This window comes from Streptopelia decaocto (genome assembly GCF_964273445.1).
Source record: "Streptopelia decaocto genome assembly, contig: HAP1_SCAFFOLD_106, whole genome shotgun sequence".
NCBI lineage: Eukaryota > Metazoa > Chordata > Aves > Columbiformes > Columbidae > Streptopelia > Streptopelia decaocto.
In genome coordinates, this window is record NW_028117136.1 from 47,378 (window position 1) to 118,054 (window position 70,677).

The 70,677-nt window shown below is 50.7% G+C and overlaps 1 long non-coding RNA gene across 3 annotated transcripts; it reads right to left on the reverse strand.

The window, feature by feature from the left end:
- Nucleotides 1-45,906: 45,906 nt before the first annotated feature.
- Nucleotides 45,907-56,273, reverse strand: LOC309451862. Of its 3 annotated transcripts, none has more exons than XR_014186342.1 (3): nt 56,213-56,273; nt 53,960-54,243; nt 45,907-46,440 (listed from the first exon to the last, which is right to left on the reverse strand). It is a non-coding gene; the product is annotated as an uncharacterized lncRNA (long non-coding RNA). The 3 variants fall into 3 exon arrangements; XR_014186343.1 differs by lacking the exon at nt 45,907-46,440 and adding an exon at nt 49,627-49,949; XR_014186344.1 differs by lacking the exon at nt 45,907-46,440 and adding an exon at nt 52,527-52,576.
- Between the last annotated feature and the right edge of the window lie 14,404 nt (nt 56,274-70,677).

Below are 70,677 nucleotides of genomic sequence, written 5' to 3' on the forward strand. Positions count from 1 at the left end.
GGGACCGGCCTCCCCTGGGACCCCCACCCACCGCCACCGTCTCCTGCCAAGGGCCCAGCTCAACATGGGGCCTTGGGTCCCTGCCTGAGCCATGGTGTAGGTGTGTGTGCCCGTCTGCGCCCTGCAGAGAGCTGCTCTCCTGGATGGAGCCCTCAGGGCTCGGTCAGGGCTTGCCCTGCAGAAGTCCAGGCTCCCAAGAGAGCAGAACTTTTCTGTTCTATTTGCTCACCATGAATCGAGCAACGATGAGACTACTGTTTCCCAGAAATGCCAGGGGGGTTTTGGCTCCAAGAAGACTTTCAAGGACGCAAAACACACAGAAAAAAAGTGGGACCAGGGTTTTGTTTCTTTAATGTAGTTCTATTTTGTTGTTCATTTTTGTTTGATGGTAGGTAGGCTGACGGTTGCAGGTTGGCTGCTTGGTTTAGGCGGGGTTGTTTAGGCTGGTCGGTTGAGGTTTGGTTGAGGGTGGTTTGGGTTGGTTTTAGATTGTATTTGGTTGGTTTGGATGTGAGAGCAATTTGTCTGAGACCCATGTCACCCCATTGATCTGCCAGGGTTGATTGGGCTGATCTGGCCGGCTAGGCAGGTGTCCCCTTCCTCCCTCCCTGCTCCCTGCGTGTCCTTCCCGAAGCTAGGTGGTCAGTCCAAGAGGATGAGCTTCCCAGTTGGAGGGGTACCGTTCATGGGTCAAGAGTATACAGTAGCTGCACTCCCCTTCTAGAAGCTCCAAAGAAGCTCAAGGTGCATTTGTAGGAGAACCTGGCTGGGGTAGCGGAGCTTCCAAGACTGCAGACACATCCAAGTGAGGCACTGCATGAGGTCAGGCGGGGTTTGGGTTGGTTGGGTGTTTTTGGTCATGTAGGCTTTTTGGGGTGTTTTAGCTTGTTTGTTGAAGTGTTGGCTGGTTGAGACTGTTTTTTAGCTTGGTTGTTTTAGGTTGGGTTTGGTGGTTCTATTTCGGCTTAGGCAATTTGCTTAAGATCATTTTGTTCAGGTTGCTTATGTTGTTTGGTTTCCTGTTTTGGGGGTTGGTTTAAGTTGTTTAGTCTAGGTGGTTATTTTAGCTTGGTTGTTTCAGGCGGTTTTAGGCTTTATGAGGTGGCTTTGAAGTTGTTTGAGATTGTTGCTTTAGGTTGATTAAGGTGGGTCTGTTTAGATGTCTTCAGCTTGTTTAGATCAGGGTTGCCGAAGGGTGTTTGAGGAATGCTGGTTTATGTAGTTTGAGGTTATTTTCGGTAGGATTTTTTAGGTCATTTGTTTTAGGTAGGTTTGTTTGAGGGTGTTGAGGTTGCTTTATTTGGTTTGGCTTAGGTTGGTTGAGGTAATTTGTTGTAGATGGTTTCAGGTGCTTTTTAGGTTGTTGTTGGCTGATTGTTTGAAGTTTTTGAAGGCAGATTGAGATTGGTTTAGGTTCTCGAAGGCTGATTGTTTTCAGCTGTTTAAGATTGGCTTAGGTTAGTTGTTCTATGCTGGTTTAGGTAGGCTGTCCTAGCTAAGTTTAGGGCCACCTCGTGGAGCAGCAGGCACCCAGCCCAAATGGCCCAAAGAAGCCGCGGCAAGTGGGCCATGCTCAGTGCTGCAGAGGAAGGCAAAAAACCCCCAGAGACACTTGGTGTCCCACATGGGGGGAAAAAAAAGCCTTCCTCCCCCCAGCTGCAGGGCACGAGAGGCCATCTTCCTGGTGCTTGAGCAGCAGGTAGGAAGCGAGCCAAAAGGGCCCAGAGGAGCTCTGAAAAGTGGTCATGCTCAATGCTGCAGAGGAAGGCAAAAAACCCCCGGGGACCAGTGCCAATCTGCCCTGGGAGAAAAAATTCCTTCCTGACCCCAGTGCTGGCGATCGGCTGTTCCCTGAGCATGTGAGCCAGACCGGGCTCCTTGTCCCACAAGCTGCTCACGCCTCCCAGGAGCTGCACAAGCCCTATCCTCCCTTGAGCTGGAGCCATCTCGGGGACTTCCCAGAGTGCCCAAATGCCTCTGACCTGATGGACCTTGGGGGCGAAAATCCTTCCTGTGCCTGGTGGGACACCAGTGGGTGCTCCAAAGCACTGCAGCCCCTTGCAAGCCCTCTGTATCCTATGTCTGATGGCTCCTGAGCCTGTCTGCGCATGGGATGAAGATGGTGAGCTCTGCAGTGCTCTTCAAGAAGGCATTCCCTTTGTCTTGTCCCACAGCTATGCACCTGAAGAGGCTTGCCAGCCAGCCAGCTAGCCCGCCAGCCATCACATAAGCTTGGAAGGTGGCCCTGGCAGTCCCTGTGCCATTCCTTCCCAATGCAGCAAGTGATACGTGATGCTACGCTGTCGTTGATGGTGAGGTTGTCTGCTTGGGAAGAAGTCTTGAATGGTTTTGTGCTGTTGACCCTATCTTTGCTTGCACTCGATGGCTCTTTTCCTCCTTTGGCTTTCATCCTTGATGTCTTGCTTGAGGGTCATGCCAGCCCTCTAAGGCTTGGTCTTGCTCCTTGCAGCTGTTGTCTTCTTCTGTAGGCCCTCCGTGATCCTAACCAACTACGTAGTCTTGGTTTGCTTTCATCCCAGCTGGACTTGATCTTTCCTGAAGCCGAGGAATGAGAAATGTCCGTAGTCGTCCAGGCGAGTTCTCAGCGGGGCTTTGCACCAGGCTTGTCTGACACACCAGAATGCATTTGCCTGTATCACATTTGTGGCTCGCAGTTGGGCTGTGAACTACTTGTGCCTGCAGGAGCATTTTCCTACTCTGCTGTGTGCAAGCAGTGCCGGAAACTCCTGGTGCTCCACGTGACGCTGTATTCCCTATTTCTAGGCTGTAGATCTTCAGGCGGGCTTTCTTGATGTAGGGGATTTCTCCTGTGTCAGAGCTTCAGCTGGGAGGGAGTGTGGGGGCTGTAGAACTCCACTGTGAGAGAAGAGCTTCTTCTGGTTCATGGATGCTGAGGACCTGGGATGTGTCTAGTTTGGAGAGATGGAGGCTGAGAGGCGACCTTGTTGCTCTCTACAGCTTCCGCGGAGGGAAAATGGAGAGGGAGCTGCTGATCCCTTCTTCCCGGCAGCCAATAGCAGAAGGCTCAAAGCGGCATCCATCCCTCAGGGGAGCTTTGGACTTGACAAGAGAAAAGTTTTCTTTCCCAAGAGGGTGGTCAAACAGGGTGGAACAGGGCTCCCGGAGCCCAGGTGGGCGATGCCCCATGCCTGTCAGTGTTGAAGAGGCATTTGGACGATGCCCTTAATACCATGTTTCAACTTTTGGCCAGCCCCGAAGTGGTCAGGCCTTTGGACTAGATGATGACTGTAGGTCCCTTCCAGCTGAAGTCTTCTCTCCTCTCCTTCTGTTCCTACCTCCTCCTTTCCCTAGCAGTAGCAGACGCTGAGGAAATTTCAGATGTCGTTGCTTCCCATCCCTGCACTAACAGAAGGCATTGAATAACCTGAAGCGTGCCCCATCTTCGGCACTTGCTCCGTCACCTTGTGGCAAGGAGGCACGTAGCTTCCGATGCGGGTGAGAGCCCTAGGCCCCCTTGCAACATCTGGGCATCCCACTTCTTAGAGCTACTGCCCCTGGCTCTGCAGGGCATGATGATGGTGAGCTCTGCAGTGCTCCTCAAGAAGGACTTCCCTTGGTCCTGCCACTGCTACCCAGTGGAAAAGGATTTCCAGGCATCAGATGAGTTTGGGAAGTGGCCCTGCCAGGAGATTGTCTTGCAGTGGAGAACCTCCCGTAGCTTCATCCAAGGTCTTCCTCCCTCAGCCGCTGCCCTGGCATTCCGCCAGCCAGCTCCCCAAGTGCTTCGTCTGGGATGTGTTTGGGCTGCCCCCGGGCCAGCTCTGGCGGTGGACACGGGGGGCTGCTCCTTTTTATCCTGCCCGGGGCATTGTGACCTCAGCATTGCCGGGTGCTGGCATTGTGACATGGGGGTGACAGAGCCCCCGTGTGCAGCCCCGCCCGCCGCCCCTGCGCCCAGCGCCCTTTGGAAGAAGCCTTTGGGGTGCTGGGGGGCCCCGGATCAGTCCCCGTGCCTACGAGATAGGGGACTAATCAACCTAATCGTGTCCCTTTTTGGCAAAAATACAGTGCGGGTTTGTTGCCGGTCCAGCCTTCCTTCCAGTAGCGATACTGCCCGTGACCACCTCCCATTCGATTCCACGAAGGTGCCTTGTGTCTGGCACCTGGGGCAATGTCTCGCTCTGTTTTGACTTTCTCTTCCTTAGACAGCTCCCGCCTCAGTGGGTGTTTTGGCACCGGTGGGTTTGGGGACCCAGCGGGTTTTCTCTCCTTGGCTGTTTAACACTGGCACCTTCCTACCCGTGCCCTCTGACCATGGCTTCCACAGCAAAGTATTGGCTCTGGGCCAGTTTGCAAATCAGCCCTTCTCGTGCAGCTCTGGACAGTATGTGATGGGGAGAAGGTAACAGTGCAATCTTTTGCACGCATGCAGTCCAGTGACGCATTTTGTTTACAACCGTGATAGGGCTTGTAAACCACCATTGTGCTCTCTCTAGATCGTGCTTTGGAGGGCTTGCTTTTGGTGGAACAGCCGCTAATGACCTGATAGTTAAGAAACAGTCTGCCCTGGACAGACACAGAGAGTTTTCTAATGGACACAATGTTGCTATCTTGCTGCTTTTCCTGTGGCGAATTGCAGGTGGCATCTTGAATAAAAAGGTGAAGCTTGATTGCGTTGGGTTTAGTGTGACTTGTGCAGGAGCGAGGCTGATGAGAAGAGGCCCGTGTGTGCGTGCGATCCCACCCGTCTCTGTGCCGGCAGGTTGGGCAGTCCCCCTCATGGCCACCTTTTCACTCTGTGCCTTGTCCACTGTTAGTGCACGAGAGGAGGCAAGAGCCAAGAGGTGCCAAAGCTGGGGAAGTTTTCTGAGGTGAGGTGGCTGCGTGTAGGAGAGAGCCCTGGCAGAGCTCCCAGCTGGGCTGGACCTTGGAGAACCCGGAGTCCCCGGCAGCTCAGCCGCATCTCGCGGCGCTGAGGGACCCGGCTGCTGCGGGCACGTCTGCTGCCTCCTGGAACATCTCCTTTTCCTCAGTGCAAAGAGGAGAAAGCAACCGTTCCTCCAGGGAGCCTGCACTTGGTATGGTGAGCAAGCACAGCAGGGCCGTGGGTGTAGCCACAAGTGCTGTTGACAATCCCTAAGCGAGCACCTATTTCAAAGGCACGGAAGGAAGTGTTTGGAAGTCTACTTCTGCCAGGGTCCTGGGGGTGCTCCTAGGCCTCAGCGGCTGGGACCGGCCTCCCCTGGGACCCCCACCCACAGCCACCGTCTCCTGCCAAGGGCCCAGCTCAACATGGGGCCTTGGGTCCCTGCCTGAGCCATGGTGTAGGTGTGTGTGCCCATCTGCGCCCTGCAGAGAGCTGCTCTCCTGGATGGAGCCCTCAGGGCTCGGTCAGGGCTTGCCCTGCAGAAGTCCAGGCTCCCAAGAGAGCAGAACTTTTCTGTTCTGTTTGCTCACCATGAATCGAGCAACGATGAGACTACTGTTTCCCAGAAATGCCAGGGGGGTTTTGGCTCCAAGAAGACTTTCAAGGACGCAAAACACAAAGAAAAAAAGTGGGACCAGGGTTTTGTTTCTTTAATGTAGTTTTATTTTGTTGTTCATTTTTGTTTGATGGTAGGTAGGCTGACGGTTGCAGGTTGGCTGCTTGGTTTAGGCGGGGTTGTTTAGGCTGGTCGGTTGAGGTTTGGTTGAGGGTGGTTTTGGTTGGTTTGAGATTGTATTTGGTTGGTTTGGATGTGAGAGCAATTTGTCTGCGACCCGTGTCACCCCATTGATCGGCCAGGGTTGATTGGGCTGATCTGGCCGGCTAGGCAGGTGTCCCCTTCCTCCCTCCCTGCTCCCTGCGTGTCCTTCCCGAAGCTAGGTGGTCAGTCCAAGAGGATGAGCTTCCCAGTTGGAGGAGTACCATTCATGGGTCAAGAGTTTAGAGCAGCTGCACTCCCCTTCTAGAAGCTCCAAAGAAGCTCAAGGTGCATTTGTAGGAGAACCTGGCTGGGGTAGCGGAGCTTCCAAGACTGCAGACACATCCAAGTGAGGCACTGCATGAGGTCAGGCGGGGTTTGGGTTGGTTGGGTGTTTTTGGTCATGTAGGCTTTTTGGGGTGTTTTAGCTTGTTTGTTGAAGTGTTGGCTGGTTGAGACTGGTTTTTAGCTTAGTTGTTTTAGGTTGGGTTTTGTGGTTCTATTTCGGCTTAGGTGATTTGCTTTAGGTCATTTTGTTCAGGTTGCTTATGTTGTTTGGTTTCCTATTTTGGGGGTTGGTTTAAGTTGTTTAGTCTAGGTGGTTATTTTAGCTTGGTTGTTTCAGGCGGTTTTAGGCTTTATGAGGTGGTTTTGAAGTTGTTTGAGATTGTTGCTTTAGGTTGATTAAGGTGGGTCTGTTTAGATGTCTTCAGCTTGTTTAGATCAGGGTTGCCGAAGGGTGTTTGAGGAACGCTGATTTATGTAGTTTGAGGTTGTTTTCGGTAGGATTTTTTAGGTCATTTGTTTTAGGTAGGTTTGTTTGAGGGTGTTGAGGTTGCTTTATTTGGTTTGGTTCAGGTTGGTTGAGGTAATTTGTTGTAGATGGTTTCAGGTGCTTTTTAGGTTGTTGTTGGCTGATTGTTTGACGTTTTTGAAGGCAGATTGAGATTGGTTTAGGTTCTCGAAGGTTGGTTGTTTTCAGCTGTTTAAGGTTGGCTTAGGTTAGTTGTTCTATGCTGGTTTAGGTAGGCTGTCCTAGCTAAGGTTAGGGCCACCTCGTGGAGCAGCAGGCACCCAGCCCAAATGGCCCAAAGAAGCCGCGGCAAGTGGGCCATGCTCAGTGCTGCAGAGGAAGGCAAAAAACCCCCAGAGACACTTGGTGTCCCACATGGGGGGAAAAAAAAGCCTTCCTCCCCCCAGCTGCAGGGCACGAGAGGCCATCTTCCTGGTGCTTGAGCAGCAGGTAGGAAGCGAGCCAAAAGGGCCCAGAGGAGCTCTGAAAAGTGGTCATGCTCAGTGCTGCAGAGGAAGGCAAAAAACCCCCGGGGACCAGTGCCAATCTGCCCCGGGAGAAAAAATTCCTTCCTGACCCCAGTGCTGGCGATCGGCTGTTCCCTGAGCATGTGAGCCAGACCGGGCTCCTTGTCCCACAAGCTGCTCACGCCTCCCAGGAGCTGCGCAAGCCCTATCCTCCCTTGAGCTGGAGCCATCTCGGGGACTTCCCAGAGTGCCCAAATGCCTCTGACCTGATGGACCTTGGGGGCGAGAATCCTTCCTGTGCCTGGTGGGACACCAGTGGGTGCTCCAAAGCACTGCAACCCCTTGCAAGCCCTCTGTATCCTATTTCTGATGGCTCCTGAGCCTGTCTGCGCATGGGATGAAGATGGTGAGCTCTGCAGTGCTCTTCAAGAAGGCATTCCCTTTGTCTTGTCCCACTGCTATGCACCTGAAGAGGCTTGCCAGCCAGCCCGCCAGCCATCACATAAGCTTGGAAGGTGGCCCTGGCAGTCCCTGTGCCATTCCTTCCCAATGCAGCAAGTGATACGTGATGCTACGCTGTCGTTGATGGTGAGGTTGTCTGCTTGGGAAGAAGTCTTGAATGGTTTTGTGCTGTTGACCCTATCTTTGCTTGCACTCGATGGCTCTTTTCCTCCTTTGGCTTTCATCCTTGATATCTTGCTTGAGGGTCATGCCAGCCCTCTCAGGCTTGGTCTTGCTCCTTGCAGCTGTTGTCTTCTTCTGTAGGCCCTCCGTGATCCTAACCAACTACGTAGTCTTGGTTTGCTTTCATCCCAGCTGGACTTGATCTTTCCTGAAGCCGAGGAATGAGAAATGTCCGTAGTCGTCCAGGCGAGTTCTCAGCGGGGCTTTGCACCAGGCTTGCCTTTCCTCTGGCAATGCCTTGTCTGACACACCAGAATGCATTTGCCTGTATCACATTTGTGGCTCGCAGTTGGGCTGTGACCTACTTGTGCCTGCAGGAGCATTTTCCTACTCTGCTGTGTGCAAGCAGTGCCGGAAACTCCTGGTGCTCCACGTGACGCTGTATTCCCTATTTCTAGGCTGTAGACCTTCAGGCGGGCTTTCTTGATGTAGGGGGTTTCTCCTGTGTCAGAGCTTCAGCTGGGAGGGAGTGTGGGGGCTGTAGAACTCCACTGTGAGAGAAGAGCTTCTTCTGGTTCATGGATGCTGAGGACCTGGGATGTGTCTAGTTTGGAGAGATGGAGGCTGAGAGGCGACCTCGTTGCTCTCTACAGCTTCCGCGGAGGGAAAATGGAGAGGGAGCTGCTGATCCCTTCTTCCCGGCAGCCAATAGCAGAAGGCTCAAAGCGGCATCCATCCCTCAGGGGAGCTTTGGACTTGACAAGAGGAAAGTTTTCTTTCCCAAGAGGGTGGTCAAACAGGGTGGAACAGGGCTCCCGGAGCCCAGGTGGGCGATGCCCCATGCCTGTCAGTGTTGAAGAGGCATTTGGACGATGCCCTTAATACCATGTTTCAACTTTTGGCCAGCCCCGAAGTGGTCAGGCCTTTGGACTAGATGATGACTGTAGGTCCCTTCCAGCTGAAGTCTTCTCTCCTCTCCTTCTGTTCCTACCTCCTCCTTTCCCTAGCAGTAGCAGACGCTGAGGAAATTTCGGATGTCGTTGCTTCCCATCCCTGCACTAACAGAAGGCACTGAATAACCTGAAGCGTGCCCCATCTTCGGCACTTGCTCCGTCACCTTGTGGCAAGGAGGCACGTAGCTTCTGATGCGGGTGAGAGCCCTAGGCCCCCTTGCAACATCTGGGCATCCCACTTCTTAGAGCTACTGCCCCTGGCTCTGCAGGGCATGATGATGGTGAGCTCTGCAGTGCTCCTCAAGAAGGACTTCCCTTGGTCCTGCCACTGCTACCCAGTGGAAAAGGATTTCCAGGCATCAGATGAGTTTGGGAAGTGGCCCTGCCAGGAGATTGTCTTGCAGTGGAGAACCTCCCGTAGCTTCATCCAAGGTCTTCCTCCCTCAGCCGCTGCCCTGGCATTCCGCCAGCCAGCTCCCCAAGTGCTTCGTCTGGGATGTGTTTGGGCTGCCCCCGGGCCAGCTCTGGCAGTGGACACGGGGGGCTGCTCCTTTTTATCCGGCCCGGGGCATTGTGACCTCAGCGTTGCCGGGTGCTGGCATTGTGACATGGGGGTGACAGAGCCCCTGTGTGCAGCCCCGCCCGCCGCCCCTGCGCCCAGCGCCCTTTGGAAGAAGCCTTTGGGGTGCTGGGGGGCCCCGGATCAGTCCCCGTGCCTACGAGATAGGGGACTAATCAACCTAATCGTGTCCCTTTTTGGCAAAAATACAGTGCGGATTTGTTGCCGGCCCAGCCTTCCTTCCAGTAGCGATACTGCCCGTGACCACCTCCCGTTCGATTCCACGAAGGTGCCTTGTGTCTGGCACCTGGGGCAATGTCTCGCTCTGTTTTGACTTTCTCTTCCTTAGACAGCTCCCGCCTCAGTGGGTGTTTTGGCACCGATGGGTTTGGGGACCCAGCAGGTTTTCTCTCCTTGGCTGTTTAACACTGGGACCTTCCTACCCGTGCCCTCTGACCGTGGCTTCCACAGCGAAGTGTTGGCTCTGGGCCAGTTTGCAAATCAGCCCTTCTCGTGCAGCTCTGGACAGTATGTGATGGGGAGAAGGTAATAGTGCAATCTTTTTCACGCATGCCGTCCAGTGACGCATTTTGTTTACAACCATGATAGGGCTTGTAAACCACCATTGCGCTCTCTCTAGATCATGCTTTGGAAGGCTTGCTTTTGCTGGAAGTAGCCACTAATGACTGGATAGTTAAGAAACCGTCTGCCCTGGACAGACACAGAGAGTTTTCTAATGGACACAATGTTGCTATCTTGCTGCTTTTCCTGTGAATTGCAGGTGGCATCTTGAATAAAAAGGTGAAGCTTGATTGCGTTGGGTTTAGTGTGACTTGTGCAGGAGCGAGGCTGATGAGAACAGGCCCGTGTGTGCGTGCGATCCCACCCGTCTCTGTGCCGGCAGGTTGGGCAGTCCCCCTCATGGCCACCTTTTCACTCTGTGCCTTGTCCACTGTTAGTGCACGAGAGGAGGCAAGAGCCAAGAGGTGCCAAAGCTGGGGAAGTTTTCTGAGGTGAGGTGGCTGCGTGTAGGAGAGAGCCCTGGCAGAGCTCCCATCTGGGCTGGACCTTGGAGAACCCGGACTCCCCGGCAGCTCAGCCGCATCTCGCGGCGCTCAGGGACCCGGCTGCTGCGGGCACGTCTGCTGCCTCCTGGAACATCTCCTTTTCCTCAGTGCAAAGAGGAGAAAGCAACCGTTCCTCCAGGGAGCCTGCACTTGGTATGGTGAGCAAGCACAGCAGGGCCGTGGATGTAGCCACAAGTGCTGTTGACAATCCCTAAGCGAGCACCTATTTCAAAGGCACGGAAGGAAGTGTTTGGAAGTCTACTTCTGCCAGGGTCCTGGGGGTGCTCCTAGGCCTCAGCGGCTGGGACCGGCCTCCCCTGGGACCCCCACCCACCGCCACCGTCTCCTGCCAAGGGCCCAGCTCAACATGGGGCCTTGGGTCCCTGCCTGAGCCATGGTGTAGGTGTGTGTGCCCGTCTGCGCCCTGCAGAGAGCTGCTCTCCTGGATGGAGCCCTCAGGGCTCGGTCAGGGCTTGCCCTGCAGAAGTCCAGGCTCCCAAGAGAGCAGAACTTTTCTGTTCTGTTTGCTCACCATGAATCGAGCAACGATGAGACTACTGTTTCCCAGAAATGCCAGGGGGGTTTTGGCTCCAAGAAGACTTTCAAGGACGCAAAACACAAAGAAAAAAAGTGGGACCAGGGTTTTGTTTCTTTAATGTAGTTTTATTTTGTTGTTCATTTTTGTTTGATGGTAGGTAGGCTGACGGTTGCAGGTTGGCTGCTTGGTTTAGGCGGGGTTGTTTAGGCTGGTCGGTTGAGGTTTGGTTGAGGGTGGTTTTGGTTGGTTTTAGATTGCATTTGGTTGGTTTGGATGTGAGAGCAATCTGTCTGCAACCCGTGTCACGCCATTGATCTGCCAGGGTTGATTGGGCTGATCTGGCCGGCAGGCAGGTGTCCCCTTCCTCCCTCCCTGCTCCCTGCGTGTCCTTCCCGAAGCTAGGTGGTCAGTCCAAGAGGATGAGCTTCCCAGTTGGAGGAGTACCATTCATGGGTCAAGAGTTTAGAGCAGCTGCACTCCCCTTCTAGAAGCTCCAAAGAAGCTCAAGGTGCATTTGTAGGAGAACCTGGCTGGGGTAGCGGAGCTTCCAAGACTGCAGACACATCCAAGTGAGGCACTGCATGAGGTCAGGCGGGGTTTGGGTTGGTTGGGTGTTTTTGGTCATGTAGGCTTTTTGGGGTGTTTTAGCTTGTTTGTTGAAGTGTTGGCTGGTTGAGACTGGTTTTTAGCTTAGTTGTTTTAGGTTGGGTTTTGTGGTTCTATTTCGGCTTAGGTGATTTGCTTTAGGTCATTTTGTTCAGGTTGCTTATGTTGTTTGGTTTCCTATTTTGGGGGTTGGTTTAAGTTGTTTAGTCTAGGTGGTTATTTTAGCTTGGTTGTTTCAGGCGGTTTTAGGCTTTATGAGGTGGTTTTGAAGTTGTTTGAGATTGTTGCTTTAGGTTGATTAAGGTGGGTCTGTTTAGATGTCTTCAGCTTGTTTAGATCAGGGTTGCCGAAGGGTGTTTGAGGAACGCTGATTTATGTAGTTTGAGGTTGTTTTCGGTAGGATTTTTTAGGTCATTTGTTTTAGGTAGGTTTGTTTGAGGGTGTTGAGGTTGCTTTATTTGGTTTGGTTCAGGTTGGTTGAGGTAATTTGTTGTAGATGGTTTCAGGTGCTTTTTAGGTTGTTGTTGGCTGATTGTTTGACGTTTTTGAAGGCAGATTGAGATTGGTTTAGGTTCTCGAAGGTTGGTTGTTTTCAGCTGTTTAAGGTTGGCTTACGTTAGTTGTTCTATGCTGGTTTAGGTAGGCTGTCCTAGCTAAGGTTCGGGCCACCTCGTGGAGCAGCAGGCACCCAGCCCAAATGGCCCAAAGAAGCCGCGGCAAGTGGGCCATGCTCAGTGCTGCAGAGGAAGGCAAAAAACCCCCAGAGACACTTGGTGTCCCACATGGGGGGAAAAAAAAGCCTTCCTCCCCCCAGCTGCAGGGCACGAGAGGCCATCTTCCTGGTGCTTGAGCAGCAGGTAGGAAGCGAGCCAAAAGGGCCCAGAGGAGCTCTGAAAAGTGGTCATGCTCAGTGCTGCAGAGGAAGGCAAAAAACCCCCGGGGACCAGTGCCAATCTGCCCCGGGAGAAAAAATTCCTTCCTGACCCCAGTGCTGGCGATCGGCTGTTCCCTGAGCATGTGAGCCAGACCGGGCTCCTTGTCCCACAAGCTGCTCACGCCTCCCAGGAGCTGCGCAAGCCCTATCCTCCCTTGAGCTGGAGCCATCTCGGGGACTTCCCAGAGTGCCCAAATGCCTCTGACCTGATGGACCTTGGGGGCGAGAATCCTTCCTGTGCCTGGTGGGACACCAGTGGGTGCTCCAAAGCACTGCAACCCCTTGCAAGCCCTCTGTATCCTATGTCTGATGGCTCCTGAGCCTGTCTGCGCATGGGATGAAGATGGTGAGCTCTGCAGTGCTCTTCAAGAAGGCATTCCCTTTGTCTTGTCCCACTGCTATGCACCTGAAGAGGCTTGCCAGCCAGCCCGCCAGCCATCACATAAGCTTGGAAGGTGGCCCTGGCAGTCCCTGTGCCATTCCTTCCCAATGCAGCAAGTGATACGTGATGCTACGCTGTCGTTGATGGTGAGGTTGTCTGCTTGGGAAGAAGTCTTGAATGGTTTTGTGCTGTTGACCCTATCTTTGCTTGCACTCGATGGCTCTTTTCCTCCTTTGGCTTTCATCCTTGATATCTTGCTTGAGGGTCATGCCAGCCCTCTCAGGCTTGGTCTTGCTCCTTGCAGCTGTTGTCTTCTTCTGTAGGCCCTCCGTGATCCTAACCAACTACGTAGTCTTGGTTTGCTTTCATCCCAGCTGGACTTGATCTTTCCTGAAGCCGAGGAATGAGAAATGTCCGTAGTCGTCCAGGCGAGTTCTCAGCGGGGCTTTGCACCAGGCTTGCCTTTCCTCGGGCAATGCCTTGTCTGACACACCAGAATGCATTTGCCTGTATCACATTTGTGGCTCGCAGTTGGGCTGTGACCTACTTGTGCCTGCAGGAGCATTTTCCTACTCTGCTGTGTGCAAGCAGTGCCGGAAACTCCTGGTGCTCCACGTGACGCTGTATTCCCTATTTCTAGGCTGTAGACCTTCAGGCGGGCTTTCTTGATGTAGGGGGTTTCTCCTGTGTCAGAGCTTCAGCTGGGAGGGAGTGTGGGGGCTGTAGAACTCCACTGTGAGACAAGAGCTTCTTCTGGTTCATGGATGCTGAGGACCTGGGATGTGTCTAGTTTGGAGAGATGGAGGCTGAGAGGCGACCTCGTTGCTCTCTACAGCTTCCGCGGAGGGAAAATGGAGAGGGAGCTGCTGATCCCTTCTTCCCGGCAGCCAATAGCAGAAGGCTCAAAGCGGCATCCATCCCTCAGGGGAGCTTTGGACTTGACAAGAGGAAAGTTTTCTTTCCCAAGAGGGTGGTCAAACAGGGTGGAACAGGGCTCCCGGAGCCCAGGTGGGCGATGCCCCATGCCTGTCAGTGTTGAAGAGGCATTTGGACGATGCCCTTAATACCATGTTTCAACTTTTGGCCAGCCCCGAAGTGGTCAGGCCTTTGGACTAGATGATGACTGTAGGTCCCTTCCAGCTGAAGTCTTCTCTCCTCTCCTTCTGTTCCTACCTCCTCCTTTCCCTAGCAGTAGCAGACGCTGAGGAAATTTCGGATGTCGTTGCTTCCCATCCCTGCACTAACAGAAGGCATTGAATAACCTGAAGCGTGCCCCATCTTCGGCACTTGCTCCGTCACCTTGTGGCAAGGAGGCACGTAGCTTCTGATGCGGGTGAGAGCCCTAGGCCCCCTTGCAACATCTGGGCATCCCACTTCTTAGAGCTACTGCCCCTGGCTCTGCAGGGCATGATGATGGTGAGCTCTGCAGTGCTCCTCAAGAAGGACTTCCCTTGGTCCTGCCACTGCTACCCAGTGGAAAAGGATTTCCAGGCATCAGATGAGTTTGGGAAGTGGCCCTGCCAGGAGATTGTCTTGCAGTGGAGAACCTCCCGTAGCTTCATCCAAGGTCTTCCTCCCTCAGCCGCTGCCCTGGCATTCCGCCAGCCAGCTCCCCAAGTGCTTCGTCTGGGATGTGTTTGGGCTGCCCCCGGGCCAGCTCTGGCAGTGGACACGGGGGGCTGCTCCTTTTTATCCTGCCCGGGGCATTGTGACCTCAGCGTTGCCGGGTGCTGGCATTGTGACATGGGGGTGACAGAGCCCCCGTGTGCAGCCCCGCCCACCGCCCCTGCGCCCAGCGCCCTTTGGAAGAAGCCTTTGGGGTGCTGGGGGGCCCCGGATCAGTCCCCGTGCCTACGAGATAGGGGACTAATCAACCTAATCGTGTCCCTTTTTGGCAAAAATACAGTGCGGATTTGTTGCCGGTCCAGCCTTCCTTCCAGTAGCGATACTGCCCGTGACCACCTCCCGTTCGATTCCACGAAGGTGCCTTGTGTCTGGCACCTGGGGCAATGTTTCTTCTCCTCTCCTCTCCTCTCCTCTCCTCTCCTCTCCTCTCCTCTCCTCTCCTCTCCTCTCCTCTCCTCTCCTCTCCTCTCCTCTCCTCTCCTCTCCTCTCCTCTCCTCTCCTCACCTCACCTCTCCTCTCCTCTCCTCTCCTCTCCTCTCCTCTCCTCTCCTCTCCTCTCCTCTCCTCTCCTCTCCTCTCCACTCCTCTCCACTCCTCTCCTCTCCTCTCCTCTCCTCTCCTCTCCTCTCCTCTCCTCTCCTCTCCTCTCCTCTCCTCTCCTCTCCTCTCCTCTCCTCTCCTCTCCTCTCCTCTCCTCTCCTCTCCTCTCTCTCTCTCCTCTCTTTTCCTCATGTCCAACCCAAACCTCTCCTGGCACATATTCTGCCATTCCCTGGGTTCTGTCATTGGTTGCCAGACAGATCAGTGCCTGCCCTTCCTCCTCCCCTTGTGAGGAGGCTGCAAACCGTGATGAGGTCTCCTCTTAGTCTTCTCTTCTCCAGGCTGAACAAACCAAGTGACTTTAACTGCTCCTCATATGGCTTCTTCTCCAAACCCTTCACCAGCCTCTTCTGGACACCCTCCAATAGCTTTGTCTCCTTTTTATCCTGTGGCGCCCAGAACTGCACCCAGAAACCCCAGATCCCTCTGCAGAGCTGCTCTCCAGCATCTCGTGCCCCAGTCTGTATGTACAGCCAGGGCTGCTGGCACTAAGATGGATGCTTGTGGAACCCACCAGTGACTGGTGTCCAACCCAACATGGCCCCATTTACCAGAACGCTTTGAGCCCGGCCCGTCAGCCGATTGCTCACCCACTGCACTGTGTGTTTATCCAGCTGTGTGCTGGATGTCTTGTCCAGGAGAATGCTGTGAGAGACACTATCAAAGCTTTACTGAAATCCAAAAACGATTTATTTATTCCCGGTATACATACATTCAAACTTCTGTTATACATGAAAATCTCTGTGAAATAAATTGGGGGAGCACTCTGATTAGAGATTTTTTCATCTCTGTACATATTAATTTGAAGTACTCGCTTCATCCCATTCTCCGCTCTACGTATGGTTCTTGGGTTTTTTTGCCCTTCCAAGTCTTCTTGGCTCTGTTGTCAAAATAGATATACAGAGAAATTTTTCTACATTACTGACTAGAATAAATCTACATGCTCTTTCAGAAACATGTTCAGACACAGGCTGCCTGCTCTGTGGACATCTCGGAGAGCGGGCCAAATGCTGCGCCGAGAGCCCCCCCTTAGGCAGGATGGCTGCCTGAGGAAATCTCCCGGGACCAGGATTCCCTCATCTCCCCATGTGGGTGAGTGAAATAATTCCTCGCAGGATCACGGGTCTCTGTTTATTTTTCCTCACTTAGGCAAAGTGAGTGTATTCTGTGTTTAAATATAAGCACATGTATTTTCTTTAGTAATTCCTTGCCAGATTCAGGCAAGTGTGTACTTTTCCCGGAGTCAGGGAGGGCTCTGGCGTTGTATTTGGTGAGCCACGAGCACACTGTGGATCCCCATTGTTATTATTTGCTGCACCCCAATAATTTCCTCAACTGATACTCAAACCTGTATTTATGTTCTTGGAGTGCTAAAACCCCGTTCTTTACCGGTTAATCTGCTGCACCTTTTTGACCAGAATAAAAGTTTGTTTTGAACCCTGTTGTCTGCCTAAAACTAACTTTTGGGGTGCCTCTGTGACACACGGGATGGGGGACACAGGGGACATAGAGGGGACGTGGGGGGTGACATGGGGGTGGGGGGACAAAGCGGACCTGGAAGGGACATGAGGGTCACAGGGGGGGACACATCCCCCGCTTTTCCCCCCTGCACCACAATTTACCCCCCAGTTTCCTCCGGTTTTAGAATCCCCAAATAACTTCCGTTGGAAAAGACCTTTAAGATCATGGAGTCCAACTGTTCCCCCGATACCCAATCGGAGTTGAAACGCCCGTCGCCAGTTTCCTGCGAATCCCTTTGGGCCTTGAGTGTTTTATTCCCCCTGAGCGACCCCCAGATGAAACACCCTGACACTCAAGTTCTCGCGTTTGCAGCAAAATCCCCATTTTGCCCCGTTTTAGTTTCTCAAACTGGGATGAACATCCCGGGCTCTTCTCAAATGCAAAATAACGGGGGTTTCGCTGCCCTCTGGGCTGGACTTTGCTGCTGCTTAATGGAGATAAACCTGGCATTTTTATTAGTGTGAATTTCCTTAAGTGGGATCTTCCCTATGATCCTAATGGGGATGAACTTATATTTTTTTTTAACAGTGTTGATTTCCTTAAACTCAGCTTCTTTGTTAGTGTGAATTTCCTTAAACTCAGCCTTTTTATTAGCATTGAGTTCCTTCGTTGGGATCTTCCCTACGATCTTAAAGGGGGTAGACTCGGCTTTTTTAATTAGTGTGACTTTCCTTAATTGGGATCTTCCCTATGATCCTAATGGGGATAAACTTGTTGTTTTTAACAGGTAGGCTCCCCCATGCACGGCCGGGAGACAGCCCAGAGCAGCCAGACCGTGCAGCAGCCAATTTTCTCCTGCCCGACGCCGTCTGCTCTGCAGGGACGAGCCTGAGCCCGAGCAGCCGTGCGTGCCCATCCCGGCATCAGGCGAGCCACTGCTCCGGCAGCGTTTGCGGGTGACCCAGGGCCATGCAACGAGGAAGAGGGACCTCCTCCTCTTCAGTGACACCTTGGGCATCGCCAAGCACCAGTAAGATTTGCAGAGCCCAGTGGCCTTTCCTCCCAACCCTGGACATGGCAGCAGGGCAGCAGGGCAGGGACAGCCCAGGAGCAGCCCCAGGTGGCCGGCACCCTGGTGCTGGATGCAGCCATGGCCGTGACCATGGCAGGGGGACTTGGGAGGGGAGCCAGCAGGCTCAGGCACCTCCAGGTCACTCCCTGCCACTCCTCTATGCAGACGTATTCCATATCATGCACCAGCCCCTGGGAAAACTGAAAGGTACAATAGTTTGTTAAAAACTACACTAAAGGCATTGGGTGGTGGAACCTTTTAAAACTGGGAGTCACATTTAGCAAAAGCCACTTGGTTGGTCAACACTAGAGGATCAGTTGATTGAGCTGGGCCTGGGGTGGAATGTCCCGGTTCTGTTAAAATCAAGTTTCTCTTGTAGTGAATTTGCCTGTCAGCTAAAGCTCCATATTAGCTGATTTCCTGAAAAGCCAGATCCATGTTTTGGTAGACATAGCAATGGAATGTGAGGTGACAGTGACAGGCTGGGCTGACAGGCTCCCCCTCCCCTAGGGGGCGCTCGGCTGCCACACCCAGCTGACACAGAACCTTTGTCACAATGCCCGCTACCGTGGCGAGGATGCGGTGACTCTGCAGGTGACAGGGACACTGCAGGACTTGGTGTCAGCTCAGCAATTTCTCAGTTCCCTGAAGAAGGTGATTTCTGCAAATGGCTGGTTTGGCTTTTGAAATGATGTCATCAGGTGGGTGTTTTGGTGTAATACGCTGAAAAACAGAGCAGAAATGGTGAAATATTTCCATGATATGCATGATCCCTGCAGCAAACCACCATGACAGAGCCTAACTAGATCTGCAGCTTTTTTTTTGTGCTGCCAGCAGATTGTGGAAGTACAGTATAAAAACCATCCTTATGGAGAGATCCTGTATCAAAAATAGCGTGGTCAGCAGGACAAGGGAAGTGATCCTTCCCCTGTACTCTGCATTGGTGAGGCCACACCTGGAGTACTGTGTTCAGTTCTGGGCCCCTCAGTTCAGGAGAGACATTGAAGTGCTGGAGCGGGTCCAGAGAAGAGCAGCACGACTGGTGAGGGGACTTGAGCATAAGACCTATGGGGAGAGGCTGAGGGAGCTGGGGTTGTTTAGTCTGGAGAAGAGGAGGCTTAGAGGTGACCTCATCACTCTCTATAACTACCTGAAGGGAAGTTACAGCCAGGTGGATCAGGCAGTTAGCAATAGGACAAGGGGGCATGGGCTTAAACTCTGCCAGGGGAAGTTTAGGCTGGATATTAGAAAGAAATTCTTTACAGAGAGAGTGGTCAGGCATTGGAATGGCTGCCCAGGGAGGTGGTGGACTCGCTGTCCCTGCAGGTTTTTAAACTGAGATTGGACATGGCACTTAGTGCCATGATCTAGTCAATGGACTAGAGTTGGACCAACGGTTGGACTCGATGATCTCTGGGGTCTTTTCCAACCCAGTCGATCCTGTGATTCTGTGATCTTTGCATTTTAGGCTTAGTCTAAGTGTCTCAAGTAGTTGGGGTTTTTGTTTAAGGCTTAATCTAAAAGGTCTGATGGCTTTCCTGATTGTCTAAAGAAGAGTGTGCTGTAAATATAAATAGAAAAACCATCCTTTTGGAGTGATCTTGGTGTTTTAGGCTCAGTGTAAGTTTCCCAAGTAGTTGGGTTGTTTTTTTTCTCTTCTGTGAAAAATATTTTGCTGCTTGTGCATTCTCAAAATGTCTTGATGGTGTGTGGAGACAATAGAAGTGCGATGTTACGTACAAAATTTTGCATTTGTATCTGTAAAGGGATTCTCATATTCATATGCACTCATGAATTGACTAAATAGTTTTTCTTTTCTGTATTTCTGTTATTTTCAGAACACACAGATGACAACACCCCAGTCCTTAAGAACTCACCAGAAACTGTTGCAAGAATCACGTCTGGAGCAGTTAAAGCTCCCGGCAAAACAAACATTTTCTAAGTATTCCTAGGGCTTTGTATTCTTTGTGAGCAGTTTCAGTGTGGTTTAACCTTTTTGATAGATATTAGTTTACAGTGGCATTCAAATGGTATCTTGCTCTGACTCTGTGACTGAGAATCTGTGTCTGTTATATTGACTCTGTGACTGTGATTCTGACTGTGACAGTGATTCTGTGACACTGTGACTGAGACTGTTACTCAGACTCTGGGACTCTGACTCTGTGACTTTGTGACTTTGTGACACTGTGACTGAGACACTTTGACTGTGACACTGTGTCTCTATGACTGACACCGAGACTGTGACTCTGTGTCTTTGTTAGACTGTGACTGTGACTCTGTGACTGTTATTGTGACGGTGACTATATAACTATGACTGAGACTCTATGACTGTGACTCTTTGACTGTTAATGTGATCCTGTGACTCTGTGACACTGTGACTCTGTAACTCTGTGACTGTGACTGTGACTCTGTTCTCTCACTCTGTGACTCTATGATTCTGTGACTCTGACTCTGTGACTGTGACTATGATTCTGTGACTGTGGTACTGCAATTCTGTGACTCTATGACACTTTGACTGTGACTCTGTGACTGTCGCTGTAACTCTGTGACTCTGTGACACTGTGACTGTGAGTCTGTGAATCTGTGACTGTCACTGTAATTCTGTGGCTCTGTAACTATAAATGAGACTCTATGACTGTAACTCTGTAGCTGTTACTGCGACTCTGTGAGTGTGACTCTGACTCTGTGACACTGTGACTGTTAATGTGACTCTGTGACTCTGACTCTGTTACTCTGTGACTTTGTGATGCTGTGTATCACAGTATCACAGTATGTTTGGGATTGGAAGAGACCTCAAAGGATCATCTAGACTGTCGGGGATCGAGACCCCGGCATAGTTTCTGGCCTGCGGCGACGGAGGAAGAAATGCGGCCAATTCAATGTGAATCATAAGCATACTTCTTCCCTTTATTGATACAGAGCACAGACTTTTATAGTGGTTCTATTAGTTATGCCTACTCGTCAAACACCGATTTGATAGCATACGCAATGAGCCCATCCCAACATACATAATGAGTCCATCCCCTTCTGTGGCCCCCCTGGTATGTGAATTCCCTCGTTATCTCGGAGCTGCCTCCTGAGACTTGTTTATCCAGGCCTTTCTCAGGAGCTGCCTCCTGAGACTTGTTTATCCAGGCCTTTCTCAGGCAGTACCTTCTCACTTACCCTCAGCTCATGCTAACTGAGGCCTACTTATGCTAACTAGAAAAGATCCTCCTCGTAGAGAGGGTCTCATGCCCTTTCTCTCTTAGCCATTCTCCAACACTAGCCCTATCCCCCTGCTGGAGCAGGAATGCCCAGGTGAGGTCACACAGGAACATATCCAGGCGGGTTTTGAATGTCTCCAGTGAAGGAGACTCCACAACCTCCCTGGGCAGCCTGGTCCAGTGCTCTGTCACCCTCACTGAGAAGTAGTTTTTTCTCAAATTTAAGTGGAACCTCTTGTGTTCCAGCTTGATCCCATTACCCCTTGTCCTATCATTGTTTGCCACCGAGAAGATCCTGGCTCCGTCCTCATGGCACTCACCCTTTATATATTTATAAACGTTAATAAGGTCACCCCTCAGTCTCCTCCAAACTAAAGAGACCCAGCTCCCTCAGCCTTTCTTCATAAGGGAGGTGCTCCACTCCCTTAATCATCTTTGTTGCCCTATGCTGGACCCTCTCCAGCAGTTCCTTGTCCTTCTTGAACTGAGGGGCCCAGAACTGGACACAATATTCCAGATGTGGTCTCACCAGGGTGGAGTAGAGGGGAAGGAGGACCTCTCTCGATCTACTAACCACCCCCCTTCTAATACACCCCAGGATGCCATTGGCCTTCCTGGCCACAAGGGCCCAGTGCTGGCTCATGGTCATCCTGTTGTCCACCAGGACCCCCAGGTCCCTTTCCTCTACACTGCTCTCTAATATGTAATTTCCCAACCTATACTGGAACCTGGGGTTGTTCCTGCCAAGATGCAGGACTCTACACTTGCCCTTGTTAAATTTCATTAGGTTATTCCCCGCCCAACTTTCCAGCCTGTCCAGGTCTCGCTGGATGGCAGCACAGCCCTCTGGCGTGTCAGCCACTCCTCCCAGCTTAGTGTCATCAGCAAACTTGTTGATAGTACACTCTATTCCCTCGTCTAAATCGTTAATGAATATATTGAATAATACTGGCCCCAGTACTGAACCCTGAGGCACTCCACTAGATACTGGCCTCCAACTAGACTCCGCACCATTGACTACCACTCTCTGGCTTCTCTCCTTAAGCCAGTTTGCAACCCACCTCACAACTCTATTGTCTAGACCGCACGCCCTCAGTTTAGCTGTGAGGATGCTGTGGGAGACTGTGTCAAAGGCTTTACTGAAGTCAAGGTAGACCACATCCACCGCTTTGCCATCATCCATCCACCTTGTTACATTCTCATAAAAGGCTATGAGGTTGGTCAAGCATGACTTACCCTTGGTAAAGCCATGCTGACTGCCCCTAATAACCTTCTTATCCTTGATATGCCTTGAGATGGCACCAAGGACAAGCTGTTCCATTACTTTCCCAGGGACAGAGGTGAGGCTGACCGGTCTATAATTACCCGGGTCCTCCTTCTTGCCCTTTTTGAAGATTGGAGTGACATTTGCTTTCCTCCAATCCTCAGGCACCTCTCCCGTTTCCCAAGACTTGGCAAAGATGATGGAGAGCAGTCCAGCAATGACTTCAGCCAGCTCCCTCAGCACCCGCAGATGCATCCCATCTGGACCCATGGATTCATGGATGTCTAGACTATTTAATTGCTCCCTAACCCAGTCCTCATCGACTAAAGCAAACTCCTCCATTGACCTGGACTCTGACTGAGACTATTTGACTGTCACACTGAGACTCTATGACATAGTGGCACTGTGACTCTGTGAAACTGTGACTCTGTGACTCTGTGATTATGTGACTGTGACTCTGTGACTCTGTTACTCTGAGATTATGGCTGAGTGACTCTGACTCTGTGACTCTGATTCTGTGACTCTGTGACTATGTGACACTGTGACTGTGACTGAGACTCTTTGACTCTGACACTGTGTCTCTATGACACTGTGACACATTGTGAATCTCTGACACTTTGACACTCTGACTGTGACTCTGTTACTCTGACTCTGTTACTCTGTGACTGTGACGCTGTGACTCCGTGACTCTCTGACACTGTAACTGTGACTCTGTTAGTCTGACTCTGTTACTCTTGACTGTGACTCTGATTTTGTGACACTGTGACCGTGACTGAGACTCTCTGACTGAGAATCTGTGACTCAGTGACTGAGACTCTGTCACTCAGTGACACTGTGACTCTGTTACTCTGACTCTGTGACTCTGCGATTCTGTGACTGTCACTCTGGGACACAGTGACCCTGTGACTCTGTGATTCTGTGACTGTCACTCTGTGACACAGTGACCCTGTGACTCTGTGACTGTGAACAAGACTGTCACTGTGACACTGTGACACTGTGACACAGTGACTGTGACTCTGTGACTCTGTGTCTTTGTGAATCTGTTACTGCGACTCTGTGACTAAGTGACTGTAAATGTGACTCTTTGACTCTTAATCTGTGAGTCTGTGACTTTGTAAAACACTGTGACTGTGACTGAGACTCTTTGACTATGACACTGAGACTCTGTGACACAGTGACCCTGTGACTCTGTGACTGTGATGCTGTGACTGTTATTGTCAGTCTGTGACTCTGTGACTGTCACTGTGATTTTGTGACTCTGTGACACTGTGACTCTGACTCTGTGACTCTCTGATTCTGTGATTCTGACTCTGTGACTCTGCGATTCTGTGACACTGTGACACTATGCCTGTGACTCTGTTACTCTGACTCTGTGACTCTGTGACTCTGATTCTGTGACTGTGTGACACTGTGACATTGTGACTATGACTTTGTTACTTTGATTCTGTGGCTCTATGACCCTGTGACTGTGACACTGTGACTCTGTCACTCTGTGACACTGTGTCTCTGTCATTCAGTGACACTGTGACTCTGTTACTCTGACTCCGTGACTCTCTGATTCTGTGACTGTCACTCTGACACAGTGACCCTGTGACTCTGTGATTGTGAACGAGACTGCCACTGTAACACTGTCTCTCTATGACTCTGTGACACTGTGACACAGTGACTCTGTGACTCTGACTCTACGTCTTTGTGAGTCTGTGACTGTGACTCTGTGACTGTTATTGTGACTCTGTGACTAAGCAACTATGACTAAGACTCTATGACTGTGACACTGTGACCATGAATATGACTTTGCCTCTGTGACTTTGTGACACTGTGACTGTGACTGAGACACTTTGACTGTGACACTGTGTCTCTATGACTCTGTGACACTGTGACACTATGACTGTGACTCTGTGACTGTGAATTTTACTCTATGACTCTGTGACTCTGCGACTCTGACTTTGTGACACTGTGACAGTGATTGAGACTCTTTGACTGTGATGCTGTGCCTCTATGACTCTATGACACTGTGACACAGTGACTATGACTCTGTGACCCTGTGACTCTGTGACTATTACTCTGTGACTCTGTGATTCTGTGACTCTGACACTGTGACACAGTGACTGTGACTCTGTGACCCTGTGACTCTGTGACTGTGACTCTGTGACTGTTACTGCGACTCTGTGACTGTGACTCTGACTCTGTGACTAAGTGACTGTAAATCTGACTCTGACTCTGATTCTGTGAGTCTGTGACTTTGTGACACTGTGACTGTGACTGAAACCCTTTGACTGTCACACTGAGACTCTGTGACACAGTGACCCTGTGACTCTGTGAATCTGTGACTCTGTGACTATTACTCTGTGACTCTGTGACTCTGTGACTCTGACACTGTGGCACAGTGACTGTTACTCTGTGACTGTTTCTTTGTGAGTCTGTGACTCTGTGACTGTGATGTGACTCTGTGTACTAAGCAACCATGACTAAGACTTTATGAATGTGACACTGTGACTGTGAATATGACTCTGTGACTCTGTGACTGTGACTCTAACTCTGTGACTCTGACTTTGTGACATGGACTGTGGCTGAGACACTGACTGTGACACTGTGTGTCTATGACTGTGACACTGTGACACAGTGAGCCTGTGACTCTGTGACTCTGACACTGTGACCCTGTGACTCTGTGACACTGTGACACTGTGACTGTGACTCTGACTCTGTGACTCTGTGACACTGTGACACTCTGTCTGTGACTGAGACACTTTGACTGTGACACTGTGTATCTATGAGCCTGTGACTCTCTGACTCTATGACTGTGACTCCGTGACTCTGTGACTCTGACTCTGTGACCCTGTGACTGTTAATGTGTATCTGTGACTCTGTGCCTCTGATTTTGTGACACTGTGACTGTACTCAGACTCCTTGACTGTGACTCTGTGACTGTGAACCTGTGACATATTGACTGTGACTCTGTGACTGTGACTCTGACTCTTTGACTCTGTGAGTATTAATGTGACTCTCTATCTCTGTGATTCTGCAATTGTGTGACTCTGTGACTCTGACTCTGTGTCTCTATGAATCTATTACTGAGACTCTGTGACTGTGATTCTTACTCTGTGATGCTGTGACTGTGACTGAGACCCTTTGACTGTCACACTGAGACTCTTTGACACAGTGAGCCTGTGACTCTGTGACACTGTGACACTGTGAATATGACTCTGTTACTCTGACTCTGTGACTCTGATTATGTGACCGTGAATCTGTGGCTCTGTTACTCTGTGACTCTGTGACTGTTAATGTGACTCTGTGACTCTGTGACCCTGTGACTTTGTGACACTGTGACTGAGACTTGACTGTTACACTGTCTCTCTGACTGTGTGACTCTGTGACTTTGTGACACTGTCTCTGTGTCTTTCTGAGTCTGTGACTGTGACTCTGTGACTGTTATTGTGACTCTGTGACTACGTAACTATGACTGAGACTCTATGATTGTGACTCTGTGATTCTGTGACTGTGACTCTGTGACTCTGATTCTGTGACTCTGTGACTTTGTCACGCTGTTACTGTGACTGAGACTCTTTGACTGTCACACTGAGACTCTGTGACACTGTGAGTCTGTGAATCTGTGACTGTGACTCTGTGACTTTGTGACACTGTGACTGTGACTGAGACTCTTTGACTGTGACACTGTGTCTTTATGACTCAGTGAGTCATTGACTATGACATTGTGCCTCTGTGACTCTGTGACACAGTGACTGTCTATGTGACTATGTGACTTTGTGACTGTGACTCTCTGACTGTCACTGTGACTATGTGATCTGTACATTTTTAGGCTTACATTTTATAAGCCTACATTTTTAGGCCTACTTTTTCAGGCCTACTTTTTTAGAAGGTGAGGTTCGAACAGCAGTGACTCTTCAGATGATTCAACTGGGTTTGTTCTTGGGGCTGGTTGTTCTGAGACTCAAGTTGTAGATCCCATTTCCTGAACATGGAGAGATTCCTTGGTTTATGTTTTTGCTTTTATAGTAAAGACATTGTAGCATAAACTTGGAATTTGTTCCCATCTGGGTAGAGTCTCATTCTCAGTGTTTGACTGTTTCTATCATTTGGGTGAGGGGGGGATATAGCAGGTATTCGTAGGCCTCAAATCTGAGGTTTTTTGCACACTAAAGATTAAGACCAAATAAATATGAAAGAACGAAGTGGCAGTTCAATGAGTATGTGGAATCTCAACAAGTTTTCAAGTGTCATAAATATTTCCTAAAATATCGCAGTGCTTTCAAGATTACTTTAAAGCACTTAATGCAGTTTCTGGTAATTAAGACCTTTTATTTGGTTTCTTTTTGGTCTGTTGCAGGGCTCCAAAATAACACAAAACCCTTGTAACTGCTTTCAAATGACATTTCTACTGCTATTTTCAGTCAATACGGCATATATTTTATGACATATTATGTATTTTGGTGCTTTCGTGGCTAAACATGGCAAAGACTTGATCACAGTGCTTGGGCTTCCACAAAGAAACACTCTTCTAAAGAGATTTTAGTTGTGTTTTCCTCAGATGACTAATTAGAGTGATTAGTTACCAAATACAAATGTAATTTTGGTGTGGTTTATTTTTCAGTTGCACTGAATGCACCTGGAGAGAAGAGTTTATGCATAAGAATAAATTTCCACATTCCTTAGGCAATCAGAACATAAAGTTTGATGTTCAAGCTTTAGAATCTGGTTTCACTGCTTGTTGTTGGTTCCGGATGCTTTATTTAAGTTCTGATCACCTTTATTTCTCCTTCTAGAAGTCAAAAGGAGCCAGTGAGTGGAACATCAAAAGCAGTATGTAGAAACATAATCTCACCCTTTTTCCTACACACCGTGCTGAATTTTAACCAACGCAGCCTTGTATGAATTTTCCAAGCATTAACATAATGTATTTTCTAGTAAATGTTTAAAATATTGGACTCAACAAGGTAAAAAGTGAGTCATGCCGTTGTTGTGAGGACAGCTCTGTGCAGCTCCGTGCTTCCTTGTTGTGCCCTTAAGTACTTGGGGATTTGTTCCTAAAACTGTGTAATTGCAGTGATTTTGTTGGGGCCCCTCTGAGTAAAAAAATGTCTTTAATAGATTGCTGTGAATTTAAATATCATTGCTACACAACTATGAATTTACATTTGGGAAAGATGTGGTGTTTTTCTTCAGGTTTGCAAACACTGTCATTCTGCTGCTAAAATATTATATAAATGCGAAACACAAGGCAACACTTGACTGGTTTGGATCTGGATCTGGATTTGCCGCTTTTGTCGAATACTATGTGTCACTCACTTGGTTTTTATATTTTGTCTTGATTTTAATGTAAATTGCATTTATTGTATTGCAACTAAAACAGATGAGTTTTTATTTCTTGAAAACAGTTATTTTTCTCTCTCTCTTTTTTTTGTTTTTTTTTTTTTTGTTTTTTTACTAGCATGTGTATCCACACAAAATCAGTCTTCATAAATACAGTTTATTTGGCTTTTTTCCATGTTTCTGTATGTATTTCAAAGCAGAAGTTAGTCTGATAGGAATAAATCACTGGAAAGTTTGTCCATAATTGTGGAACAGTAAGACAACAACATTTGAATTTGTTACAGATTTGTTGTGCTGCTGTCCCGCTGTCCCGCTGTTACTACGCTCTGTCTTGAATGTACAACTGAACATGTGTCTAATTTTTTGTGAACAGATCAATGACTCTCCTGCATCTCTTTCTCTGGCACACCTTATTAAGGTATTACAATAGAATATAAGGTATAAATTCTTGTCAAATACTTTAATAATTTCTGGAAGAGAAAATGAAAAGAAACCAACCAAACCAAATCTGAGAGGAAAAAGCTGGGGAGAGTGACAGCTTTGAAATAATGTAATATTTTTCTGTGTTGTGCTTTCTTAAGGTCCAAGTCTCCTGTAGTGCTTTGTCTTACCCTAGAAGTTCGTATACCCACTGCAAGTCACGATCAGGTTCTTCCTGTGCTCGCTCCAGCTCTCGATCACGGAGTCGTTCCCGTTCCCATTCCTACTCGCCATTGCTGCCGTCTCCAAGAAGAGGCAAAGGGAAGAGTCATAACTATTGTTCTAGGTCAAAGTTGCATGGTGATCACCACTCATGGTCAAGGTGTTCTTAAAAGACATGAAGCGAGATGAGGCCAGCCCCATCGCTGAGGAACTGGCCGAAGAGCTCCGGCCCCTATTTGACTCTGTCAGACCCTGTCAGGCTCTTTCAGGCTTTTTCATGCTCTGTCAGGTCCGTTTGGGCTCTGTTGGTCTCTGTTGGACTCTGTCAGGCTTTGAAAGGACCTGTCAGGCTCTGTTGGGCCCTGTTGGGCTCTGTCAAGCCTTGTCAGGCTCTTTCGGTCTTTGTTGGGCTCTATCAGGCTCTGTCGAGCACTGTCTGGCTCTGTTGGGCTCTGTTGGGCTTAGTCAGGATCTGTCAAGCCTTGTCAGGCTGTGGCGGGCTCTGTTGGGCTCTGTCAGGCTGTGTCAGGCTCTGTCGGCTTTGTTGGGCCCTGTCCAGGTTTGAGGCTTTGTACAGGCCCTGCCAGGCTTTGCCAGGTGTTGTCAGGCTCTCTCATGCTCTATCGGGCTCTGTTGAATCCTCTTGGGCTTTTTTGGGCCCTGTCAGGTGCTATGGGGTTTTGTCAGGCTCTGTCCAGCCCTGTCAGACTTTGTCTGGCTTTGTCAGGCTTTGTCAGGCTCTGTTGGGCTTTGTTGGGTTTTGTTGGGCCCTGTCAGTTGCTGTTGGGCTTTGTTGGGCTCTGTCAGTCACTGTTGGGCTTTGTCGGGCTCTGCTGGGCTTTGTCAATCTCTGTCGGTCTTTATTGGGCTTTATCAGACTTTGTCTAGCTCTGTCAGGCTCTGTTGGGCTCTGTCAGGCCTGGTTAGTCTCTTTCAGGCTTTATTGGGCTTCCTTCAGCTCTGTTGGGCTTTACCAGGCCCTGTTGGGCTCTGTCAGGCTCTGTTGGGCTTTGTCAGATTTTTCTGGGCTCTGTCGGGCTCTACAGGTCTTTGTCGGGCTTTATTGGGCTTTGTCGGTCTTTGTCAGGCCCTGTCAATCTCTTTTGGTCTCTTTTGGCAAAGCTCAACACAGCCCAACAAACCTTGAAAGAGCCTGACAGAGCCCGACACAGCCCGACAGAGCCAGAGCCCGACAAAGACCAACAAAGCCCGACAGATCCTGACAAAACCCAACAGAGCCCAATAAAGCCTGACAAAGACCTATAGAGCCTTACAGAGCCCAAAAAAGTCTGACAGAGCTCAACAGGGCTTGACCAAGCCTGACAAATCCCAATAAAGCCCAACAAAGTCCCTTAAAGCCCGACAGAGACCCCAAAAGCCGAAGAGAGCCCGACAAAGCCTAGCAGAGACCAACAGAGACCAACAAAGCTCAAACAAGACAAACAGAGCCTGACAGAGGCTGACAGAGGCCAACAGAGCCCAACAGGGCTGGACAAAGCCCAGCAGAGCCCAACAGAGCCCAACAAAGCCCAACAAAGCCCCAAAGAGACCATCAGAGCCTGACAGCCAGGCAAAGTCTGACAGGGCCGGACAGAGCCCGACAAAGCCCAATAAAGACCGAGAGAGCCTGACAAAGCACAACAGGGCCTGACAAAGCTTCAGAAAGCCCCACAAAACCCCATGGAGCCTGACAGAGCTTGAAAAAACCCAACAGAGCCTGACAGGGCCCAACAGTGCCTGATAGAGCTCAAGAGAGCTCAACAAGGCCTGACAAAGACTGACAGACCCCAACAGGGCCCAACAGAGCCCGACAGGTCCTGACAGGGCCTGACAGAGCCCAACAAATCCTGAAAGCACCCAACAAAGCCTGAAAGCACCCGGAAGACCCCAATAGAGTCCAAGAGGACATGAAAAAGCCTGACAGAGCTTGACAGAGTCCGACAGGGCCCAACAGAGCCTGACAGAGTTTCACAAAGCCTGACAGGGCCCAAAGAACCTGATTGTGACTTGCAGTGGGTATATGAACTTCTAGGGTAAGACAAAGCACTACAGGGAGACTTGGACCTTCAAAAAACACAACACAGAAAAAAACAATTACATTATTTCAAAGCAAGCACTCTCCCCAGATTTTTTTCCTCTCAGATTTGGTTTGGTTAGGGTTTTTTTTCTCTTCCAGACAGCAAGTCGCAAGGGCTATAGTGCAGTATCAAATAGCAAGAAAACATGATTTAGCCTGCAGACAGTCACTCCTGATTTTAAAATGCTAGTCTAGTCTGTTTAACTTTACTACTTATTTGGCAATTTGTAGAGGATGCAAAGCACTTGTACTGCAATCCTATATACTATTTAATCCTCTGTACTATTTAATCCTCCATACTGTTTAATCAACACTTCCAGCCAGATGTCCCTGCAAAATCTTGCACCTACCCTGATCTCTGACCAGGAACGGTGACCACATGTTGATCAAATCACCTCTAAAAGCTTCTAAACTCAGTTTCTAGAAACATGACAGATCCTGGCACCATGACTAATAGAGAGCTCTTCAGACTCCTGCCCAAGGGATTTGGGGGATAGAAAACATCAGCTGCCCTGATTCTTTTTTTTTTTTTTTTTTTTTTTTTCACAAACTTTCCCTTTATTATTTTTTGAAGAGTCATTTCTCATTATTCCACATATGTTCATTAGCATCATTCCTCCTCTAAATGTCCTTCACCAATTGAAAATTTCTTTACAAACAAGTCTGATGTTTTAATTCCTAAGTTAACCATGTCAGCAAAAGACTAGTGGAAGTCACCAGTCTGCAGTCCAGGTTAAAATCTCTCTGGGTATCCATGTGAGAGAAAAGAAAAATGAAATGAGGACAGTTTCTCTGACCATATTTGAGCTGTAAATCACACAGGAAACTCCTGTCACTGCAAACCCTGAAGTCATCCAATCCACCCAATGACAGAGATGTGGAATGGAACTCCTCTGGCTTCTTCTAGACAATCTTCTTCTCCATTACAGACATATAAAGCAGTTACTTGGTGTCGAGGGTTAAGATTGCGGGGTGACAATAAAACCCTGGCAGATGTATTGTTAACCTCCTCTCCCCCCCACTTCCCCCTTTTGCCCCTCCCTCTCCCCCCTTCCCACTAAGGACAGGCGATCGGGAGGGAAAGAAGAACAGAGAGAAGAGAGTTGGAAAAATTAAAGATGTTTTACTAATGCTACTAATAAGAATAGAGAAAATAATACAAAATATACAAAACCAATCTTGAAAGTCTCAGTAACTGCAGAGCCGGCCACCAAAGTCCTGGATTAGACTCTGCAGCCAAGTGGAGCTGGATTCAGTCTCTCACTAGGCCTCAGTTCTCAGGGACGACCAGCCAGATCCTCTCCTAAGGTCGGCCATAAGGAAAAAAAGGGCGAGATCCTCGTGGTCTCCCACTTTTATATGAAGTATTCACGTGAATGGAATGTTATACACAGTTGGTCAGTTTCTTAGTCACTTGTTTCTCGTTGCCCCTCTCGCGAGATGTCCATCCATGCTTATCAATATGTTTGCATTCCATTGCTAGGTTTTCCAAAACATGTGTCTGGTTCTCCAGGAAAATGCAGTTAATATGAAGGCTTTAGCTGACAGGCAAAATTCACTGAAAGAGAAACTTGTTTTTAACAAAACCAGGACACTTGGAAAATGAATACGTACGCTCCTTTGGACTCCTTTCCTATTCCATCAGTTCCTGGGAACAGGCTAAAAAGGTTTGTGCTGTTACGAACAGAAATCCAGACATCTCTCACCGTAAGACCCACACTTGCAATGACATTTCACTGATTACTTTAACTAGCAAAAGCTTTTAATCCTTTTGTCAAACATACGGGCTGCAAGGCAAGGAAAGGCAAGGCTAGGCTGCAGGACGTTTATTTCCTTTATATTTTCTACCACATCCACCTTCAGAGGAGGAGGAAAGCCATCAGACCTTATGGATTAGGCCCAAACAAAACCCCCAGCTACTTGAGACAGACTAAGCCTAAAATGCAAAGATCTCTCCATAAAGATGGTTTTTCTACTGTACTTCCACAATCTGCTGGCAGTACAAAAAAATCAGCTGCAGATCTCCTTAGGCTGAGTCATGGTGGTTTGGTGCAGGGATCATGCGTATGATGGGAATATTTCACCAGTTCTGCTGTGGTTTTCAGTGTATTACACCAAAACACCCACCTGATGACATCATTTCAACAGCAAAGGCAGCAATTGGCAGAATTCAGCTTCTTTGGGGAACTGAGAAATTGCTGAGCTGATACCAAGTCCTGCAGTGTTCCTGTCACCTGCAGAGTCACCGCATCCTCGCCATGGTAGCGGGCATTGTGACAAAGGTTCTATGTCAGCTGGGTGTGGCAGCCGAGTGCCCCCTAGGGGAGGGGGAGCCTGTGAGCCCCGGGCCTGTCACTGCCTGCTGTCCCTGCTGTCACCAGCGAAGTCTCTGAAAACTGGCCAAACCATCCCCAGACCTGGGGCCAAAGTGGCCCAAAGTCTCCAACAGACAAGTCGGGAAGAAAAATATGGGACAGAGGGAGAAAGCGAAGGGAGCAGGAGAAAGGGAAGAAAGAATAAAAAGTAGTGTTGGGCTGCAGGACTGAAATGGAGAATTTGAAAGAAAAGAGGCAGGAAGCAGGAGAGTGAGAGAAAAGGAAAGAAGAGAGGTGTCCTGGTTTTGTTAAAAACAAGTTTCTCTTTCAGTGAATTTTGCCTGTCAGCTAAAGCCTTCATATTAACTGCATTTTCCTGGAGAACCAGAGACAAGTTTTGCTAAACCTAGCAATGGAATGCAAACTTATTGATAAGCATGGATGGACATCTCGCGAGAGGGGCGACGAGAAACAAGTGACCAAGAAACTGACCAACTGTGTATAACATTCCATTCACGTGAATACTTCATATAAAAGTGGGAGATCACGAGGATCTCGTCCCTTTTCCCTTTTGCCTTTGCTTCTTCCCTTCTGCTTATGGCCGACATTAGGAGAGGACCTTGCTAGTCGTCCCTGCGAACTGAGGCCTAGTGAGAGACTGAATCCAGCTCCGGTTGGCTGCAGAGTCTAATCCAGGACTTTGGGTGCCAGCTCTGCAGTTGCTGAGACTTTCAAGATTGGTTTTTTATATTTTGTATTATTTTCTCTATTCTTATTAGTAGCATTAGTAAAACATCTTTAATTTTTCCAACTCTCTTCTCTCTGTCCTTCTTTCCCTCCCGATCGCCTGTGCTGAGTGGGAAGGGGGGAGAGGGAGGGGCAAAAAGGGGAAGTGGGGGGAGAGGAGGTTAATAATACATCTGCCAGGGTTTTATTGTCACCCCGCAATCTTAACCCTCTACAGATAATTGGCGCTCAACGTGGGGCAAAGAGAAAGGGGTAAATTTGGAGATATTTTGGCTTTTCTACTGCTCTGACATAATTTTCAATTTTCTTGCCACAGTGCCAGCTCATAGAGTTGTGATACTCCACGTCTGTTTGCTTTGGACTTTATTTAGTGGTATTAAGGCAAAGTGAATTACACTGATTTAAAGATGTTATGGCATAAGTTGTATCAGTTATTTTCTACATTGTGCTCACTGATTCCATATCTGTATTGGGCCTTCTTTTTAAGTTGAAGTATTCATTATATAACAACAAGGAACTGGACAATGATCATGATGATACTGTGTGGTTTGTCACTGGTTTATTTCGTTATACTGCAGCTGCTAATGAATTTCTACTCACTTCTGCTTTACCTTGAAAAGCATCCAGGAGAGATTAAAGAGCAGTATGGCTCTGTGTTTGTTAATTGGTCGAGTGAATCTTTAGAAAGGCTGACTAACAATACTTTCGTTTTTTCACTAGGACAGTTCGCAAATTTTTTAGAGAGCTTTGAATATCCTTGGAGTTTTGATAGAACTGTGATGGTGTTATCAGGTTTGATGAATGTGTGTCAGTTTCTGTTAATGTTAAGAGTAATGGGGTTCAACAGGAGGTTTGCGTCTCTTTTTAGTCCTAAGATTTGCGGTGCGTCTTTGGGAGCTTTAACAAAAAGCACTCCTGGCCTCTCGAGAAAGAGCAAAACAGCGAAAGCTGCCGCTGCAGCCACTGCCCCCCAACGGCGGCTTCTCAGGCTGAAGCTACAACTCCTCCGCAGAGTTCCTCTGCCAAGGTCGCTGCAGATAACATTACTTCTCCAGCCTCAAAGGCCAACAAGGCAGCCCCCCCTTCTTCACACACTGGTCACTGTTGCTGCTGTAACCACAGCAATCACTGTGACAGTCATTCAGACTCTGGAAATGAATCAAATGATGGTGAACCCATACCAGCATCAGTTGCCGGTTGTAAGAAAGTCACTAGAAAGACTACCCGTGCAGCAGATGTTGGCACAGGGCCACCATCAACCCAAGGGGCACCATCAGGACAGGGAGGAGATGAAGTGACCACCACTCGGTCCTTTTCTCCAGGTGAGCTGAGAGATCTGCGAAAAGACTTTAGTCGTCGTGAAGGCGAGAATATTTTAACCTGGCTGCTCCGATGCTGGGACAATGGGGCAGGAACAATTGAATTGGAAGGTGGTGAAGCCAGGCAGCTGGGATCTCTGTCAAGAGATTCCACCATTGATAGGGCAATTTCAAGAGAGTCTAATGCCACTACTCTCTGGACCCGACTCCTGGCAGCTATGAAAGTAAGATTTCCCTACAAGGAAGATTGTATATCCAAGTTAGGGAAATGGAATACTATGGAGAAAGGTATTCAGTTCCTGAGAGAATTAGCTGTGCGAGAGATCATTTATTTTGGGCCAAACAGCCAAGAGGGGACAGACCCAGATAGAATCAATTGTACACGACCTCTGTGGCGCAGATTTGTACAAAGTGCACCACCTGCATATGCTAAGTCATTGGCAGGAATGGTCTGGTCAGCTGGAGGTGTACAAGATATTACTGAAGTGATTGAGCAGCTCCGGAACTTTGAGGACAGCCTTGCTGGTTCTCTACGGGCTTGTGTCTCTGCTGTGGAGAAACTGTGTGAAAAATCTGATGACCGGTTTGAAAAGCTGTTGCAAGAAATCAAAGAACTCAGAGAAGACACATACCATTCACGACCTGCACAAACCTATGTTTCAGCTATTAGGAAAAGGCGTTTCCAATCTCGAGAGAGAGGACAGAGGCAGCCCACAAAAAGAGGTTCACTGTGGTTCTTCCTACATGAGCAGGGAGAAAACATGAATAAGTGGCATGGAAGACCTACCTCAGAACTTCAAGCACGAGTATGTGAGATCAAAGGAAAAACTCCTAGGAAGGTGGCTGCTCCAGTTTACAAAAGGAGCAGAAGAGATTCTGATGCTCTTGAAGGAACCTCTAATTCACACCCAGAGACTGTGCAAAACAGAAATTAGAGGTGCCCTGCCTCCAACCAGGTGGAGGAAAGGGATAACAGAGTTTATTGGACTGTACAAATATGATGGCCTGGTACAACACACCCCCAGGAGTACAAAGCTTTAGTGGACACTGGTGCTCAGTGCACGATAATTCCTTCTAATTATAAAGGAACGCAATCCATCAATATTGTTGGAGTGACTGGGGGATCCCAGGAACTGACTGTTGTAGAGGCTGAAATGAGCCTAACTGGAAAAAACTGGCAAAAGCATCCCATTGTGACTGGTCCAGATGCTCTGTGCATCCTTGGCATAGACTACCTCAAGAGAGGGTATTTTAAGGACCCAAAAGGGTATAGGTGAGCATTTGGTATAGCAGCTGTGGACACTGAGAAAATTGAACATCTGTCTGATTTGCCTGGTCTTTCAGATAATCCTTTGTGGAGTTTTTGGGCTGTATGTTGTGAACAAGCCAGGGCTTGAGGTGGCTGGGGTGCACTAGGACCGCACGGAAGTAAACAGAAGCTGGTCTGCCCTCGACCCAGGCTGCAGGAGGGCGCCGTCGTCGTCGCTGTGCATGTGGACAGTGCCCTGCAGCTAATCACCATCGTGGGGGGGGGAAGAATGACTGCAAGTGTAACCAATTGTAGCCCGTGCTTGCCGCATGGCCTTTTGGGTATAGAGTATATAAGGGTTGGAAAAAAGTGGTCTTGGGGACATTGATATTCAGTGTTGTTAAGAGTTCATTAAAGGGTATTGATGTTAAATTCATATTGAATTAGACTCATTACTCTCGCCGGCCCGCCCGTCATGCTCAAAGAGCTCCTGCCGGCAATTTTGCATTCTCCACATCGTCTCACGACAATCTTTCTGTTGTAGGACTGCTGATGGTTGACGATCAGCAGGTGCCAATTGCTACCACGTCGGCAATATCGCACCAATCGAGACTCTTTGATTCCTATCCAGAAGTTGATCCGTCAATTGAAAAGCCAGGGTGTGATCAGTAAGACTCGCTCACCTTTTAACAGCCCAATCTGGCCAGTGCGTAAGTCTAGTGACGAGTGGAGACTAACTGTGGACTATCGTGGCCTGAATGAAGTTACGCCACCACTGAGTGCTGCTGTGCCTGACATGCTAGAACTGCAATTTGAACTGGAGTCAAAGGCAGCTAAGTGGTATGCTACAATTGACATTGCTAATGCATTTTTCTCTATTCCTGTAGCAGCAGAGTGCAGGCCGCAGTTTGCTTTCACCTGGAGGGGCATCCAGTACACGTGGAATCGCTTGCTCCAGGGGTGGAAACACAGTCCTACCATCTGCCATGGACTGATCCAGACCACGCTGGAGCAAGGTAAAGCTCCAGAACACTTGCAATATATTGATGACATCATTGTATGGGGCGACACAGCAAAAGAAGTCTTCGAGAAAAGTGAGAGAATAATTCAGAATCTTTTGGATGCTGGTTTTGCCATAAAACGAAGCAAGGTCAAGGGACCTGCACGAGAGATCCAGTTTTTAGGAATAAAATGGCAAGATGGCCGTCGTCAGATCCCAATGGATGTGATCAACAAAATTGCTGCAATGTCTCCACCTACTAATAAAAAGGAGACACAGACTTTCTTGGGCGTTGTAGGTTTTTGGAGGATGCATATCCCTGACTACAGCCACATTGTGAGCCCTCTCTATCGAGTGACTCGAAAAAAGAACCAGTTTGAGTGGGGCCCTGAACAACGACAAGCCTTTGAACAAATGAAGCGTGAGATAACTCATGCGGTGGCCCTTGGACCAGTTCGGACTGGACTAGATGTTAAAAATGTGCTCTACAGCGCAGCCGGAGATAATGGACTTACCTGGAGCCTCTGGCAGAAAGCACCAGGAGAAACCCGAGGTCGACCCTTAGGTTTTTGGAGTCAAGGATACAAAGGATCTGAGGCCAACTATACTCCAACTGAAAAAGAGATACTAGCAGCATATGAAGGAGTTCGAGCTGCTTCAGAAGTGATCGGTACTGAAGCACAGCTCCTCCTGGCACCTTGACTGCCGGTGCTGAGCTGGATGTTCAAAGGGACAGTTCCCTCTCCACATCATGCGACCGAAGTTACGTGGAGTAAATGGATTGCATTGATCACGCAACGAGCTCGAATTGGAAATCCCAATCGCCCAGGGATCTTAGAAGTGATTACAGACTGGCCAGAAAGCAAAGACTTTGGGATGTCTCCAGATGAGGAAGTAAAACGTGCTGAAGAAGCACCACCGTATAATACTCTTTCAGAGACTGATAAGCAGTATGCACTGTTCACAGATGGATCCTGTCGTCTTGTAGGAAAACATCGAAGGTGCAAAGCTGCTGTGTGGAGTCCCACACGACAAGTTACAGAAGCCACTGAAGGACAAGGTGAATCGAGTCCATTTGCAGAAGTGAAAGCCATCCAGCTGGCTTTGGACATTGCTGAACGAGAGAAGTGGCCAATACTTTATCTCTATACTGACTCATGGATGGTAGCAAATGCCTTGTGGGGGTGGCTACAGCAATGGAAGAAAAGCAACTGGCAGCGCAGAGGTAAACCCATTTGGGCTGCCACACTGTGGCAAGACATTGCTGCTCGGCTAGAGAGCCTGCCTGTGAAAGTTCGTCATGTAGATGCTCATGTGCCTAAAAGTCAAGCCACCGAGGAACATCTAAACAACCAACAAGCGGATCAAGCTGCTAAGATCAAAGTAGCTGAGGTGGACTTGGACTGGCAACATAAAGGTGAACTTTTCCTAGCTCGGTGGGCCCATGATGCTTCAGGGCATCAAGGTAGAGATGCAACGTATAAATGGGCTCGCAATCGAGGGGTGGATTTAACTATGGACACTATTTCACAGGTTATTCATAAATGTGAAACTTGCACCGAAATCAAACAAGCAAAACGGTTAAAGCCTGTATGGTATGGGGGGCGATGGTTAAAGTATAAGTATGGAGAAGCTTGGCAGATTGATTATATTACACTTCCACAAACACGTCAAGGTAAGCGTTATGTACTTACAATGGTGGAAGCAACCACTGGATGGTTGGAAACATATGCCGTACCTCATGCTACAGCCCAAAATACTATTTTGGGCCTTGAAAAGCAAGTCCTTTGGCGACACGGTACGCCAGAAAGAATTGAATCAGACAACGGTACTCATTTCAAAAACAGTATTATAGACAATTGGGCCAAAGAACATGGTATTGAGTGGGTATATCATATTCCATATCATGCACCAGCCTCTGGGAAAATTGAAAGGTACAATGGTTTGCTAAAAACTACACTAAAGGCACTTGGTGGTGGAACCTTTAAAAACTGGGATTCACATTTAGCAAAAGCCACTTGGTTGGTCAACACCAGGGGATCAACCAATCGAGCCGGGCCTGCCCAATCAGAAATTCTGTGGACTGTAGAAGGAGATAAAGTCCCTGTAGTACACATGAAAAACATGCTAGGAAAGGCAGTCTGGGTTGCTCCTGCCTCAGGCAAAGGCAAACCCATTCGCGGGATTGTTTTTGCCCAGGGACCTGGCAGCACCTGGTGGGTGATGCTTAAGGATGGAGAAGTTCGGTGTGTACCTCAAGGGGATTTGAGTTTAGGTGAAAATATGCAATACTGAACTGCATGATGTGAATTGCCATACTAACAGTATTTAATAAGTGTCTTTCAGATCAAGACAGTGATGATGAAACCAGAGCTAGCTTCTTCGAGTGGCGCCTGACAACTTCTTCGAAGTTGATGTCTTTAACCCACAAACAGTGGTCATGAGATGCACTTGTACCAGTTTTCCTGCCCTGGGAGACTATTGTGACAAAATGAACTTAATGAACTTTTTAAAGGATGGTCTACTGATTAATTACTCCTGTGTATATATGTACATATGTATGTATATATATAGTAGTAGTGATTAATTAGATTGTGTTGATAGATTGTATTGATAAGCTTTAAGTATTCAGTGAATGGCATATTATAAGGGGTGGAATGTCCTGGTTTTGTTAAAAACAAGTTTCTCTTTCAGTGAATTTTGCCTGTCAGCTAAAGCCTTCATATTAACTGCATTTTCCTGGAGAAACAGAGACAAGTTTTGCTAAACCTAGCAATGGAATGCAAACTTATTGATAAGCATGGATGGACATCTCGCGAGAGGGGTGACGAGAAACAAGTGACTAAGAAACTGACCAACTGTGTATAACATTCCATTCACGTGAATACTTCATATAAAAGTGGGAGACCACGAGAATCTCGTCCCTTTTTCCTTATGGCCGACATTAGGAGAGGATCTTGCTGCTCATCCCTGAGAACTGAGGCCTAGTGAGAGACTGAATCCAGCTCCACTTGGTTGCAGAGTCTAATCCAGGACTTTGGGTGCCGGCTCTGCAGTTGCTGAGACTTTCAAGATTGGTTTTGTATATTTTGTATTATTTTCTCTATTCTTATTAGTAGCATTAGTAAAACATCTTTAATTTTTCCAACTCTCTTCTCTCTGTCCTTCTTTCCCTCCCGATCGCCTGTCCTGAGTGGGAAGGGGGGAGAGGGAGGGGCAAAAGGGGGAAGTGGGGGGAGAGGAGTTTAACAATACATCTGCCAGGGTTTTATTGTCACCCCGCAATCCTAACCCTCGACAAACTGGCAGACCAGCAGCCGTGCATCCTACGGGATGTGGCCGCTTGTGTGCACTTGGGGTCCGGACATTCAAGCTGATTCCAGATTCATCTGTGGTGCTTCTAAACACTGACGTTTAAACCCAAAACAAAAGCGAAGAAGACCGGCAGTCCAGACACATGCCATTAGGAAGTTAAAACAGAAGAAAGGCCAGTTTGGCACACACTCAGGGACAGGGCTGCCTGTACCCTTTGGCAGGGAAGCCTCTCCCCATCCAACTGCATTTCTCCTTGTCTCCTACAGTTCTCCTCCCTCTCTGTCCCCATCCCTTCAGCTGGAAGGTCTGACTGGGATTCAGTGTCGCCAGGAAAGTGAACTGTCCCAGGAACGTTCCCTGCTCCTTGTGTTCTTCCTTGAAGCCCTACAGAAAGATGGGTGGAGAAAACAGAGCGTCTGGTGCACCATGGGAGACTGAACTTCAGACGGTGAAGTACGGGGTTATTTCAGCTACATAGTCCAAGGACAATGAGCACAAGGAAAAGACGAGAAGCTGCAGGTGGGCAGCACGTCACAGTTGCCTACTCAGTGAGTCTAAGCTGCTGGTCAGAAAAGGAGCGGACTCTTCCAGTGAGGAATAAACTGAGGATTGCAAATGCCTATGGGGGTTGGAAGCCAAGAAGCTTTAGGACCATGCACTGTCCAGTTCCTTTCCCCTGTGGCTCCTGGAGTAGCATCTTACTGCAGAAGCTTCCTTCTGAGTGATATATTGAATAGAAGAGGAATACAATGGGAAGGGAGTGACTCCAAGGAGCCTGTTTCTTCTGAGAGGCAGGAGGAAGCTCCAGGCCACCAGACTCTTTGACCCATCTTCACGCCCTGCTTAGAAATGCTGTGCAGCCCCCTACCCCTCACTCCAGAGAAATCACTTACATAGGCAGCAAAGTTCTTTGGAGCTCCGGAGATACTTTCTCCATGGAATACTGTCCCTGAGACATGGTCCATGGTGACTGCTCTGGGAATGACTGGCACAGACAGCTTGATGAAGATGTGTCCCTGACTTCCTGGGAAGGGCCAGCAGTTGCCAGGATGATTTTCTGGCTGAAAGGAGAAGAAACTACATTCACATGGAGAAGGTTGCCCTGCTCTCATTCCTGCCATGAGCGTCAAAGGATTAGGAACTCATTTGGCCAATCAATTCTGCTCTGAACAGCAGCCAATGCCTTCAGTCAGACCCTGTGGGTACCAAACAGAGAAGCAGTTGTGAGAATTCACATATCACAAGACTCTTCAACAGAGAAGCCCTTTGATGGCTGGGAGCTGAGTGTGTTACTTGTAGAAGCTCAGCGGCCTCTCCCAGTCCAGAGCCCTCACCAAGGGACGGTGTGGCTGAAAGGCCCCCGCCCCGAGCAGGTGGCAGCTCCGGGCCTCCCTGGATGAACCTTTCCTGCCAGGGGAAGCACTTGCTCTCTCTCATCCACTCCCCGCTCCTTCCACTGGCACCAGCCGGCTCTTCAGACTGCGCAGGCAGCTCAGCAGCAGGGCCAGGACGGCTAGAGAGCCCAACGTGGGGCCCTCCAGCAGTGCAGGCTCTCAGCACCCGCTGGTGCTCACTAAGAGCACATCCCAGAGCTCTGCAGGCACCTCTGCCATTCTCCTGTGCCATGCTGACAGTTTGCACAGCGACTGGGCAGACACAGACTGCAGGAGCAGCCTGGCCTGGTAGAAGCTCCCACAGAAAACCTGGGGCATTGTGGGAGAGGAAATACTCAGCAGGGAGACATAGGAGGAGAGCAGGCCCACACACAAAGGAGGCAGGAAAAGAATATTTGGGGAACACAGACAAAGATAAAAGCAACTCTGAGCAATGTGTAGTGGTTTGTTTTGCACAGCCTTTGTTTTTCTGTTTCTTGGTGTTCCTACCTCAAGAATAAGCTCAGGGGACCTCATGTAATTCATCATTCTTCTAGAGCAGAGCTGTTCCAGCCGTGGGTCATTTCTGTGGCTCCTCTGGCCCCTCTCCAGATGGTCCATGTCTGTCCTGTGCTGAGGACCCAGAGCTGGATGCAGCATTGCAGGGGGGTCTCACCAGAGCAGGGCAGAAGAGGCAGAATCAGCTCCCTCCAACTGCTGGCCACACTTCTTTGGATGCAGCCCCAGATACAGTTGGCCTTGTGTATTGTGTTCAGTTCTGGGCCCCTCAGTTCAGGAAAGAGATTGAAGTGCTGGAGCGGGTCCAGAGAAGAGCAACAAGGCTGGGGAAGGGACTTGAACACAAGCCCTATGGGGAGAGGCTGAGGTAGCTGGGCTTCTTTAGTCTGGAGAAGAGGAGGCTTAGAGGTGAGCTCATCACTCTCTAGAACTACCTGAAGGGCAGTTCTAGCCAGGTGGGGATTGGTCTCTTCTCCCAGGCAGTCAGCAATAGGACAAGGGGGCATGGGCTTCAACCCTGCCAGGGGAAATTTAGGCTGGAGATTACAAAGCAATTCTGTGCAGAGAGAGTGGTCAGGCATTGGAATGGCTGCCCAGGGAGGTGCTAGACTCGCCGTCCCTGGAGGTTTTTAAACTGAGATTGGACATGGCACTTAGTGCCATGATCTAGTAAACGGACTGGAGTTGGACCAACGGTTGGACTTGATGATCTCTGAGGTCTTTTCCAACCCAGTCCATTCTGTGATTCTGGGTTGCAAGGGCCCATTGCAGGCTCATGTCATGACACACTGGACCATAACTACTCTCTTCAAGGATGCAATTGCCCCAAACAGCACAGGAAATAGCTCAGCATAGAAATGACATACTCGTTAACAATATGACCAGCAAATGCCCAGCAGCAGCATTGAACACTTTGGGCTCATCACCTGTACTGAGTCCATGTGACATCAGAATTACGACAGTGAGACACGAATCAGTTCATAAGGCTGGCACCTTCATCTGCAAAGTCATCCTCTGTTACATGCCACAGTAATTCAAGCTACTACACTGTGCTTCCCAATCACAATTCACTTCCAAAACCATCCAGCAGCCCATGTCACTTGTCTGAAAATAACATAGTGCTCTGTTTCAGTCCTCTGTCCACGAGGGTGCGAGGAAAACTGATTGTTATGAGGCATGAGCTGGGAATCCAGGGCTGGTGGTAAAAATCTGGCTTAGGTTTTGAAGTCAATGGGAGGTTTGTCTGACTTCCAGTGAAACCAAGGTGTCGCTAGTTTTGTTCCCATGGTGAAACAGATTCCTACATTTCCTTCAAAGAAAGCCTGTCTGGTTTTATCTGCATGAAAAAAAGACAAATAAAAATACACCAGTAACTGGTTCATGGGAACTGTAAATGGCTCAGAGTATTCACTGACGTTACATGTTATTTTTATGGATTATGGCTAAGGTTATATCTTTATGGGACATTGACTACAAATAAGAGATCTGTTGTGGATCAGTTGTGAAAAGGTTTAAGGCAATTGACTTGAATATTTGCTTTGAAATTGCTCAAAGAGCAAGCAGTCACCTGGAAGATGTTAATTTTGACTGCTTCTGCTTTGTGTGTTATCTATTAGAGAGCTAAGTTATGCGGTGTTGAATTATTTATCATATTTAAATATGCTGTGACGTTATTTGTATTCTGAAGTTATTTTGAAAAGAGCTGATGAATTGTATCACTGTCCTAATTGACGAATATTGACTTAGGAGAGGTCAAGGCTGCCTCTGAGATAGACATGGATGAGGTGGATGACATTTGACAACCACTTAACATTACAGGTGTGATTCAGGAAGATCCCATTTGATGGTTTAGTGGTATATAAAAAGCTGTGCTCATGTTTTTGTGACAGTAGTGTATTGGAAAAGTAAAATGTCACAAGTTTGCTGGTTTGACAAATAGATGGAAGAGACTTTACCAGGTTGGCCTAAAGTGCAGTTAATCCTGCCTGTGTGCCATCTCCCTCCACATTCTCTGAGCAGGACTGAAAGCACTTCTGGAAGTTTCCATGTTTTTTTGTGCGGTGTGTTTGGTTTTTTTCTTGCAGTCACTTCTGCGAGGCTGTGGAATTTTGTTTAGCATGGTTCTTCTCCTCGGGCTTTGACCTGCAGTGAGGTATCCCATTGTTTTACAAAGGGAAAGGGGAGAAAAAGAACAGTGCACATACTACTGCTCCTGTGGTGGGAACACTTGGTTCATCTGTTCATCTTGCATAAGTTTATAGGCTTGGAGCCCGAGCAACCACCCCACATCTCTTCTGTGACATGAGGAGATGCATCTTCATTTGCCCCCTTATAGGAAATCCAGAGATGGAGGCAGAGACTGAGAGACTGGCACAGGAGGCACAAAAGGGGAGGAAAAGGGGTTGGAGGGAGAAGGGCGGAGCTGAACTCAATACTGGTGAGGCCGCACCTTGAATCCTGGGGCAGTTTTGGGCCCCTCACTACAGGAAAGCCCTTGAGGTGCTGGAGCGAGTGGAGAGAAGGGAACGGAGCTGGTGAGGGGCTGGAGCACAAGTGTGATGGGAGCGGCTGAGGGACCTGGGGGGTTCAGCTGGAGAACAGGAGCTGAGGGGAGACCTTCTGATCTCTGAACTGCCTGAAAGGAGCTTGGAGCCAGGGGGGTCAGGCTCTGCTCCCCAGGAACAAGCACCAGGAGCAGAGGAAATGGCCTCAAGTTGCCCAGGGGAGGTTGAGGTTGGATGTGGGGAACAATTTCTTCCCCAAAGGGCTGTGGGGCATTGGAACAGGCTGCCCAGGGCAGTGCTGGAGTCACCATCCCTGGAGGGCTGGACAGACACAGAGATGAGTCTCTCGGGGACACGGTTTGGTGCCAGTGTTTGGTTAATGTTTGAACTCCATCTTGAGGGTCCCTTCCAACCAAAGTGATTCTATGATTCTATGGTCATTGTGTGGGGCAATACAGCAGAGGAAGTGTTTGAGAAAGGAAGAAGAATAACCCAGATTCTTCTGGAAGCTGGTTTTGCCATAAAATAAAGGTCAAAGGACCTGCACAAGAGATATAGATTTTAGAAATAAAATAACAAGATGGGCATTGTCATAGCCCACTGGATATGATCAATTTGTTATTTACAAATTTGTTGCCACCAACTAATGAAAAAGAATCACAAGCTTTCTTACATGTTGTGTGTTTTTGGAGAACGCATCTTCCAGGTTCCAGTCTGGTCATAAGCCCTCTCTATCGAGTGACTCAGGAGAAAAATGGTTTTGAGTGGGGCCCTGAGAATCAAGAAGCTCTTGAGCTAATTAAATGGGAGATAGTTCGTACCCTTGGGCCAGTCTAGACAGGACAAGATGAGAAAACGTGCTTTACACCACAGCCAGGGACCAAGGAGCCACCAGGAGCCTCGGGCAGAAAACACCAGGAGAGACTCGAGGTCAGTGTCTGGGGTTTTGGAGTGGGGGTACAGAGGATCAGAGGCCCAACACTCCAACTGAAAAAGAGAGATTCACGGCATCTGAAGGGTTTCAAGCCACTTCAGAAGTGGTTGGTCTGAAGCACAACTCACCTTGGCACGCCAATTGCCACTGCTGGGCTGGATGTTCAAAGGGAGGGTCCCCTCTACGCGTACTACAACTGATGCTACATGGAGCAAACGGGTTGTCCTGCTAATGCAATGGGCTTGAATGGGAAACCCTGATGGCCCCAGGATCTTGGAAGTGATCCTGGGCTGGCGAGAGGCCTGAAGTGTTGGAGTGTCACCAGAGAAAGAGATACATGATGAAGAGGCCCCACTATGTAATAAATTACCAGGAAAAGAGAAACAACTTGCCCTGTTTAGAGATGCGTCCTGTCGTATTGTGAGAAAACATTGGACATGGAAAGCTGCTGTGTGGAGTCCCACACGACAAGTCACAGAAACTGCCAAAGGACAAGGTGAATCGTCAGTTTGCAGTGGTGAAAGCCATCCAGCTGGCTTTGGACATTGCTGCACAAGTGAAATGGCTGTTGCTTTAACTCTGCACTGACTCATGGATGCATGTGAGGGAGGCTACATGACCCATGCAAATGCCCTGGGAGGGAGGCTTCAGCAATGGAAGAGGAGCAACCGGCAGTACCCAGGGAAACCCGTCTGGGACAATGCACACCGGGACGCAGACAGAGACGCATGTACAGTCAGATCTTGTTCAGGAAGGAGCGCAGAGCCGGGCCGAGCAGAGAGCTGAGCCAGGCTGAGACCCTCTCTTTATTAGCCAGTGACAGTTTATAGGATTTACAGGTACGGGCCTGGACTAAGATGTGACATAAGATGCTTTTCCAATAATTGTTATTAAACACACACCACACTCATGTTTGTTTCAGTTACGTTCCCACTCATTCACAGACCAGGCCCAAGGACATTCACACATCCCATGCACTTGGGGGTGGTTATCCAGCCCGAGATACCATTCTCACCAGTCTGGGCTATAACTTTTTACAATTATGAGATACGTACTTCCAAATAATCTGTCCAAGGCCTTTTATATATTATTATGTTAGTATTATGTCTTTGACCATCCAGATGGTCATGTTAGTATTGATCTTCCTTTATCATCCAGGTGGCTGGAACCGCACATCTTGCTTTCCCACATTTTACTTTCCAACAGGCTGCTGTGCTGTGGCAAGAGGTTGCTGTTTGTATGGAGAACATGGCTGTAAAAGTACATCACGGAGATGCTCACACACCCAAGAGTCAGCCCCTGAAGAATATCAGAACAAACAGCAGGTATGTCCCTGAAGGGCTGCCAGCTCTGCAGGGGACAGAAATCGGGTCTTGGGAATCTGAGATCCCTCTTCTGCTCCAGTCAGTGAGCACAGACTGGTGATGGAAACCTCTCAACATCCAGGTCGCCCGGGGAGCAGCCCACTCAGACTGCAGTAATAAACCGATTCCCCCACTCTCACACTGCCCCACAGTGCCCAGAGGATGCTGACCAGGGCCCCCAGGATGGGGATGCTTGGGCCAGGGGTGCAGTGAAGGGAACCCCCCGCCCCCCGAAAAGCCAGGGAGAGCTGCAAGGCAGACGGGGGAGAGGGCAGGGAGGCCGTGCCCCTGGGGACACAGCTCCATCCCCCCCTGCTCTGAGCCCCACTCGGCAGGACTCCCCTGCCCACAGGCTGTCCTGAAGCAGAGCAGCACCCCGGCTGTCCAGCTGCTCCCCTGGGAACCCCCGGCCTCTGGGCTCCAGCTGTGCCCAGGGCAGCCAGGGAGCCCCAGGCGTGCGGGTGCCCCAGGACCTGCGCCTCCCCGCTGCCCCAGCACTGCCCTTCTCTGTGGGCTCTGCCCGCTGCCAGGGCTGGGGGAGCCCAGGCTTCCAGGCTGCTTTAACTGCCCTGGATCCCCCGATCGGTCACTCTGTGAGGCACCGATCTTGGTGAACGGGCTTCTTGTGCCATGAGCCCTGGGCAAACAGAGCTTATCAGAGCCGCTGTGGGAGCAAACATCCCTCCTCATGCCAGGAGAGCGCCGTCCCGCAATTAGCTCCGAGCGGCTGCCTGGGAACAAGCGCCCGCTTCATCACGTCCCTCTGGATGGGCACGTCCTGCTCAGGGACAGCGCTGGCCTGGGCCCAGGATGGGGACATTGAAGGGACACTCGGTGGGGACAAGGGCCTTTGGTGAGCTGGTGCCAAGTCCCAGGAAGGGCTGGGGCTGGAGCCAGAGCCTTATTGGGGACAGGGACACTGGGACCCACCATGCGGGATCAGCTCTGCAGAGTGGGACCCAGGTTGTCTGGGAGGGCACAGTGACCCCAGGCAGGGGCAGGTGAGAGCCAGGGCAGGGGATGTTCCCTCCGCTCTGTTCTCAGCTGTGACTGGAGACTGGACCAGTTGGGGCCTGGCGGTGCAAGGGAAATGGGGTGGACAGGAACTGGGCACTGACACCACCCCAGCACTTCCCCCAAGCCCAGCCATCCTCTCCCAGAGCCCAGGATTCACCAGTGCTCCCCATTGTCAGTGCCACCAGTGACTGAGGATCCCAGTCCCCAGCTGTCCACATTGCCCATTGCCCCAGCTGTCCTCCCACCTCCCAGAGTTCCCTAATCCTGGGGTCCCTGGTGCCCCAAGAAGAGGAGTGACTCCCAGCCCCTCATTTATTTAAGGGGCTGGAAAGGGCTCAGAGATAATTGTGCTTAGAGACCCCAGATTTGAGGCTGGTGTCATCTCTGAGGGGGGTTCCACAGGGAAAGACTGGCCTGGGTGTTGAGGGGCGCTGGGAGATGGTGGTGCTGGGAGGTGAGGGGCACTGGGTGGTGGGGGCATCTGGCTTTTGGTGCTGTTGCAGGATGGTTTCTAGTCAGAGCAGTGGGTCATCACCATAGGGTGTCTGGCTGTCAGGGACACACTCCTGTCCCCTCTTGCCACCGTGGATGCCTGGGCCCTTCCCCGTGCAGCTGCCCCATGCAGGAAGCTGCACTGGTGCCAAGGAAGGCAGCTGGATCAGTGCTCAAGGCGGGGGTGACTCTGTGCCAAGGCTGGGTGGCCAGGGCGGGTGTCTCTGCCAAGCCTGGCTTTGCCCTGGGGGCTGGAGGGGTGGGGAGGGGCAAGGAGTCGTCCTGGGAGGGATAAAGGTGCCCTCACCTTCTCCGGCATCACCCAGGACTCCCTGCACCGCAGAGGAAGATGAAGGTCGCAGTGCTCAGCGTGGCCCTGCTCTTCACCATCCTGCTGTGCACCCCGGCGGATGCGCAGGTGAGGCTCCAGTGAGGGTCCCCACCGGTTTCTTGTCTTGGTGCCCCTACATCCCTCTTCTTTGGGCCTCCCCATTCCATCCTTTTGGGCCCCTCAGGTATCTCCTCCTCAGGATCTCCTCTGTGTCCTATATAGGGTCCCCAAATGCCCTCCCTTTGATGGATGCCAATGCCTTTCTTTCCATCTTTCCCCTCCGTCCTTTGCCTTTCATCCTGTCCACTGCGGTAGTGTCCCTAGATCCCCTTCCTTGAACACCCCCTCCCAAACACTTTCCCGATCCCCGCGTTTTGTTCCTCTGCTGTCCTCTTCCTCCTGCCCCCACCACCAACCTCACTTGAATTCCCCGTGTCCCCTCCCCTTGAACTCCTTTACCCCTCACTTGCATCCCATGCAGTCCTGTCCCTCCAACACCCCCAGCCCGGTCCCTTGGGTTCTGCTAGTTCACAACAGTGCCCTGTCTCTGGGTCCCCCCCAACCCCCGTCCTCCTTGGAGGCCCCAAATTCCCATGTTATCCTTTTCTCCAACCCAAGCCCTGGTCCCTGCATGAACAGGTATCCCAGGTGAAACTTGGAGGAATGAGACTGGGGGGAACAGAAGGGATTTTCAGGCTCAGATGAGGGAGAATCCATGGGCCTGGGTGGGCTGGTGTCACCTGTGTCCCACCCACAGCCCCATTCGTCTCCAACCCAGACCAACCCCTTTCTCTTCTTTCATAGCCATTACCAGGAACATTGCTGGAAGCAAGTGGAGGTTCTCTCCTGCATGTAAGTAGTGGGGTGGACTTGGAGGACATCCAGTCTGGGGAACTGGAGGGCACTTTGGTCCTCCTCTCCCTTGCTGGGACTGGGACATCCCAGTGACCAGTGAGGTCTCATGGTCTCTCTACAGGGGGGACTCAAACTCGGGCGAGTGAAGAGGGCTGCGGTAGGTGTCACACGTTCTGCTGGGCCCACACCCTCCCTCCCATGGCCACGAAACTCCAGGGCAGCCCAGTGAGACCCAGAACATGACAGTGTGCCCCAGTACACTCCCATGCACCCCCTGCAGACCCCCAGAACATCCCTGCTCCCCAGTGTTTTCCCAGGGATGCCTCATTGCCCAGGTTCCCATTGCATTCCCATCCATCCCATCACAACCCACTACACCCCAGTGCACCCCAGGACACAGCCCACAGAACCTCCACTGCTTTCTGTGCCCCACCACACAAGCTCACGTACCCCATTTTTCCCTGGAGTCACGTTCCCCAATGACCACATCGTTTTCTCCTGCCTCGCAGTGCACCCAAGTGTGTCCCTCACCCAACCTTTCTCCCCAGCTCCCTCTGTCTGTCAGGGTGGATGATGTTTTGCAGCAGAAACGCCAGGTTCCAGATCTTCCAGATGTTGACTTGGAATTGCAGGATACGCTGTTGCGACCTCTTGAACTCGAGGTGAGCAGCATCAGGGCATCTCCAGCCCCACGAAGGGTCCTGGAACCCAGGGCATTTCTGGGCTGTCTGTGTGGGCAGAACGTGGATCTAGGAAAAGAAAACAGAGGGGACTGTCCATGACCTGTGTCCCAGACCACACTGGACAGAGCTGCCCCCATGACTTTTGTTGCACCCAGTGGGGTTCTACGGACCCAGACGGTCACCGTGCAGGCCAGGCAGTGGCTCTAGGGCCATACAGACCCCGAGGATCACCCTGAGGGCTGGGAAGGGTTCTGGGAGATGGAGGGGCATCCGGGGCTAATGACACACTGGCCAAAGAGCTCTGCGTGCCACATGGATCTCAGGAGAACCAAGTCTTGTCCTGGGTTGATTGAGGGCTCCAACTCTTGTCTCCTTCCCTGGGTCTCTGCAGAGAGAGACGGTGGGGACAAGCCTCCCCTCATGTCCCAGCTGACACTGGAGGTCTCATTTTGCGCTCTGATTTCAGAACTGAAACTGATGGTGACAGCCGTGTCCTGTCCCCCCTCCAGCGGCATGAGGAGATGATCATCCCTGGATGACCCCATCTGATCCCCTGGGAGCCCTGGGCCATTTCCCTCTCATAATCAGTAAATCCCTTCAGCAAAATTACGCTTGCGTGTGGATGTGTGTGTCCGTGTCCATGTTCCCACTGCTGTGCCAGCACTCGGATGCCTGGGTCCTCTCTGGCTGCACCACGGCCATGAGCAGAGTGACTGAGGGAGCACAGACACCCGGGGTGTCACTGTAAAGGACATCTCCTTCCCACCTGCCACGTGCCTCCCGATACGGGCAGATTAGGGGAAAGTGGAGTGTTCCCCCATGAGGCTGGAGGAGGCTGGTTTGTGAGGACTGGGTTATGGACCAGTTAAACAATCTGGACATCCATAAATCCATGGGTCTGGATGGGATGCACCCGCGGGTGCTGAGGGAGCTGGCTGAGGTCACTGTTAGGTCACTGTCCATTATCTTTGCCAAGTCTTGGGAAACAGGAGAGGTGCCCGAGGATTGGAGGAAAGCAAATGTCACTCCAGTCTTCAAAAAGGGCAAGAAGGAGGACCCAAGTAACTATAGACCGGTCAGCCTCACCTCCATCCCTGGGAAGACGATGGAACAACTTATCTTTGGTGCCGTCTCAAGGCATATCAAGGAGATTAGGGGTCATTAGGGGCAGTCAACATGGCTTCACCAAGGGGAAGTCGTGCTTGACCAACCGCATTGACTTTTATGAGGACATAACGTGGTGGAGAGATTATGATAAAGCAGTGGATGTGGTCTGTCTTGACTTCAGTAAAGCATTTGACACAGTGTCCCATGGCATCCTCACAGCTAAACCGAGGGAGAGTGGTCTGGACGATCGGGCAGTGAGGCGGACTGTGAACTGGCTGAAGGGAAGAAGCCAGAGAGTCGTGGTCAATGGGGCAGAGTCCAGTTGAGGCCTGGATCTAGTGCAGTGCCTCAGGGAGCAGTACTGGGGCCGGTATTATTCAATATATTCATCAATGATTTGTACGATGGAACAGAGTGACTGTCATCAAGTTTGCTGGTGACACCAGGCTGGGAGGAGTGGCTGACACTGGAAGCTGTGCTGCCATCAGAGACCTGGACAGGCTGGAGAGTTGGGTCGGAAGAAATTTAATGAAATATAACAAGTGTAGAGTCTTGAATCTGGGCAGGAACAACCCCAGGTTCCAGTATAAGTTGGGGAATGACCTATTAGAGAGCAGTGTAGGGGAAAGGGACCTGGGGGTCCTGGGGACAGCAGGGTGACCATGAGCCAGCACTGGGCCCTTGTGGCCAGGAAGCCAATGGTACCTGGGGTGGATTAGAAGGCGGTGGTCAGTAGGTCAGAGAGGTTCTCCTGTCCCTCTACTCCAATGTCCAGTTGTGGCCCCTCAGTTCCAGCAGGACAGGGAACTGCTGGAGAGAGTCCAGCGCAGGGCAACAAAGACGATCAAGGGAGTGGAGCATCTCCCGTGTGAGGAAAGGCTGGGGCTCTGGAGCTGGACAAGAGGAGACTGAGGGGGGACTCATTCATGTTTACAGATATCTAAAGGGGGAGTGTCAGGAGGATGGAGCCAGGCTCTTCTCGGTGACAACCAGTGACAGGACAAGGGGCAGTGGGTTCGAACTGGAACACAAGAAGTCCCACTTAAATATGAGAAGAAAACTTCTTCTCAGTGAGGGTGGCAGAGCCTGGACCAGGCTGCCCACGGGGATTGTGGAGTCTCCTCCTCTGCAGACATTCCAACCCGCCTGGACACCTTCCTGTGTAACCTCATCTGGGTGTTCCTGCTCCATGGGGGGACTGCACTGGATGAGGTTTTGAGGTCCCTTCTGATCCCTGACACTCTGTGATTCTGTGAGGTGAAGGGCAGACAGTGCCAGCCCTTGGGGTACCCTGTGTTTTGAAGGCACCACGGGAAACAAATTCTTCGCGGGGCTCTGGTAAGAACCATCCCCCAAGGAACATATTTTGGTGTTGGGGCAGGAGAGGAGTGTGGACAGGCAGCCTGGACCCCTGGGTCCTCTGCCCTGCTCAGGGAAGGGAGGTTGTTCCCTGTACGATGGGCTCAGCACTCCTGGGCTCACAGGAGATGTCACCACCTCCAGAAGCCATCTGCTGTTCCCAGGGCCACCAGTGCAGCGCTGAATTTTTGAAGGTGCTTTTGCAGGACCAAGGCTGGGCAATTACTCTGATGAAAACGCAGGGCCCTTGTGCTACTGTACTACTTTTAGAAATAGTTTGGCATAGGCAGCTTAGAGAAACACCAGATAAAGAACAGCACACAGTGCAGCAGTTTTCTGTACCAGCTCCAATAAAACAATTACATGCCTTTTTAGGATTTTTAGGGCATTGGAGAATTTTCATCCCTACACCTTCTGTGGAGGAAGAGTCCTCTTGTGAAGGGTTAATAGCAGAGCACAATAAAGTTGATTCATTTGAGTCCCAAACCAGTAAGAAAGCAGATAATGTGACCTCTGCTGAGCTGCATGCTCAGGCTCTAAATGTGCATATAGCTTGTGGACGTGGATCAGCTTATGCTGCACACGCATGGGACACTGGTCACAATCAAACCCCTTCGCTGTTATATACTTGTAGAACATGCTCACATCATTGTGCTGCTTGTACACAGCTGCATTTAAGTGCATGGGGAAAGGTAAAACCGGGTCAGTGGGCCTTGAATACCTGTCAGGTTGATTCTATTGGCCCCATACCCCATCTAGGGGGTGGCAATATGTATACACTGCTGTGGATACAGTGTCAGCACCAACTACAGGGGAAATGAAATTATTCACACCAATGGATTGAGAAGTGGGACTGCAGCCTATTGATCTAGATGTAAAAATTCATACGACTCCAGAGAATGCTGTGTGGTTTTGTACCCTGACCTCCTCCTATGTTACATCCTTTGCTAACATCAGATTCTCGAGCTCTGTATGTCAGGTATCTTCAGTGAACACCTGTGTTTTATCTAGAGGAGACAGCTCTGGAACAATGTTATTGGTGTCACAGACTCACCATCCGACTGAAGTCCAATCTGAAAAAGTGCAGGCCACGACTTTCCAGTCTGTGTAGGCAATGAGCCCACAGCAGGTTGTTAAACCCAGAGCGACACCAGCTGACGGAGCTGGAGCAGCAGCGTATGTATTACTGGAAGGTGACAACATCTCATGTCTTTGGAATTAATGCGGCAATTGAAACCATCTACTGATAATGCCTGTCTGAATAATTCATGTAATTCCTTGGCAAGATGAATGGGACACCTGATTATTGCAGAAATATGTTTTTTCCTTTTTCTGTATGTGTTTATTGTGTGCCCCCATAAATTGCTCTGTGCTACACCTCACAAGCACAAATGAACAACGCTGGCTTCGTTGGCCCCAGCAGAAGCAAGAACCTGAGCGAGGGGGTGGAACGTATGGGGATATAGCGGAAGATTTGGCGAGGTGATTAGTTAAATGTAAATACACTCCAGTGACTTGCACCTGCCTGTAGAAAGGGATCGCACAGACACTTTTACAGGCAGCGTGTGACACGGCTGATTTAAAACATCTCCATCTACAGACACACGCACCTGTCCTGCGCAGCACTCAGAACCTCCTCATCCAGCACAGCTCAGGCGGGAACAAAACGAATCCTCCTGCTTTCCCCACACCGAGAGCAGCCAGTTTTCCCTGCAAGCACAACAGCAGCTCGTGCGCTGCATCTCCCAAACACGCTCGGTACCGCAGAAGCTTCGGCAGCGCTGACCAGGACAGTCTGTACTTGTGCAAGTGATGAGCTCGGTCTCAGCACAAGGGCCGGGACGGCTGCAGCACACAGGGAGAGCGTTGTAGCTGTTTCTCCTGGAAGGCAGGGCTGCAGGAAAGGAAATAAATTAGTTTTTCAGGAACAGGAAGAACACATTCAAATCACCAGGGAAAATCTGGAACAAAACACTGTATGGGGATATAGCGGAAGATTCAGCGAAGTGATTACTTAAATGTAAACACGCTCAAGTGACTTGCACATGTCTGTAGAAAAAACACATACATCACACTAACTGTTCTACTGACCCTGTGTGCTTGATGAGTAGAACCCCTGTATTAGATAACACAAGCCTGTGAGAAACTCTGGGCACTTTATCACTGTGTCTGAGATTCCTGCTTTTTGTGAGAAAGAGCGGGAGGCTGCGCCTGCCTGAAGCCGTGAAATACAGGCGAGCTCAGCAGACCCAGTGACCTTCCAGCAGGGCTGGACTGACCAGCGCCTGCGTCCCCGCTGCTGTCACCTCTGCCTGGGAGCTCAGGTGCGGCTTCGGAGATCCCCCAGAAGAGAGGGAACTACAATAAAACTTGCTCTTTGCAATTGCTTTCGTGGCCTCTGGCTCTTCTTGTGACATGCCTGTGTATCTGTACAAAATGTCCTTTTGGGGTCCAACTGATCCAAGTCTTTTCTCCTTCAGAAACCCACAAAAATCCAAGCAATACAAGACGTGCTCCTCTCTGCTCCAACAGCTCTCAACCTCCTGCACTTCAGCTTTCATGGCATTGCAGAAATAACAGAACAAACCCCAACGCAAAAGATTCAAGCAGAGCACGCTCCTTAAAAAGCAAATCCCAACACGAGTGCTCATTGCAATCAAAGGAAGCTGGGACACCGCCCTTCAAACACTCTGGCTGTGCAGCCTGGACGAGACGGTGTCTGCGGTTCAGCAACATCCACGCTCGTCACGACCGGCTGGTGCCGTCACCCCCAAATCTCAGCAGCAGCGTTTGTTAACACCGGTTAACAGCTTTGGGTACACAGAGCTGCCTTCAGCTCATGTGAAAGCGTCTCCTTGTAACACCCAGTGTGAACCCAAGAACGACGCCTCCCTAACGCACACACTGAGGAACCTCAAACAGTGCCCCCTTCTCCATGGGCTGCGTCACAGCCTGTGACAGAAAGGGGATTCCACAGCCTGGAAAAGCTCCCCAAGGAACTGGAGATTCCTGGGTCTCAGAGTAATTCTAGAGCTCAAGTGGTGACAGACATCAGCTCCAGCTCAGATAATACATGCCAACACCCATCACTGGCCCAAGAAGGCAGCTCCTCCCGCCCTGCCCAACGGCTTCAAACCCAACACACTTTGTCCCTCCAACAGCACGCAGCTTATTGATTTCTCACAGCATTCATCTCTGTCTTCCTCGAGATGAACTAGACATGCATTTTACAAGCAACCAAGTCCCCGCCTGGAAGCAGGGGAGCTCTTGCTTTCTCTTTTCCACCCCACTTTGCAGGAGAAGGAAAACAAACGGCAGCAGAGACGCTGAGAAATTCAACCACCAAATGGAGAGGGAACCTTTGAGAGCGGGAAAACTTACCCGTACAATGGAGAGAGCTACGTTGAATGAATAACACTGAAAATGAATCCTTCTTGTCAGAGTAAAAGTGCACAGCAATTAAAGACCTGCTGAACAGACCCGTCATTCTCAGAAATAAACAACCCCCAAGGCTCAGCCAGCCAGGGTTACTGCTCTGAATCCAAGCGCAGCTGCACCGACCTGAGTCGACACGGACACAGTCGCCTCCCTTGTCCCACACGAAGCTGCACAGGCCACGTGCTGCTCCAACAGGAACGTGCTGGGGACACCCGGGTTTCCCATGGCGGCCTCTGCGCTGCCACCTGCACAAGCACCAACAGGCCGGCAGCTGTGGGCTCAGCTCCGGCGGGTCCCGGGACCGGGGGCTCCAATGGCCTGTTCGCACACGGACCTTTGTGCGCGCGCTCCGGCCGCGGGCGCTTCTCCCGCCCCCATCCCGACCCGCCGCTCGGCCCCCGGACCCGCCGCTCGCCCCCCAGGACCCACTCAGGAGCCTCCGCTCGGCCCAGCGCTGCAGCCGCAAATGGCGTCACCGGGACGGGCGAGGCGAGCCCCGCTGCCGGCAGGACCCCGCCAGAGCTGTCCAATTATTCGCCTGACCCACCAAGTTTTTATACGAAATCTGATTGAGATGAACCATTATTAAAATAAAAAAGTCTCTGGGTAGCCGTGCCGTCATGGTGGCTCAGTGCAGTGGAAAATCCACTGAACTGAAGATCAGCCTCGGCTCTCAAATAAACTCCTCCCTCCCCGCTCCGCAGCCGCTGAACCCGCAGCACAAAGTGCGATCGGCACGTCCCGCGGTCACACGGTGTCCGCGCTCGCTCGTCACCTCACTCGCTGGCTGCAGCAGCACTAAGGGCCTGTGGATTCCACACCTGGAGTGTTCTGTCCTGTCACAGAGGAAAAGTCTTGGCTGCTGAGAACAGGTTCCATTTTAAAGTCGCTGAAGAGAAGTTTCCGCTTCCTGGAATCTCAAACCAGCAGCAGCTCTAACGAACGTGACAGACCATGGGCCACGTGCATTTCTCAGTATCTGTCCTGATCGGTTTTATCTGGTCATTATTAATGCCAGAAAGAGGTGGAAAGATAAAGATGATGGGTTGTGCTGGACAGAATCACATCATTTTTGCCAAATAAAGAACTGTAGCGTAGTATATGCTGAAAGAAGAGCTATTGGTAACAACACTGCAGAAATGGTCTGGGGATTGTGGGTGACTGTGGGCTAAACATGAGTAAATATCAACTTGTTTTGTTCTTTGTGAAATTAGGAAAAAAAAAAAAAAAAAGGTGAATCACTCCAGACTGTGCCACAATTGTGTCAGTACAAGATCTGCAAGATATTCAATGCGTGATACTCGGTGCTGGTGATATCGCAGTGGAAGTGTCTGCCCAGCTGGTGGCACCGAAGTGTCAGGCAGGAGGATTAGAGCCCAGCAAGAGTTGCCCAAGACAGCAGCGTCACACAGGAACCATCTGCTTACAGAACACCAAGGCCAGCCTTGGGGTTTGATCTCTGTTTGCTACAGGGCTTCTTCCTGAGAGTTCAAAAGCTCCAAAACTATTAGGGCAAGAATTTGAAGGAGTTACCACATCAGAAAAACAAAACCACACCACTGAATTCATCTCTCTGCTGTAGCTTTAGTTTTTGGTCCAATGCAAAGAGGTTTTTGTGCAAGAATTTGCCTGATTTGAGTACCCTTTCCTTAAATTCAAGGATTATTTCTCTCATCCTCAAAACTTTTTAAAATACGTGTACATCATGGTTTCAAATAAGTAGTGGTTGGATTATTTTACGAACAATGTATGCATTGCTTAATAGATCACACTCCCTCGTTTACTTACCTGGTAGATTTTCACATATCTTGTTAGTTGTTCTACAAGACATTCAGTATTAAATCCATTTCCTCCAGAAATCCGCACTGTGCCTGCAGCGACTTGCTTTGCAGTGTTGCCAGCGAAGGCCATCGCAATGGAAGCTCAGCAGGAGCTCCTGTGTCAGAGCTTCAGCTGGGAGGGAGTGTGGGGGCTGTAGAACTCCACTGTGAGAGAAGAGCTTCTTCTGGTTCATGGATGCTGAGGACCTGGGATGTGTCTAGTTTAGAGAGATGGAGGCTGAGAGGCGACCTCGTTGCTCTCTACAGCTTCTGCGGAGGGAAAATGGAGAGAGAGCTGCTGATCCCTTCTTCCCGGCAGCCAATAGCAGAAAGCTCAAAGCTGCATCCATCCATCAGGGGAGCTTTTGACTTGACAAGAGGAAAGTTTCTTTCCAAAGAGGGTGGTCAAACAGGGTGGAACAGGGCTCCCGGAACCCAGCACTAACAGAAGTTATTGAATAACTTGAAGCGTGCCCCATCTTCGGCACTTGCTCTGTCACCTTGTTTAAGTTGTTTAGTCTAGGTGGTTATTTTAGCTTGGTTGTTTCAGGCAGTTTTAGGCTTTATGACGTGGTTTTGAAGTTGTTTGAGATTGTTGCTTTAGGTTGATTAAGGTGGGTCTGTTTAGATGTCTTCAGCTTGTTTGGATCAGCGTTGCCGAAGGATGTTTGAGGAATGCTGGTTTATGTAGTTTGAGGTTGTTTTCGGTAGGATTTTTTAGGTCATTTGTTTTAGGTAGGTTTGTTTGAGGGTGTTGAGGTTGCTTTATTTGGTTTGGTTTAGGTTGGTTGAGGTAATTTGTTGTAGATGGTTTCAGGTGCTTTTTAGGTTGTTGTTGGCTGATTGTTTGAAGTTTCTGAAGGCAGATTGAGATTGGTTTAGGTTCTCGAAGGTTGATTGTTTTCAGCTGTTTAAGGTTGGCTTAGGTTAGTTGTTCTATGCTGGTTTAGGTAGGCTGTCCTAGCTAAGGTTCGGGCCACCTCGTGGAGCAGCAGGCACCCAGCCCAAATGGCCCAAAGAAGCCGCGGCAAGTGGGCCATGCTCAGTGCTGCAGAGGAAGGCAAAAAACCCCCAGAGACACTTGGTGTCCCACATGGGGGGAAAAAAAAGCCTTCCTCCCCCCAGCTGCAGGGCACGAGAGGCCATCTTCCTGGTGCTTGAGCAGCAGGTAGGAAGCGAGCCAAAAGGGCCCAGAGGAGCTCTGAAAAGTGGTCATGCTCAATGCTGCAGAGGAAGGCAAAAAAACCCCGGGGGCCAGTGCCAATCTGCCCCGGGAGAAAAAATTCCTTCCTGACCCCAGTGCTGGCGATCGGCTGTTCCCTGAGCATGTGAGCCAGACCGGGCTCCTTGTCCCACAAGCTGCTCACGCCTCCCAGGACCTGCGCAAGCCCTATCCTCCCTTGAGCTGGAGCCATCTCGGGGACTTCCCAGAGTGCCCAAATGCCTCTGACCTGATGGACCTTGGGGGCGAGAATCCTTCCTGTGCCTGGTGGGACACCAGTGGGTGCTCCAACGCACTGCAGCCCCCTGCAAGCCCTCTGTATCCTATGTCTGATGGCTCCTGAGCCTGTCTGCGCATGGGATGAAGATGGTGAGCTCTGCAGTGCTCTTCAAGAAGGCATTCCCTTTGTCTTGTCCCACTGCTATGCACCTGAAGAGGCTTGCCAGCCAGCCAGCCAGCCCGCCAGCCATCACATAAGCTTGGAAGGTGGCCCTGGCAGTCCCTGTGCCATTCCTTCCCAATGCAGCAAGTGATACGTGATGCTACGCTGTCGCTGATGGTGAGGTTGTCTGCTTGGGAAGAAGTCTTGAATGGTTTTGTGCTGTTGACCCTATCTTTGCTTGCACTCGATGGCTCTTTTCCTCCTTTGGCTTTCATCCTTAATATCTTGCTTGAGGGTCATGCCAGCCCTCTCAGGCTTGGTCTTGCTCCTTGCAGCTGTTGTCTTCTTCTGTAGGCCCTCCATGATCCTAACCAACTACGTAGTCTTGGTTTGCTTTCATCCCAGCTGGACTTGATCTTTCCTGAAGCCGAAGAATGAGAAATGTCCGTAGTCGTCCAGGCGAGTTCTCAGCGGGGCTTTGCACCAGGCTTGCCTTTCCTCTGGCAATGCCTTGTCTGACACACCAGAATGCATTTGCCTGTATCACATTTGTGGCTCACAGTCGGGCTGTGACCTACTTGTGCCTGCAGGAGCATTTTCCTACTCTGCTGTGTGCAAGCAGTGCCGGAAACTCCTGGTGCTCCACGTGACGCTGTATTCCCTATTTCTAGGCTGTAGATCTTCAGGCGGGCTTTCTTGATGTAGGGGATTTCTCCTGTGTCAGAGCTTCAGCTGGGAGGGAGTGTGGGGGCTGTAGAACTCCACTGTGAGAGAAGAGCTTCTTCTGGTTCATGGATGCTGAGGACATGGGATGTGTCTAGTTTGGAGAGATGGAGGCTGAGAGGCAACCTCGTTGCTCTCTACAGCTTCCGCGGAGGGAAAAAGGAGAGGGAGCTGCTGATCCCTTCTTCCCGGCAGCCAATAGCAGAAGGCTCAAAGCTGCATCCATCCCTCAGGGGAGCTTTGGACTTGAAAAGAGGAAAGTTTTCTTTCCCAAGAGGGTGGTCAAACAGGGTGGAACAGGGCTCCCGGAGCCCAGGTGGGTGATGCCCATGCCTGTCAGTGTTGAAGAGGCATTTGGACGATGCCCTTAATACCATGTTTCAACTTTTGGCCAGCCCCGAAGTGGTCAGGCCTTTGGACTAGATGATGACTGTAGGTCCCTTCCAGCTGAAGTCTTCTCTCCTCTCCTCCTGTTCCTACCTCCTCCTTTCCCTAGCAGTAGCAGACGCTGAGGAAATTTCGGATGTCGTTGCTTCCCATCCCTGCACTAACAGAAGGCATTGAATAACCTGAAGCGTGCCCCATCTTCGGCACTTGCTCCGTCACCTTGTGGCAAGGAGGCACGTAGCTTCTGATGCGGGTGAGAGCCCTAGGCCCCCTTGCAACAGCTGGGCATCCCACTTCTTAGAGCTACTGCCCCTGGCTCTGCAGGGCATGATGATGGTGAGCTCTGCAGTGCTCCTCAAGAAGGACTTCCCTTGGTCCTGCCACTGCTACCCAGTGGAAAAGGATTTCCAGGCATCAGATGAGTTTGGGAAGTGGCCCTGCCAGGAGATTGTCTTGCAGTGGAGAACCTCCCGTAGCTTCATCCAAGGTCTTCCTCCCTCAGCCGCTGCCCTGGGATTCCGCCAGCCAGCTCCCCAAGTGCTTCGTCTGGGATGTGTTTGGGCTGCCCCCGGGCCAGCTCTGGCGGTGGACACGGGGGGCTGCTCCTTTTTATCGTGCCCGGGGCATTGTGACCTCAGCGTTGCCGGGTGCTGGCATTGTGACATGCGGGTGACAGAGCCCCCGTGTGCAGCCCCGCCCGCCGCCCCTGCGCCCAGCGCCCTTTGGAAGAAGCCTTTGGGGTGCTGGGGGGCCCTGGATCAGTCCCCGTGCCTACGAGATAGGGGACTAATCAACCTAATCGTGTCCCTTTTTGGCAAAAATACAGTGCGGATTTGTTGCCGGTCCAGCCTTCCTTCCAGTAGCGATACTGCCCGTGACCAGCTCCCGTTCGATTCCACGAAGGTGCCTTGTGTCTGGCACCTGGGGCAATGTCTCGCTCTGTTTTGACTTTCTCTTCCTTAGACAGCTCCCGCCTCAGTGGGTGTTTTGGCACCGATGGGTTTGGGGACGCAGCGGGTTTTCTCTCCTTGGCTGTTTAACACTGGGACCTTCCTACCCGTGCCCTCTGACCGTGGCTTCCACAGCGAAGTGTTGGCTCTGGGCCAGTTTGCAAATCAGCCCTTCTCGTGCAGCTCTGGACAGTATGTGATGGGGAGAAGGTAACAGTGCAATCTTTTTCACGCATGCCGTCCAGTGACGCATTTTGTTTACAACCGTGATAGGGCTTGTAAACCACCATTGTGCTCTCTCTAGATCGTGCTTTGGAGGGCTTGCTTTTGCTGGAAGCAGCCGCTAATGCCTGGATAGTTAAGAAACAGTCTGCCCTGGACAGACACAGAGAGTTTTCTCATGGACACAGTGTTGCTACCTTCTGCTTTTCCTGCGGCGAATTGCAGGTGGCATCTTGAATAAAAAGGTGAAGCTTGATTGCGTTGGGTTTAGTGTGACTTGTGCAGGAGCGAGGCTGATGAGAACAGGCCCGTGTGTGCGTGCGATCCCACCCGTCTCTGTGCCGGCAGGTTGGGCAGTCCCCCTCACGGCCACCTTTTCACTCTGTGCCTTGTCCACTGTTAGTGCACGAGAGGAGGCAAGAGCCAAGAGGTGCCAAAGCTGGGGAAGTTTTCTGAGGTGAGGTGGCTGCGTGTAGGAGAGAGCCCTGGCAGAGCTCCCAGCTGGGCTGGACCCTTGGAGAACCCGGAGTCCCCGGCAGCTCAGCCGCATCTCGCGGCGCTCAGGGACCCGGCTGCTGCGGGCACGTCTGCTGCCTCCTGGAACATCTCCTTTTCCTCAGTGCAAAGAGGAGAAAGCAACCGTTCCTCCAGGGAGCCTGCACTTGGTATGGTGAGCAAGCACAGCAGGGCCGTGGATGTAGCCACAAGTGCTGTTGACAATCCCTAAGCGAGCACCTATTTCAAAGGCACGGAAGGAAGTGTTTGGAAGTCTACTTCTGCCAGGGTCCTGGGGGTGCTCCTAGGCCTCAGCGGCTGGGACCGGCCTCCCCTGGGACCCCCACCCACAGCCACCGTCTCCTGCCAAGGGCCCAGCTCAACATGGGGCCTTGGGTCCCTGCCTGAGCCATGGTGTAGGTGTGTGTGCCCGTCTGCGCCCTGCAGAGAGCTGCTCTCCTGGATGGAGCCCTCAGGGCTCGGTCAGGGCTTGCCCTGCAGAAGTCCAGGCTCCCAAGAGAGCAGAACTTTTCTGTTCTGTTTGCTCACCATGAATCGAGCAACGATGAGACTACTGTTTCCCAGAAATGCCAGGGGGGTTTTGGCTCCAAGAAGACTTTCAAGGACGCAAAACACAAAGAAAAAAAGTGGGACCAGGGTTTTGTTTCTTTAATGTAGTTTTATTTTGTTGTTCATTTTTGTTTGATGGTAGGTAGGCTGACGGTTGCAGGTTGGCTGCTTGGTTTAGGCGGGGTTGTTTAGGCTGGTCGGTTGAGGTTTGGTTGAGGGTGGTTTTGGTTGGTTTTGGATTGTATTTGGTTGGTTTGGATGTGAGAGCAATCTGTCTGCGACCCGTGTCACCCCATTGATCGGCCAGGGTTGATTGGGCTGATCTGGCCGGCTAGGCAGGTGTCCCCTTCCTCCCTCCCTGCTCCCTGCGTGTCCTTCCCGAAGCTAGGTGGTCAGTCCAAGAGGATGAGCTTCCCAGTTGGAGGAGTACCATTCATGGGTCAAGAGTATAGAGCAGCTGCACTCCCCTTCTAGAAGCTCCAAAGAAGCTCAAGGTGCATTTGTAGGAGAACCTGGCTGGGGTAGCGGAGCTTGCAAGACTGCAGACACATCCAAGTGAGGCACTGCATGAGGTCAGGCGGGGTTTGGGTTGGTTGGGTGTTTTTGGTCATGTAGGCTTTTTGGGGTGTTTTAGCTTGTTTGTTGAAGTGTTGGCTGGTTGAGACTGGTTTTTAGCTTGGTTGTTTTAGGTTGGGTTTTGTGGTTCTATTTCGGCTTAGGTGATTTGCTTTAGGTCATTTTGTTCAGGTTGCTTATGTTGTTTGGTTTCCTATTTTGGGGGTTGGTTTAAGTTGTTTAGTCTAGGTGGTTATTTTAGCTTGGTTGTTTCAGGCGGTTTTAGGCTTTATGAGGTGGTTTTGAAGTTGTTTGAGATTGTTGCTTTAGGTTGATTAAGGTGGGTCTGTTTAGATGTCTTCAGCTTGTTTAGATCAGGGTTGCCGAAGGGTGTTTGAGGAACGCTGATTTATGTAGTTTGAGGTTGTTTTCGGTAGGATTTTTTAGGTCATTTGTTTTAGGTAGGTTTGTTTGAGGGTGTTGAGGTTGCTTTATTTGGTTTGGTTCAGGTTGGTTGAGGTAATTTGTTGTAGATGGTTTCAGGTGCTTTTTAGGTTGTTGTTGGCTGATTGTTTGACGTTTTTGAAGGCAGATTGAGATTGGTTTAGGTTCTCGAAGGTTGGTTGTTTTCAGCTGTTTAAGGTTGGCTTAGGTTAGTTGTTCTATGCTGGTTTAGGTAGGCTGTCCTAGCTAAGGTTTGGGCCACCTCGTGGAGCAGCAGGCACCCAGCCCAAATGGCCCAAAGAAGCCGCGGCAAGTGGGCCATGCTCAGTGCTGCAGAGGAAGGCAAAAAACCCCCAGAGACACTTGGTGTCCCACATGGGGGGAAAAAAAAGCCTTCCTCCCCCCAGCTGCAGGGCACGAGAGGCCATCTTCCTGGTGCTTGAGCAGCAGGTAGGAAGCGAGCCAAAAGGGCCCAGAGGAGCTCTGAAAAGTGGTCATGCTCAGTGCTGCAGAGGAAGGCAAAAAACCCCCGGGGACCAGTGCCAATCTGCCCCGGGAGAAAAAATTCCTTCCTGACCCCAGTGCTGGCGATCGGCTGTTCCCTGAGCATGTGAGCCAGACCGGGCTCCTTGTCCCACAAGCTGCTCACACCTCCCAGGACCTGCGCAAGCCCTATCCTCCCTTGAGCTGGAGCCATCTCGGGGACTTCCCAGAGTGCCCAAATGCCTCCGACCTGATGGACCTTGGGGGCGAGAATCCTTCCTGTGCCTGGTGGGACACCAGTGGGTGCTCCAAAGCACTGCAACCCCTTGCAAGCCCTCTGTATCCTATTTCTGATGGCTCCTGAGCCTGTCTGCGCATGGGATGAAGATGGTGAGCTCTGCAGTGCTCTTCAAGAAGGCATTCCCTTTGTCTTGTCCCACTGCTATGCACCTGAAGAGGCTTGCCAGCCAGCCAGCCAGCCCGTCAGCCATCACATAAGCTTGGAAGGTGGCCCTGGCAGTCCCTGTGCCATTCCTTCCCAATGCAGCAAGTGATACGTGATGCTACGCTGTCGTTGATGGTGAGGTTGTCTGCTTGGGAAGAAGTCTTGAATGGTTTTGTGCTGTTGACCCTATCTTTGCTTGCACTCGATGGCTCTTTTCCTCCTTTGGCTTTCATCCTTGATATCTTGCTTGAGGGTCATGCCAGCCCTCTCAGGCTTGGTCTTGCTCCTTGCAGCTGTTGTCTTCTTCTGTAGGCCCTCCGTGATCCTAACCAACTACGTAGTCTTGGTTTGCTTTCATCCCAGCTGGACTTGATCTTTCCTGAAGCCGAGGAATGAGAAATGTCCGTAGTCGTCCAGGCGAGTTCTCAGCGGGGCTTTGCACCAGGCTTGCCTTTCCTCTGGCAATGCCTTGTCTGACACACCAGAATGCATTTGCCTGTATCACATGTGTGGCTCGCAGTCGGGCTGTGACCTACTTGTGCCTGCAGGAGCATTTTCCTACTCTGCTGTGTGCAAGCAGTGCCGGAAACTCCTGGTGCTCCACGTGACGCTGTATTCCCTATTTCTAGGCTGTAGACCTTCAGGCGGGCTTTCTTGATGTAGGGGGTTTCTCCTGTGTCAGAGCTTCAGCTGGGAGGGAGTGTGGGGGCTGTAGAACTCCACTGTGAGAGAAGAGCTTCTTCTGGTTCATGGACGCTGAGGACCTGGGATGTGTCTAGTTTGGAGAGATGGAGGCTGAGAGGCGACCTCGTTGCTCTCTACAGCTTCCGCGGAGGGAAAATGGAGAGGGAGCTGCTGATCCCTTCTTCCCGGCAGCCAATAGCAGAAGGCTCAAAGCTGCATCCATCCCTCAGGGGAGCTTTGGACTTGACAAGAGGAAAGTTTTCTTTCCCAAGAGGGTGGTCAAACAGGGTGGAACAGGGCTCCCGGAGCCCAGGTGGGCGATGCCCCATGCCTGTCAGTGTTGAAGAGGCATTTGGACGATGCCCTTAATACCATGTTTCAACTTTTGGCCAGCCCCGAAGTGGTCAGGCCTTTGGACTAGGTGATGACTGTAGGTCCCTTCCAGCTGAAGTCTTCTCTCCTCTCCTTCTGTTCCTACCTCCTCCTTTCCCTAGCAGTAGCAGACGCTGAGGAAATTTCGGATGTCGTTGCTTCCCATCCCTGCACTAACAGAAGGCATTGAATAACCTGAAGCGTGCCCCATCTTCGGCACTTGCTCCGTCACCTTGTGGCAAGGAGGCACGTAGCTTCTGATGCGGGTGAGAGCCCTAGGCCCCCTTGCAACATCTGGGCATCCCACTTCTTAGAGCTACTGCCCCTGGCTCTGCAGGGCATGATGATGGTGAGCTCTGCAGTGCTCCTCAAGAAGGACTTCCCTTGGTCCTGCCACTGCTACCCAGTGGAAAAGGATTTCCAGGCATCAGATGAGTTTGGGAAGTGGCCCTGCCAGGAGATTGTCTTGCAGTGGAGAACCTCCCGTAGCTTCATCCAAGGTCTTCCTCCCTCAGCCGCTGCCCTGGGATTCCGCCAGCCAGCTCCCCAAGTGCTTCGTCTGGGATGTGTTTGGGCTGCCCCCGGGCCAGCTCTGGCGGTGGACACGGGGGGCTGCTCCTTTTTATCCGGCCCGGGGCATTGTGACCTCAGCGTTGCCGGGTGCTGGCATTGTGACATGGGGGTGACAGAGCCCCCGTGTGCAGCCCCGCCCACCGCCCCTGCGCCCAAGGCCCCTTGGGAAGAAGCCTTTGGGGTGCTGGGGGGCCCCGGATCAGTCCCCGTGCCTACGAGATAGGGGACTAATCAACCTAATCGTGTCCCTTTTTGGCAAAAATACAGTGCGGGTTTGTTGCCGGTCCAGCCTTCCTTCCAGTAGCGATACTGCCCGTGACCACCTCCCGTTCGATTCCACGAAGGTGCCTTGTGTCTGGCACCTGGGGCAATGTCTCGCTCTGTTTTGACTTTCTCTTCCTTAGACAGCTCCCGCCTCAGTGGGTGTTTTGGCACCGATGGGTTTGGGGACCCAGCAGGTTTTCTCTCCTTGGCTGTTTAACACTGGGACCTTCCTACCCGTGCCCTCTGACCGTGGCTTCCACAGCGAAGTGTTGGCTCTGGGCCAGTTTGCAAATCAGCCCTTCTCGTGCAGCTCTGGACAGTATGTGATGGGGAGAAGGTAATAGTGCAATCTTTTTCACGCATGCCGTCCAGTGACGCATTTTGTTTACAACCATGATAGGGCTTGTAAACCACCATTGCGCTCTCTCTAGATCGTGCTTTGGAGGGCTTGCTTTTGCTGGAAGTAGCCGCTAATGACTGGATAGTTAAGAAACCGTCTGCCCTGGACAGACACAGAGAGTTTTCTAATGGACACAATGTTGCTATCTTGCTGCTTTTCCTGTGGCGAATTGCAGGTGGCATCTTGAATAACAAGGTGAAGCTTGATTGCGTTGGGTTTAGTGTGACTTGTGCAGGAGCGAGGCTGATGAGAAGAGGCCCGTGTGTGCGTGCGATCCCACCCGTCTCTGTGCCGGCAGGTTGGGCAGTCCCCCTCATGGCCACCTTTTCACTCTGTGCCTTGTCCACTGTTAGTGCACGAGAGGAGGCAAGAGCCAAGAGGTGCCAAAGCTGGGGAAGTTTTCTGAGGTGAGGTGGCTGCGTGTAGGAGAGAGCCCTGGCAGAGCTCCCAGCTGGGCTGGACCTTGGAGAACCCGCAGTCCCCGGCAGCTCAGCCGCATCTCGCGGCGCTCAGGGACCCGGCTGCTGCGGGCACGTCTGCTGCTTCCTGGAACATCTCCTTTTCCTCAGTGCAAAGAGGAGAAAGCAACCGTTCCTCCAGGGAGCCTGCACTTGGTATGGTGAGCAAGCACAGCAGGGCCGTGGATGTAGCCACAAGTGCTGTTGACAATCCCTAAGCGAGCACCTATTTCAAAGGCACGGAAGGAAGTGTTTGGAAGTCTACTTCTGCCAGGGTCCTGGGGGTGCTCCTAGGCCTCAGCGGCTGGGACCGGCCTCCCCTGGGACCCCCACCCACAGCCACCGTCTCCTGCCAAGGGCCCAGCTCAACATGGGGCCTTGGGTCCCTGCCTGAGCCATGGTGTAGGTGTGTGTGCCCGTCTGCGCCCTGCAGAGAGCTGCTCTCCTGGATGGAGCCCTCAGGGCTCGGTCAGGGCTTGCCCTGCAGAAGTCCAGGCTCCCAAGAGAGCAGAACTTTTCTGTTCTGTTTGCTCACCATGAATCGAGCAACGATGAGACTACTGTTTCCCAGAAATGCCAGGGGGGTTTTGGCTCCAAGAAGACTTTCAAGGACGCAAAACACAAAGAAAAAAAGTGGGACCAGGGTTTTGTTTCTTTAATGTAGTTTTATTTTGTTGTTCATTTTTGTTTGATGGTAGGTAGGCTGACGGTTGCAGGTTGGCTGCTTGGTTTAGGCGGGGTTGTTTAGGCTGGTCGGTTGAGGTTTGGTTGAGGGTGGTTTTGGTTGGTTTTGGATTGTATTTGGTTGGTTTGGATGTGAGAGCAATCTGTCTGCGACCCGTGTCACCCCATTGATCGGCCAGGGTTGATTGGGCTGATCTGGCCGGCTAGGCAGGTGTCCCCTTCCTCCCTTTCTGCTCCCTGCGTGTCCTTCCCGAAGCTAGGTGGTCAGTCCAAGAGGATGAGCTTCCCAGTTGGAGGAGTACCATTCATGGGTCAAGAGTATAGAGCAGCTGCACTCCCCTTCTAGAAGCTCCAAAGAAGCTCAAGGTGCATTTGTAGGAGAACCTGGCTGGGGTAGCGGAGCTTGCAAGACTGCAGACACATCCAAGTGAGGCACTGCATGAGGTCAGGCGGGGTTTGGGTTGGTTGGGTGTTTTTGGTCATGTAGGCTTTTTGGGGTGTTTTAGCTTGTTTGTTGAAGTGTTGGCTGGTTGAGACTGGTTTTTAGCTTGGTTGTTTTAGGTTGGGTTTTGTGGTTCTATTTCGGCTTAGGTGATTTGCTTTAGGTCATTTTGTTCAGGTTGCTTATGTTGTTTGGTTTCCTATTTTGGGGGTTGGTTTAAGTTGTTTAGTCTAGGTGGTTATTTTAGCTTGGTTGTTTCAGGCGGTTTTAGGCTTTATGAGGTGGTTTTGAAGTTGTTTGAGATTGTTGCTTTAGGTTGATTAAGGTGGGTCTGTTTAGATGTCTTCAGCTTGTTTAGATCAGGGTTGCCGAAGGGTGTTTGAGGAACGCTGATTTATGTAGTTTGAGGTTGTTTTCGGTAGGATTTTTTAGGTCATTTGTTTTAGGTAGGTTTGTTTGAGGGTGTTGAGGTTGCTTTATTTGGTTTGGTTCAGGTTGGTTGAGGTAATTTGTTGTAGATGGTTTCAGGTGCTTTTTAGGTTGTTGTTGGCTGATTGTTTGACGTTTTTGAAGGCAGATTGAGATTGGTTTAGGTTCTCGAAGGTTGGTTGTTTTCAGCTGTTTAAGGTTGGCTTAGGTTAGTTGTTCTATGCTGGTTTAGGTAGGCTGTCCTAGCTAAGGTTTGGGCCACCTCGTGGAGCAGCAGGCACCCAGCCCAAATGGCCCAAAGAAGCCGCGGCAAGTGGGCCATGCTCAGTGCTGCAGAGGAAGGCAAAAAACCCCCAGAGACACTTGGTGTCCCACATGGGGGGAAAAAAAAGCCTTCCTCCCCCCAGCTGCAGGGCACGAGAGGCCATCTTCCTGGTGCTTGAGCAGCAGGTAGGAAGCGAGCCAAAAGGGCCCAGAGGAGCTCTGAAAAGTGGTCATGCTCAGTGCTGCAGAGGAAGGCAAAAAACCCCCGGGGACCAGTGCCAATCTGCCCCGGGAGAAAAAATTCCTTCCTGACCCCAGTGCTGGCGATCGGCTGTTCCCTGAGCATGTGAGCCAGACCGGGCTCCTTGTCCCACAAGCTGCTCACACCTCCCAGGAGCTGCGCAAGCCCTATCCTCCCTTGAGCTGGAGCCATCTCGGGGACTTCCCAGAGTGCCCAAATGCCTCCGACCTGATGGACCTTGGGGGCGAGAATCCTTCCTGTGCCTGGTGGGACACCAGTGGGTGCTCCAAAGCACTGCAACCCCTTGCAAGCCCTCTGTATCCTATTTCTGATGGCTCCTGAGCCTGTCTGCGCATGGGATGAAGATGGTGAGCTCTGCAGTGCTCTTCAAGAAGGCATTCCCTTTGTCTTGTCCCACTGCTATGCACCTGAAGAGGCTTGCCAGCCAGCCCGTCAGCCATCACATAAGCTTGGAAGGTGGCCCTGGCAGTCCCTGTGCCATTCCTTCCCAATGCAGCAAGTGATACGTGATGCTACGCTGTCGTTGATGGTGAGGTTGTCTGCTTGGGAAGAAGTCTTGAATGGTTTTGTGCTGTTGACCCTATCTTTGCTTGCACTCGATGGCTCTTTTCCTCCTTTGGCTTTCATCCTTGATATCTTGCTTGAGGGTCATGCCAGCCCTCTCAGGCTTGGTCTTGCTCCTTGCAGCTGTTGTCTTCTTCTGTAGGCCCTCCGTGATCCTAACCAACTACGTAGTCTTGGTTTGCTTTCATCCCAGCTGGACTTGATCTTTCCTGAAGCCGAGGAATGAGAAATGTCCGTAGTCGTCCAGGCGAGTTCTCAGCGGGGCTTTGCACCAGGCTTGCCTTTCCTCTGGCAATGCCTTGTCTGACACACCAGAATGCATTTGCCTGTATCACATGTGTGGCTCGCAGTCGGGCTGTGACCTACTTGTGCCTGCAGGAGCATTTTCCTACTCTGCTGTGTGCAAGCAGTGCCGGAAACTCCTGGTGCTCCACGTGACGCTGTATTCCCTATTTCTAGGCTGTAGACCTTCAGGCGGGCTTTCTAGATGTAGGGGGTTTCTCCTGTGTCAGAGCTTCAGCTGGGAGGGAGTGTGGGGGCTGTAGAACTCCACTGTGAGAGAAGAGCTTCTTCTGGTTCATGGATGCTGAGGACCTGGGATGTGTCTAGTTTGGAGAGATGGAGGCTGAGAGGCGACCTCGTTGCTCTCTACAGCTTCCGCGGAGGGAAAATGGAGAGGGAGCTGCTGATCCCTTCTTCCCAGCAGCCAATAGCAGAAGGCTCAAAGCTGCATCCATCCCTCAGGGGAGCTTTGGACTTGACAAGAGGAAAGTTTTCTTTCCCAAGAGGGTGGTCA